Source organism: Rhamphochromis longiceps, linkage group LG7 (genome assembly GCF_057381845.1).
Source record: "Rhamphochromis longiceps isolate RC_006_pf linkage group LG7, R_longiceps_female_GT1.1, whole genome shotgun sequence".
NCBI lineage: Eukaryota > Metazoa > Chordata > Actinopteri > Cichliformes > Cichlidae > Rhamphochromis > Rhamphochromis longiceps.
Genome location: NC_140563.1, coordinates 44,715,085 through 44,776,713, shown reverse-complemented (window position 1 = coordinate 44,776,713; position 61,629 = coordinate 44,715,085). Strand labels below are relative to the sequence as shown.

The following is a 61,629-nucleotide window of genomic DNA, read 5'->3' as shown; positions in this document are numbered from 1 at the left end:
CCTTCTCAGTCACAGTCTCAGTTCTCTTTAATCTCTTCTGAGCCACGACACACACACACACACACACACACACACACACACACAGACATGCAAGAAAAATCTTTATCCGAATTTAGTCTAGAGGACATAAACATCTTGAACTTTTTGTCAATTTTCAGTTTTCACATTTTCAAACTGGGACAAACATTCAGGTGCAAATTAAATAAGGACAAACTATGTACTCGAGCCAGTGCAGCTAAATGTTTCTAAGTGAAACGGCGTACAATTTCAAAATCCCATGCAATGGCTATTTCTTTTTTTTTTTTTAACAAGATGGCCAGTCACATTATCCTCCACAGCATCAAAGTGAAACATAATCTGCTCAGATTATTTTCATGGGTTTCCAGGATTTATGAAGCTCACATGTTCATGTTACAGATTTGCTAAACTACACCAGAGAAAAGAGAATTACTCCCTTTGATTGGGTGACTGACATGACTATTCAGGACTTACACCAATGTTTTCATTCTCCTGTAATTACAATGAGTGTGAGTTAAGCATGTCTAGACTGGAAGCAGGCTTGCCGCAGGGAATCCCGAGAGCAGAAACAGCCTTCAGTTCCCACTCAAATGAATCATATACAACTAGGACAGTATGTTCTAGGATAAACACAAACATGGAGTTATTTGGGGGGTTTTAAAGAGAAAACCTGACAATTAGCACGGCTTTCTGTTGGTAACTTCTGCAGCTGAAAGGTGCAGTCAAGCCTGCGCAAAGATGGACAGTAGCTGTCCTATCTGGGAAAAAAACAATCAAAGCTGTGGTGTATAAAATAAATTACCACTAATTATGTATGTCCATAACCATACATGCCTATGTGCTACCAAGAAGATGAAAACCAGCCAATGAGTCATTCAGCGGTTTTAATGAGAAGAATTTCTTTGCCCTTAAGTCCTGAAAGCAGTCTGAATTTAGTTTAGTTTCACTTCAGACTATATCATCAGACAAATCATCAGACATGTAATGACCTAAATATTTAATTGGAGTACACACTTTAAGAGAGAATTCAGGAATGGCTCAATTCTGGTCCTCCTTACTTTTGTCAATAAAAATATTCCTCTTCTTGCCATTATAATGAATATCAAACTCTAGACCACATTCATAGCATGCCCTCAATAATTGTTGAAGGCCAGCACTATACGGTATTACCAACTACACAACCTGTTACACAGTCATCTAACAGCTTTCACAAATCACCCATATAAACATTAAACAAGAGAGTAGGCAGAATACTCCCCTGTCTAAGCCCGTTCCTCACATAAAAGGGGGCAGACACACAGTAACCCCATTTTATGTGCATGGACTGATGGGCATACCAGAAGGACAGAATTCTTACCAAAGATTTAGGAACCCCTCTGTTGTATAACTTATAAAATTGCTTTCCATGACTTTATTACGCACACCCCGCTTTGCCGTTATTATTTGTAAAAATGTTTGGAATCATGTATGATTTTCGTTCCACTTCTCACGTGTACACCACTTTGTGTTGGTCTTTCACGTGGAATTCCAATAAAATTGATTCACGTTTGTGGCTGTAATGTGACAAAATGTGGAAAAGTTCAAGGAGGCCGAATACTTTTGCAAGCCACTGTATGTGTAGCTATTATCAGGCAAAAATACTTTCCTAGAGAGAATCAAGCCAGTATCCAAGCAGCACTGCAGTAAATGATTTGCAAATTAAGATCTATCATCAGACATCTGCATTCAATGGATACACAAGTGGAGTCAATGTCCTGAATGAAAGACATTCAGGACATAGGACAGTCTATTAGGACACCTAACCTCATTCTGGGGACACTCATAGGGCACATATACATTAAGAATAGTAAACTTTCTATCTCGGCCAATAATCTCAATTCCTATAGCCCAATCAAATTTCACCAGCTGATCATACATCTTGTATGGCATAGAGATACCCCCACGAACCACCCTGGAGCTCAGATCAGCGGTAGATTCACCAACGCCATGAAAGTCTTTGTGCAAACAATTCGTTTTTTCCAGATCTTGCTTAGATAGAAACGTTTCCTGGGCACACAATCTATTACAGGACGCTGAGAGTTTATCCATTAAAAGAGACAATATTAATACTCATTTATCTCACCGTGTCATGTGCACCCCACTGAAAGCTGCCGCCCTGTGCTGCTTCAGAATCAGTGTTTGACTCAGTGCACTGCCGCTGCACCCCAATCCTCCCTGTGGCAGTGACTCCGCTGCCTCTGCTCTTCTTAGGCCTACGAGCCTCAAAATAGCGGCGGACATAAATACATATCCTTTACGTCATCACATTCAGCAGTAACATGAAATGATGCTAATCATTTGTGGGTTGTGTCAATTTTCCGACATGTCACGGACTTACCTAGCTTCTCAGTCAGATAGGAGCGCAGAGTTTCAGCGTCGAGATCGGGGGAAAGCCATATTGCAAACACACAGTTTGGTTTTAACCACAACGATCTTGTCATAACTGGGGTCATGCAGTGACAATCATGTTGTTGCACGTTTTTTTAACGGATATTACGGTACGAAATATTAGCAATTCATACATTTAGAATTCTTTCACTACACATTGAAAATAAAAATAAAAATTACAAATTCTGTAAGAGTTGACAATATATTTCTGAAGCATTGTCTTCTCACTATCCTGTACATTTCTATTCAACCTGACCTTATCCCCAACTAAAAGAAAATTGCAGTACTGCATTTCTGATATTGTGTATTTTTAAAATGTTATTACAGGAAACTGTTAGAGGCGACACAAATATTTCACTGGATTCTTACTCTAGATCACCCTCACTCTTCCTCTTCCGGCTCACAGCTCTCTGAACTGTAAGGTTTCACAGAAAATTATACATAGAGAGATAGACAGATACTGTACTGATCCTGTCACATAATGAAGTTATTATACACTTTTACAGAGAGAACCATAGAAAGGTTTCTCTAAGTGTTCTTCGTGGTTGAATCAGTTAGAGGGAGAAGGAGCTCTGCTGCTTCACAAAGGTGGATTGGAGCAGGTGTGACGGGTTGTCCATGATGGAGAGCAGTTTGTTCAGTGACCTCTGACCCTCACTCACTCAGACGCCTCCAAATTCTCACCAGTGCTTCTTCTAACCTTGCAGATTAATTTGTTCTTCTTTTTGGCATCCCTGGCACTGATGCTGCTCCTGCTTACTTTAGAGCTTGTGCACAGCATCACTGCTGGTCCTCCAGTCTAATCTGTCATTCAGGTGAACTCTGATTTCCACCCACAGTACCTTACTTCAGTTGGGATCAGTGGATGGAGGGAATCAGTACTGCATCAGTACAAATTGTTCGACCCTATAAACCTGAAATCTGTGTGGAACAGCTGATCTGTACGGTGTGCAGAAGAAGACAAAACATTATTTACCGTCCCAGTTACTATGTTACTGCTCCTTGTGGATGAGTGTGTGCATCACTTAGTTTTAATAGCACACTGCAACACTCAGGCATCAGTCTAACACAGTAACACTTTTACTTGTTACAACTTCAGCAGAAAGAAGTTGCTCATCGTATGCACTGCTGAGAAAAAGAAGCTCATTTTATTCATTTCTGCTGTTTTATGAAAACAGTGTTATTGAGGAACAATAAGTGGGGTTCGCTCTAAACACTCCACGTAAAGACTCAGTCAAGCGTTTTATGACAGAGCCAAAGTTTTAGCACTGCGCAACAGCTTTGAGCCACCCATGCAAAGTGCTGATTACACACTCGTTCTGATATCATCTCCCCACTTCTAAAAATACACTCTCCTAGCAGCAGCTATCACAACCACATTAGGCATGAACACAGGATTTTGTGTGCATCTTTAAATATTCTTCCCCTGAAAGTGGAAGTTAAAGACTGTTAAAGACTGTTAAAAACTGTCAGTCACAAAACAGACGCTGTTCCTCTTTATCAACTTAAGTAGCGTTTTTAATGTTGAAAGAAGGCTTGCAGCTGCTGACGTTAGTAGATCTGGTCCTAAATGTCCCTCCTCCTTTAAAATGCCAGCCTTTGTTATGATTATATTTTTTAAAGGCTGCTTTTGTTTATAAGACCTCCATACAACTATACTGTCAACACGTTTTGGCAGGTTTTGTAGTCCATGTTCTGCATATTTTAGTTTCAACATGGAAAGCATCCGGCTTCATGTTGTTAAGGAGAGACTAGAGTATGGCTGTTCCAATTCTTAGCACACGGCTCTTCTCTTTTCCTAAGTCCTTAGCAATTCTCCTACTCACTTTTCCTTTTCTTTACAATGGCATTTTCATTGAGGTTAAGGAAATGAGGTTAGGAATAAGAGGTAGGCGGTACTTTTGGTACTTGGTCAAGACAACCAAGCATCAAAATGGGGACTAAAGATGATTTCAGTACTTTGAATGAGGCATAGTTCTTGGTGTCAGATAGGCTGGTCTGAGTATTTCAGAAACTGCTGATGTACTGGGAATTTCCCCACACAGCTATTTCTAGGGTTTACTGAAAATGGTCCAAAAAAAAAGAGAGGAGAGCTACAATGCGGATAGGAAGTCAACAGTAACTCAAATAACTGTACATTATAACCAAGGTATGCAGAAGAGCATCTCTAAACACACAGCATCTCAAACTATGAAGTACAAGATCACACCGGGTGTCACTCCTGTCACCTAAGAACAGGAAAGTGAGGTTACAGTTTGCAGTGTGTCACCAAAAGTGGACAACAAAAGGTTAGAAAAATGTTGCCTGGCCTCATGAACCTCAATTTGTGCTACAATATTCGAATGATAAGCAAAATTTTGCATAAATAAAATTAAAGCATGGATCCATCGTGTCTTGCACCCATCTTGGGATGTCTGCTTCCAGCTGGGTAACATTCCATGTTACAAAGTTCTAATAATCTCAAATTAGCTTCTTGAACATGACAATGATTTTACTCTACTCAAATGGCCTCCACAGTCACCGGATCTCAATCCAAATGAGAACCTTTGGAATGATATTGAACTGGAGATTCCCATCATGGATCTGCAGCGGACAAATTTGCAGGAACTGTGCGATCCTGTCATGTCAGTGTTGACCAAAATCTATCAGGGTATGTTTCCATCACCTTGTTGAATCTGTGCCATGAAGAATTAAATCAGTTTTGTTACTAAAAAGGGCTCCAAGCTGTTATTAGCAAGGTGTATCTTATATAGTGTCCGCGTGTACAATTTATAATTATTATAAACACTTTTTTTCACAATAGTTCAAATATTCACTTCACGGTTTTTTCTTTCTTCCTTACCATCATTGACCTTAGAGGTGACCTCTAAATGCAGAGAAAACACAACCCTGTGAAAATATCCAACCCCGGTCCATCAGCACACTGGGTCAGCTCTTTATCAAGTAAATGCAAATTGCTTCCTTAATGGAAAAGTAAGAAGATTTTCAACCGATTCATTGTCATATAAATGGGTGACAAACAGCTATTGTGTTGCTTTAAAAATCAGACAGTCTGTGTGCTACAAACACGTGTCCAAGTGTCATAAATCAGAACCCAATAATTCAGGTCAAGCAGAAAATAGTCAAAGGAAGTGTGCACACATTTCTCCTTGAGCCTAACAATAGCATCTTAGCAGCCCAGCCACTAAACCGGACCTTGAGCCTGGTCTTGCCATAGTGTGGTAGGATGAGATGCTGACCCCTGGAGAGTCTTGGAAGACCCTCAGCTTCCTGCCACCCGGTATTCCAGATCTCCTCCCTGTACTGTCCTGAGAGATTAACAGACCCCATGGACAGGATAGGAGTCAGCAGGCCTAGCAGGAAGAGTAAAGGGAGGGTAGGCAAGGTAGGAGTTCCTGCACTGGGATATCCTGTCATTCAGAAGCATCTCTCTGCATTCAGTGCCCTGTGCAAGACCTGAAAGCTCCACCTGAGGCCTGCCTGCTTTACACACTCTCCTGCAGTTTATTTTTAAGGAAGCAGACACATAATGTGAAAAGTTACTTTCTCTGATAGCATGTGTGACAATAAAGCAGTACTACATTGAAGGCAACATAGTTTACAATAGAGTAAGCTGCAGATGTGAGACTTGAAGTGGCAAATCTGACGTGTCCCTCTTCTCTGTCTCTCCTGAGATGGCATTTCAAAAGCATTCACACAAGACAGCTATCGCTAGTGGAGACACGTCTTTTCCGAAAGAGCGGAAGTGCCCAAGCTTTGGGAGACTCCGGATCTTGGGTTATGTGAGTCTCAGAGGAGATCATCCTCTTCAACGAGCACAAAGTGTCCCTTCATTCTCTCCTCTATCCTCTCCATTGTGCATCCTTCCCTCTCTCGGGCCTAAATGGAGGCACTGTCGCCCACAGTGCAGCACTGAGCCAGTTCAGAGGCTCAGCTGCACTGACTTGAGCATTACAAGCGCTACAGGTAACGGTTGATGAGCATCAAATCGAAAAAGAACTTACATCAGAGCAACATCCAGAGAGGCTATGTGCTGCAGCTTTAATTTGTTTCATTAATGAGGTGAAGATCACAAACCTTTAATACTCCCAACAAATTCATTTGTAGAGCGAAAACAAAATCAGAGTTTCCAGCTGTCGCATGTTGTTGTAGCCACACACTGGAGCGACTCTTTCCCAACAATCCACTACCACACACAGTATGTTTGTGCTTCTGTGTGTTCTGACTCATTTTACATGTTGTGTGGACATAAATCTGTTTATACAAACAGGTTTTTGTTTACGCAGTCACACTGACGCGACCCTGCTTCCTTTTGGAGACAAAAAAAGCCAGTCGATTATTGTAAATCATTCGATTTTAGGTTGAAGACTTGGTTTAAGGTTAAGCTAAGGCTTAAAATAAGTTAAGGGCTGATTCTGGGGTGCAGACATGTCTTAAGGCTAAAATAAATACTCTACTTTGAGTAATATTGAGTGAACATTGTGATTTTTGTGTGTTTTTAACAGAAGATTCCACACAGCACTTTTACATTGAACCACCTTCTTTCATATCCAGTTGTTGAGCTTAAATTTAAGGTGAGCACAGTGAAACTTTCTCCTTTCAGATGAATTGCTGGGTTAAATTCTGCACATGCATCATTTTGCCCGGCAAGGCTTAAACATCTGAGGTCAAAGGTCAAAGCTCCAGCGACACTTATAGTATAAAGAACAGTTTTGTTACTTCTTTATACTCTTTATACTACAAGTGTTACTGGAGCTTCAACCTCTTCAGACCTTGTTTGTCTCCATGCAGTTTGGATATGGTAAATGGTAAATGGCCTGTATTTATATAGCGCTTTACTAGTCCCTAAGGACCCCAAAGCGCTTTACATATCCAGTCATCCACCCATTCACGCACACATTCACACACTGGTGATGGCAGCTACATTGTAGCCACAGCCACCCTGGGGCGCACTGACAGAGGCGATAGTAGGTGAAGTTTGCCAGAAGTCTCTGTTCTGTCTTTAAAAAGGCACTTCTGACTTAACTATGCAGCAACTTAGTAATACGTTTCAAAGTGTGATGACCCCTTAGGCACTGGGTGTCTCTGGGTTGTTGTTCTGCAGGGGCTCACTGAGGAGCCCACACCAGATTTTGGCTCGGACCAGCTTGGCTACAACGTGATTTCTCGGATATCCTTTGCTCTCTGCACACTCCCACACTTCCATGCGTGCTTTACTCTAATGACCTACTGACAAACATGTTCTCTTTATTTAATTATGTTTTGTAAATAAATGATCATTTCCTGTGTTACTAGTTTCCCTCATTTCATCACACTCTATGAGTCAAGCTGTGATTCTGTGATAAGCGATTGATATGAGCATAAAGGGCCTCTGCATCTAGTCTGTGGACAAGCATCAAATTGCATCAACCCCTGATGTTCTTAGTGTTTAATTGATCTGCTGCTACTTCTGTTTTAATTTAAATTGTTAGTGTGATGGCGGCTTCATTAGCAAAAAGTCAATTTTGATTTGTGTCTTCATAAATTTGGCTGAGATAACCTGAATCAGAGACGTTATGAGAGAGGAAAATGAAGATATGGCCCTGAGTTTAAATCTGCTGCAGAAAGTATAATTTGGGGGGTGGGGGGTATAACATCAAAATAACTACAAAAATAAGTGCCCACAGGCATTTCCCATTGTCTGCCAGTTGCAGATGCTTTCTTTTGGAAAGATTGCAACTAAGATTTGATAAAAACAACTTAAGATGTTACACTGAATGAAATAAGGGTGATAAAGACGATTGTTCCACATATATTTGGGGGTTTTTTTTGCATTGGTTCTTCAGTTCGCTGCCTGTGAGGTCATTTTATGCAAGAGCGGATATGAAGTTGGCCTGTGAGGCTGCTATTAGTGACTTATAATTCTTTCATTTTTGGAAAAGGAAGGAATGTTAGTGCTATAGGTTGACAGTTTTGTTTCTTATGAACTTCATTTCATGAGTTGTGCAAACTTACAACTGTACATTTTGAGGAAGATTTCTTCTGCTTAGCTCAATTCACTTTGAAATCTGTGTACTTAAGGCAAACTAGAAAAGATTATTGACGTCAGCCAAACTGTGAGTGATTTCTTTTTACAGTGTAGTCTCTCAGTAAAATGACTTCCCTGTGATCCTGTCTGCAGCTGACAAACTGAAGTGGTGCTTCTGAATAAAGAATCTTCATTCATGCTTCAGGCCCTGCTCTACAGCGAGATACAGTCGGGCAGCTTTCAGGCAGCTGGAACAGTTGTTTCTCTGCTCAAGGTTTAGTCATAGTTATGGACATAAAATCAAACTTCAAAACAACGTGCAAAGTCATGTGGCAAAGCTTTTATCAGGGCACAGTGGAGTTTGAGCGCTGTACCTCCGGACAGGTGCCATGATGAAAGCAGGCTGAGGCACAGAAACCCAAAGAGAAGGGGGATGAATACTGAGTGGCGCCTTAGTTCATCTTGATATAACCTGCAACGTGGTTCCTGAAAGTGACTCCTGAGATTTGTTTTTTGCATTTTTAAAAGGCAGTAATTGGGGTGACCTCCTTATGTGTCACGTGAGACTGTCTGGTTCCTATTCAACACAAGTGCAAAGAGGATTGTGGCAGACAGACTAGCAGATAATGGAAAAGGAGAGAAATGTATGAAGGCCAATGCATGACAATGCTCATTATTTGCCTTGTGAAGAAGCTGGAAACATTGCACTGAAATACAATACAATATATCTGTCTTCACATGATGAGGGGCAGACCTGTAACCTGCTTAGTTTATTTATTTTTATCTGCATGTTACACTACGTTACCTTAATCCCAGACAAACATATTCTCGATCCGACCTTCTTAGCAGCAATGCAAGTTATAATAAATATAATTTAAAAATAATCCCATTAAATGGCAGGCATTCACTTTCATAGTTAATGCTGCCATCTTGTGGTAACACAGGACATTATCTGTCCCCGGAACCTGTGTCTGTGCTCTTGCTAACTACGGACCTATTAAAAAGACGGACCGAATCCTGTTAGCGAAAGCTAAGCATTAGCTTCGCCTTTGTTTGTGTGTAGTAATGGTGTCCCGCAAACAGACGCGGGTGTGGAAGTACGTGAACGACGGCAGTTTGATGAAACTGAAATCATACCTACGGAAACACACGGATCTGGACGTGAACTTTTCCCAGGGTAAGAGGCAGAGGAGCCCGCTGCACCTGGCCTGCTGTCAGGGGGACGATGCTGTTCTGCGGCTTCTGCTGAAACACGGAGCCGATGTTCTCCAGAGGGACCGCAAAGGGGACACGGCACTACACGTCGCGGCCAATAGAGCTCTTAAACACGGAAAAACGGGTGAGGAGGACCTGGAGAATTAACATTAATAATTAAATAAATAGCTTTATCCGCTGCTAATTGTTAACTTTGTGTTTTTTGGGGGGCTCTTTCAGCGTTTGATGACCTGGTGGTGCCTCTGAGAAAGCGCTGCCCTGAAGCCCTAAACGTCCAAAACAGAGCCGGAGTCACACCGCAAGACCTGCTGAACTGGATGAAACATCCAGAGGTAAAAGTGAGCTGAAACTATGACTGAAACTTGTCTATCACTGCGTCTTTGAATCTATTAACTGAAACCGGAATAACCAAATCCCATCAAACTAAACATGGGACACAGAGGTGGGACAGCAAAGATATGAAGCATGTAACATGCAAGGAGGACAGGTGGTGAAAGTGGATGAGTTTAAATATCTGTGTTTAAACATCCAAAGCCTGACAGAGTGGAGGATGTGAAGGCTTTTACTGAGAGTAACCAGTGTCGACATGAAACATCATAGGGACAGCTCAGGTTGAGCTATTTGGAGACAAAGTTAGAGAAGCATGGCTGTTTTGGACATGTTCAGAGGAGAGATGGTGGATACACTGGACTAAAGATGTTGAGTATGGAGCTGCCATGCAGGAGGAAAAGAAGATCACAGAGGAGGTGTTGTCATGGAATTTGTTTGAGTCATGGGATTATAAATAGCTCAAAGCTACATGGTTCATAACATTACCCTAAGATTAGATTTGAGGAAATGCAGGGTGAGTGTGTGAGGGTTTCTGGCTCAGCACAGCCAGACCTCATTACTGATGAATTGGTGATGACTTGGAATAAACTGAGCTCAGCTCTGCTGTGTTGGATTACCCATGTCACATTGATTTCCTGCGTCTTCAGTAATATTTACACTTTTCCCCTGACATTTATCGCAGGCTGAAGAAAACATGAGCCATCCACGTGAAGCAGACCCTGAGAAGGAATTCCTGGAGAAGCTGTTTGACGAATGCGAGGATGAATTTTATGAAACCTTTGGAGTATATGATGGTAAATCCTAAACATCACAGATGAATCTGAGTTTAACTCTCTCTCTCTGCTTGATAACACTGCTGTATTTGTTTCACAGCTGATGACTTTCTTCCCGTTGATGATGACGAGCAAGACTTTGGGGACTGGGCTGATCGCATCCGGAAGGAATACTATGATAAAAAACACACCCAGGCCCAGAGACTCGCGGCCTCATCTTCTGGGTGGAAAAGAAGCAAGAGTAAACGAGAGATGGAGGAAGAAGAGCGAAGCCGCAAGGAGCTGCACAAAAGGCTGCAGAAGGAGCACGAAGAATATCTGGCTCGTGCAGCTCGCAAAGAGGAGGAGACTCAGCGTGGCAAGAAGCGGCAGTACGATGAGAGGTGCGCGGCGACCTTTCAGGGTGGCGCCTCGGCAGGCAGCACGAAGCTGAGCTTCGGTGACATCCCCTGGCCGGCTCCGAGAGGTACGGTCCAGGAGATGATCGAGGTCATGCTGCATGGTGTGGACCGAAAGGACGTACCGGCGTTTCGCAAAGCGCTTCGAAAGCAGCAAGCGCTGTGGCACCCCGATAAATTCGCGCAGCGATGTGAAGCTCGATTGGAGGAGAAGGACAAACAGAAGATCCTGGATACAGTCACCGCTCTGTCACAGGAGCTCAACAGACTGGCTCAGAGTTTGAAGACTTGAAAATCACACCATGAACGTTATATGTGCTCTTCTTGAAATCCTGTATGTGTGAAAAGAACCACTGTCACCTATTTGTGTAGTACTAACACTACCAAACAGAGGACGCAAGCACCAGCTTTTATCTTGCAGGTGAATGAGCTCTGCTGAAAACAAGCAAAACTGCTGTGAGCTCATATCTGCATTTACAAACATTCAGAAGAGCCATTTATTCATATTGACTGATGCAACAATCCTATATGGAAAATGGAGCTCTAAAAAAATACAGTAATTGTAAATTGTATGTGTATCTAAAGACTAAGTTACCAGTTTTCAGTTTTCCATACAACATAACTCCAGGACTCAGGAGACACCTGTCCATAAGACTCTGAGGAGATCAAAAGATGCACAGTCATGACATGTTGGTTGGTTTGTTTTTCTGCCCATTTGATCAAAGAATAAACTTAATATATTGTTTTACTGTACAATAGAGTGCCTTAGTAGACACACATGGACACACTCGGCCACGTAATGTTTAGCACGTTTTCCTGGATCTTGTTTATTGTCTTTCTGCCTCCCCCACTGATGAGAACATGTCATATGGGTCATCAGAGCCAAGCAGCTTGTCTTTTCTTTTCCATAAATCTGACCTAGGGTCTGATTTCACAAATACTCTTCTGGAAGAATGGTCAAAAGTTCCTATAAACACACTCCTAAACCTTGTTGAAAGCCTTCCAAGAGAGCTGAAGCTGTTATAGCTGCAGAGGATGGACCGACACAATCTACTTTACAAAACACTCCACACCTTGTTACGACACCACCGCGTTCTGTTTTGTAAGCAGTGGCTCCGCTCAACCGGATGAACTGTGTTATGACAGCTTTTGTATTGTATTATATCTGTATTATAGTGGTTATTTGTGAACGTCCCTGGTTTGTCACTAACAGGAGACACAAATCCAACCTTAGCTGCTCCCAGTTACAAGCTTAGCGCCCGGATCCATCCGCTATGGTGATCTTTTGGGTTTAAGGGAGCAGCCAAAACCACCTTTCTTCTCACTATCTGACAGCTATCTGTCAAATTACTGGAAACGGCTTGTCTCGCCATCTATGAGGATTTCTGAGATTTTGAGTGCGATGCTGAAAGTTCTAATGGATGAATCTCTGACCTCTGGTTTATAAAGTGGTTGTATGAGAATGTGCAAAAACAAAGACATGTAAATGTAATATGTGAGTCCCTGCTTGCAAGATGATAACTCCATGATTTCTTACTTCTTATAAAACATCACACAGGTGACATCAGTGTTGAGTCACGTTGTGCGTGTCTCATCGATTATGTGCTGCAGCAGGTGATTGGCTGTATTCAAATCCTCTGGAAAAAGTTATCAAAACTAAAACTCTATTTTTAAAAACGTTCAAATCACCGCCCGAAAACAGCCCAAAGAAAGACTTTCACATACAAAGAAAAGCATATGGTCGGTCGGTTTTCAGCGGTGGAACCGAATAAGAATATGCGCTGGTTGCCAGGTTTGTGAGCTAACCCCCTTTTTAAAACAAAAAACAAAAAAAAAAACAGTTGCCATTCAAGAGACAAAAGAATGAAGGGGTTTGTTTACATATATATATATATATATATATATATATATATATATATATATATATATATATATAATCGTTAATTGTGATGGGGGTGTTCACAATCACCACAGATAAAATGATCGAGTAATATTCCTTCATATTTCACATTCATACAAATCAGACACAGAGCATGATTTCCCCACTGTTAGTTTACAGTCACTATACAGTAAATAATTAGCTTAATTAATTTGCTTATTCGTTTTAATACATCAGGACATTACATATATTCAAAACGATCAATAAATATTATATATAGTAATTATTTTTCTGTTTCCTTCTGCTACGTGTATGCTGTGTCACTCCTTCCTGGTTTAAGCAAAAGAGAAGAGGAGGAGACTTTTTTTTATTTAAAGCTTATTTTCATGATTATGTATTTTGATATTAGGTTTTGTTTTTTTTTTTAATCATACCTGTGCCTGGTAAACTACTGCAGTGGGTATGTAGTGAGGTCACCCGGCTGCTACTGAGCTCCGAGGTAGCTTTTTTTTTTAAAGATAAACTGAGAAAGACGGGTTATTTCAGAGGATGCGACCGTACCTGGCAACCCGGGGGACGCAATCTGTGTCAATTGCCGGGCGACGTAGCGCGAATAAAGGCCGTAGCCTATTTCTGACTGTGGCTTATTTTTAACCGGCGAGGCCGCCTTTAGCCCCGTTTGTCTGCGTGACGGGTTGATAATTTATCCTCTAGCTTGCCTGTTGCTCGTTTCCATTTGTGTTGTGTCGTTTTTCGGGTTTCTTCTTTGTCTTTCTGTGTTTTTGCGCTGTGATGATGACAGGTGTCAGAGGTAAAGATTCCTCAGGATGACGCCTTTCTCCGCGATCGCTCCGCGTAAAAGGTGCATCGGGGAGCTTTCTTCCTTTGTTTTGCTGCTCTTTATTCAGTAGATACCCGGCGACCCTCCCGCTGAAAAACAAACCGGCGCAGTATGAGGACAGTCCCACCCCCCCTCTTGTCGTAATTATTCGTAATTATTAATATGGATGCATTAATTAATCCCGGGGGCGAGGTAATTGGCTGAGGGGCTCATTTCGCTGATTTGTTGCGATGTCGTGTTTTCGCTTGTAGTGAACGGCTCGTCGTCCGCGTTCAGTAGGCTACCGTGGGGGGCAGGGGGGAGATTACGAGGCAGCGGAGGAGGATCTGTCTGTGTGGCAGATAAAGATGGTGTTCAGGAGTGAGGAGATGTGCTTGGCGCAATTGTTTCTGCAGTCCGGCTCTGAATATGACTGCATTAGTGAGCTCGGAGAGCTGGGGCTGGTCGAGTTCCGAGATGTAAGTAGACAAAACACTTCACTGCGTGAATGGAAGATGTGTGTCACCAGTTTAAAGAGTATTTGCATTTTGTCAACCGATTTAATTGATTATGCATGCATATTTAAGGGAGGGGAGCAAGACGGGGCATCTATCTAGATGATATACAGTGTCTATACCTGGCCAGCAAGAGGAGGATAGAGTTTTAATAATATAAAAAAAACCACATCACTTTGCTGAACCTCACCATGATGTTATTATGCATCATGCAGTAATCTGCATCCGTCTGACTTGTGATGCTCCTCTTGTTTCAGCTCAACCCGAGTGTCAGCTCATTCCAGCGGCGCTTCGTCAGCGAAATCAAGAGATGCGAGGAGATGGAGAGGATTCTGGGTAAGAACGGAGAGCACCTGGGATGCGTGCTCCAAACCCTGAGCACGCACCTGTACAGTTAATTTAGCAAGAAAGTCGTGGTTGACTGTGCTTTGTAAAAAGTTTGCCCTCAGAGATTTAGGCTTCACCGCTTCCTCTGATGGCTAAGTAGTAATTAATATGAAAAACAAACAATCAGCAAATCTGTGTGCACAGGCTACCTCCTGAGGGAGATCCAGAAGGCTAAAATAGCCATTCCACAGGAGGATGAGAGTCCACTTGCTCCACCCCCAAGACAGGTCCTGGAGATCATGGTGAGTATATGCCAATATATTGGGAAGTGGGGGTAATGCAGGATTTACATTCATTTTAATACCCTACTCAGTGATTTTCCAGAACTTGACCCTCTAGTGCATTTAGACATTTGTTTTTTTAATCAGAGGCTTTGATTGGGTTGTAACTTTCTGCCTCTAAACGCTACATTGTGATGTTTTGTTGTGAACAGTGGCTAACAGAGCTGCAGAAAACTTGAGGTGATGATGAAAATAGCTCAGGTGACGGTGAGGAGCCAGAATTCCTCTTGTTTTTTGATTGAAAACTATTATTAATTAATTACACTGGAATACCTGTTGTATATAAAGGAAACTGTATAGGTATGACAAGCACATATAGAGTCATGGACAAACAGTATTCCTGTATCTTCTTACTATAATATCTATTCTCTAACTCCTCGTAGATGCCCTAATCAACCTGGATGAGACTTGCTATATAAACTAGCTAGAGTAACGGGATTATCAAGCTCTAAATAGCATTTAGAACAAATTATAAATGATAAAACAAACAGTGATGTTACCTGTACGTTGTTGTTTGTAAATACATTTTTCTAAACAATTTTTAGTTTAGTGATTGCAATGTGTGACACTAAAAGTATCTGGAAGTAATTACTTTCTCTCATACGATGAAAACTGAGCTTGTAAAAAAAGAAAAATAATTAATACATGTACTTATTGTTCATTTTTTTCTATCTTACTGTATGCATTGATATGATGAAGATAAAATTAACACACATGCCTATGGGGTTTTTTTTGTATGTGATCCAGAGCTTCAGGCCTGGCATGAACTACTCATAGGATTATCACAAATGACCCCATTGGCCCATTTTAGCCTCATGAGAGGGTTAAAGAAATAAAACATTCATATCTCTGTTTAAAAGATCCTACTGTAGTAAAGCAATTTGTTTTTTCTCGTCGCTTATCAATTGCTGGATAAACGATTTGTTCATCTCATCATGATGTAGATATATTTCAGACATATTTAAGCTAGTCTATAAAGTTTGTCTGCACCGCACGAGTTTGTCTCAGCGATCCCACCAATAGAAGTGAATAGAATTCACTTCTTGAACTTAACTGCAGCTGATGACAAACGTGTTTTCATTTATTTTCAGCCTGTAGCCCATTATGACATCGTTTGTTGTTGGGTTTTGTGTTATACATAACTCAAGTGAAGGTTGCGTCTGCATACACGGCGGCGAAATGGTAGAAAATTGGTCCCAATATTCCAGTTTAGGCTCTCCATTTACCAAAACCAGTTAAAATTTTATTTCTTGTTTTTAATAGTCTCAGTGGTTTAAACTTTTGAAACCCTACAATCCTGCCAGAGCACAGAGGTGTACGAGCCAGCTCCTCTTAGAGCCAGGCTTTGAAAGCAGAGGCGATCGAGTCTTTTCAGTGTTGGCACAACCTGCCTTTTTGCAGTGAGCTGCCCAGTTTCTCAGTCATTTTAAAACGCTTTTGAAAACCTACTTTTCTCATTTTCCTTTCGGGTCCAGTCGAGCAGAGTACCCTTTCTTTTATTATGCAAATGCAGTCTTAGAAATAAACTTTGACTTGAATCTGCTGGTTCACCAACTTAACTGAACAGGTTTTTCAGCTGATGAACTGAGACCTAAAGGTTCACTCACCCAAAAAGCAAATATTCTCCACATAGATAAACTAGAAACTAGGTAGCATTGGCTTTGTGGTGCACAACGTGACAAAATTGATCATAATATTTTTTAAAAAGCAGCAATGTGCCATTTCACAAATCATGACCCGGTTACTTGGAAATCCACAAGGGTTGTGAGCAGTTTCATGTGAGAACTGCTTCTTTTGCTACTAAAATGCTGTCAAGGCTTGCAGCCTTTAATCGAATCCTCTTGCCTCAGCAGCAGACCGAGCCTGCTGTTGATTGTTGCAGTTGGGAGCGAATCACAGCTGACCCATATCTGATTGTCTAAAATGACAGACAGTCAAATATGGGTCACTCTTTCACGGCGTCACAAGCACAAGCCTCTCATCGCTGCTGCACGCATGCTTCCTGCACACTGGCGTGGTTGCCTGAATGAAATAAAATACTGTGAGTAGATTTATTCATTTATTTTTTATTGATTTTTGGCGTGTTCCTTGTCATGTTCAGGAGCAGCTTCAAAGGCTGGAGATGGAGCTGAGCGAGGTGGCGAAGAACAAAGAGAAGCTTCAGAGGAACCTCCTCGAGCTCACCGAATACACGCACATGCTGAAGATCACGCGGACCTTCATCCACAGCCGCTCCAGAGTGAGTGCGTTTCCGTCTCTTTGATCTTTTCTCGCATCAGTTTCTTGCTCCTTGCTCCTTCGGCGAGGCGCCTACCCTCGCCTCCCCGGCAGCATCTTGTTTTCTTGTCGCTGACATGTTTTATTTCCCTCAGTGACAGAGCTGGAACTAATGCTGACTTTAATTAATAACACGGTCACAGTGCAGCTGTTACCAGCGCCACCTGACTCACCCGGGCTGTGAGACAGTCAGCTGTGAGAGTAAACATTACAGTCCAGCGTGTGAACATTACATCAGCTTTGTGTGCTAGAAGTGTGCGAGGAGCACTCGATGGAAGCCGTCATAAATGAAACATGTTCCTTTTTATAATTAGCACGAGGCTCTTGGTAACCAGTATGAAGAGTTCCCCACCATGGAGACAGACTCGGTCACAGGATCCACTGGCATGCAGAGGCTCGGCGCCAAGCTCGGGTGAGCTCCGTATTATTTATGTATTCACAGCCACTCGACCAGATGTCGTAAAGTTCCTCCACGGACATTTTTAAAAAGAAAAACAAAAGCAAAACCTTACCTGATCTGTCCTGGGTGTAGGTTTGTTTCGGGTCTGATCCAGCGGGTGAAGGTGGAGGCCTTTGAGCGGATGTTGTGGAGAGTGTGTAAGGGTTACACCATCCTCAGCTATGCAGAAGTGGACGAAAACCTGGCCGATCTTGACACTGTAAGTCGTTTGAATGTCGTCTTAATGTTGTGAGGAAATCTAATAATTACACTGCAGGTAAGAATTAGCTGACGTGTTCTGTTAGCGTGAGCTCAGCACTTTAGTGTCAACGGGTCTGAACTGTGCTGTTTCAGGGTGAGATAAGCAAAAGTGTGGTGTTTCTCATCTCGTTCTGGGGAGACCAAATTGGACAGAAAGTGCAAAAAATCTGCGATTGGTAAGAATTAGCCAGCTTTACCCTTTAATAGTCACTATATTCTCCATCATTATCAGCCTGGACATCTGCCTTTGTTTCCCTCAGTTACCACTGCCACCTTTATCCACACCCTGAGAATGATGAGGAGCGAGCCGATGTGTTGGACAGCTTAAGGACGCGCATCCAAGACCTTAACAATGTAGGACTGAAGCCCTTTTTAATCATCGCAAGTTCAGAGCTGGCTTGTAGTTAACTGCTGTTTCCTGCAGGTGCTTCATCGCACTGAAGACTACTTGAGGCAGGTTCTGCAGAAGGCCTCAGAATCTGTCTATACCTGGGTGGTGCAGGTGAAAAAGATGAAAGCCATCTATCACATCCTCAACCTCTGCAGCTTCGATGTCACCAACAAGTGTCTGATTGCCGAGGTGTGGTGTCCCGTCAGTGACCTCGCAAACCTGAGGGGGGCGCTAGAAGAAGGCTCAGTGAGTACAACGTTCTGAGTTTAAACGCTGAATATTTATTGCTATTATTCAAGCAAAATAATTTTAATGCTCCCCAAATTGTAAGATTTTACAATTTTATCCTTAGTCTGGCATTTAAATTAATAAGTTAGAATTGTTTGAATCACACTAATGTTTTCCCCGAGGACTCTGCGTACTGTACTGTAAAACAAAATGTTTCTTGTTTTTTTCTCTTGGCATTATTATCTGCAGCATTTGTTTTTCCAGGTTTTTGCTTCAGTAGGCACTTTTTTCTCTTCTTGTACCATTCCTCCTGCTTTATTCAGCTTATTTGGTTGCTTTAATATAAAATCTCTCACCTAGAAAAGAACAAATGTTCCTGTGATTACCTGACTATAATAATGAAGTTAAGGGCCAGAAAGGTTTAGAATATCACAGGTCTATAAAATGCCCCTGTTGATGTTGTACGTCTTTTATCATCAGAGAAAAGGTGACGCCACCGTACCGTCTTTTGTAAATCGCATCCCGAGCACTGACACTCCGCCCACCCTCTTAAGATCCAACAAGTTTACTGCTGGTTTTCAGAGCATTGTGGAGGCCTATGGGGTGGGGGACTATCGCGAGGTAAGCCCAGGTAAGAAGAAGTAGTCATACTGTGTTTTTGTGAATAGCAGCAAAAGCATCTCTTTGTTTTCTTTCGAAAGGAGCTCAGAATAAATAAGCTGATCATGTTTCCATCATCAACAGCTCCCTACACCATCATCACATTCCCGTTTCTGTTTGCTGTGATGTTTGGTGACCTCGGCCACGGGATGGTGATGAGCCTCTTCGCCTTGTGGATGGTGCTGATGGAAAAAAAGCAGAAGAAGAAACGCTCCAGTAATGAGGTGGGAATGACCTGTTATGATCATCTATAATGCAGAGCTGGAGTATCGTAAATCAGCTTAGGCTTATCATTTTCATTGCTCTCAGATATGGGCTACGTTTTTCAGCGGTCGCTACATCATCCTGATGATGGGGCTTTTTTCCATCTACACCGGCCTCATTTACAACGACTGTTTCTCCAAGTCTCTTAATATATTTGGCTCTGGCTGGAGCGTCAAGGCTATGTTCACTCATAGTCAGTGGACGTGAGTTATCAGTGCAAACGCACACTTAAACATATCAGTGCACGAAGTCCTTTTACTTGTTTCTAATTTATTTTCGTCTTTTTACTCTGTAGAAACAAAACGCTCCAAACAAATGCTTTGCTCACATTAGACCCTAATGTCAGTGGTGTTTTTAATGGACCGTACCCATTTGGCATCGATCCTGTGAGTAACTGCACTTAGGCATCATACTCAAAATACAACCTCCTTCTGTCATTTTCACTGAAATGCTTTTTAATACACCATCAGATATGGAACCTGGCAGTGAACCGTCTGTCCTTCCTCAACTCTTACAAGATGAAGATGTCAGTTGTCATCGGAGTCATTCACATGAGCTTCGGTGTGGTTCTGAGTGTCTTCAACCATTTGTAAGTGACTCAGAAAATTGTTTTTACTTCATATATCTCCCTCTTTGGCTCTCGCATCTTTCCCCTCTCCCTCCCTTATCTTGCCTGCTGCTGCTTCTATGTGTTTGTCTAGTCTCGTCTAACTCTAACCCTCAAAGAGTTTCTCAGTCTTGTTCTCTAAAACCTAAAGAATTATGGATTTGATCAACTGGTCCCGTAATGGAATTGACACCCTGCTGGGCTTGGGAGAGCCCGATTGTCCTGCGGAGACGTTTGCTGCCGGATACTCGATGGTCGGTTGCGTCGTGTGTCTGGTGACACTCCCGATGGAGGACAATAAACGACACCTACCAATTTGGAACCATGATTGCAGAGTTCGGGCTAATTGGAGCTGGCTTGGACCTGGCTTATCGAAGAACAAGAAGCGTCTACAGCTGTTCAAAATCCCATAAGGCTGGCCGACATGATAGACGATTGGGCTGTGAGTACTCAGACTGTTTTGAACGCAATATGGATAAGATCTTGGAGAAGAACAAGGGGAATTGAGAGAACTGGTGACCAGTGATGGACACTAGACCAACTGTAAAAATTGGATGCAGTTGTTCGCACGAAACCCAAACATTCACCATCTTCACTCATGCGGCCCCCCTGGTGCCAGCTGAAGTCCTGCCAAGGTTGAAGCTGACTGGAACAACAAATTCTTCCCATGATAACAGGATTGTTGTCAGAACTCTTTGTACCTCCTTCAAGGCCACCTGAGTCCACTGGAGACTGTTGACTGACGCTTAACCGGGCGTGGTGACACTTTCTCTCAGCTGAACACAGGATACACACACACACACAGACACACATGTACACGCACGAAACACATACACTGATACGCCCTCACTATCACCCTCCCTACCCCGAATCCAGCGCCTCCTCCCATGCTTACCTCCCATCCAATGTGGACACCGGATCAGCTGGAGGCGCAATCGAAGATTGCAGCGGTCCCAGATCAGCTGTACACACTGGAACACTTTCCCATGTTGCTTGTCTGTGTTATGGTGTGTTGATATCTGTGCATTCCTGTATTATCCTTTTGTGTTACACATTTCAATGTTTTTTTTCCCCCTAGCCTGACCTGTCTCCCCAATGTGATGTTTGTGTATTGTATGTACGGTTGGCAAGGTCTGTCATCTCGGTTGTGGGCAACTGCAACTGAAAAATAAAGGCTATCTCATCATCATCATCATCATCATCTGCTACCAGGCTATGTTGACAAAGAAGTAATGAAGTTTGGTGATCACAGTTCTGCTGGAAGATGATGGCTAGGAATCATACCTGGGGTTAGGGTTAGGGTTCTTTCAGTGCCTCCTGGGATGTGAATCTACTCAGATTCACATCCCAGGAGGCACTGAAAGAAAAGAATTCCAGTGACGATCTTTGAGATTTAAAGTGGTGGCAACTCAGAAACCAAAGAATATTACTAAGCTGTAGAATACAATAAAAAGCTGCAGTATTGCCGTTTTGCATTACATCAGCACACGTGTGCAGGCAGTGACACACACATAGCATTCCTGCTATGGTCTTATTACTCACAAACTACTTTATTTTTTTGTTTACATTAAGTCATAACACTTTTTCTTTTATCCCTGTACACTTTTTCTCCCTTCAGGCACTTCCGACAGAAGTTCAACGTCTACCTGCTGTTTCTTCCTGAGCTGCTCTTCCTGCTGTGTCTCTTTGGCTATTTGGTTTTCATGATTTTATACAAGTGGTTGATGTTTGATGCACGTTACTCCAGCCAGGCGCCCAGCATCCTCATCCACTTCATCAACATGTTTGTCATGCAGGGGAAGGATATCGCTCGTCTATACCCAGGGCAGGTATGTGTCCTGGTAATAATAATCTGTCGATCGGCTTCTATTCGGGTGGATACTCATTATAGCATGAGTTTAAGCATGCCGCCTTGCTTCCACAGATTGGCCTGCAAATCTTCCTACTTGTCATAGCGATGCTGTCAGTTCCTGTGCTGCTGTTCGGAAAACCTCTCTACTTGTATTGGCTCTACCGTGGAGGCAAAGGGCTGCGCAGACGCAGAGTGAGTCTAGTCCAAAATACCGCAGTCTGTTATTTTGGATCTTTATTCAGTACCTAAAAATAGTATTTGTTACCACACCTCAGGGTTATGAGAGGGTGAGGCGCGTAAGCGAGGATGACGGCTCCACAGCACCATCCTATGATGATGATGATGATGAAGAGGAGGGACTTGATGAAGTGACCAACAGAGAAGCTCTTCCCAAAGAGGTCAGAGAAAAATGATCTCTTACATTAAGGAATCTGTCAGTTTAAGTGTGATTCAGTGTGTCTTCATTTTTCTATCCACCTTGCTAATTGTACCTGTGGTATTCAGCATTAGACAAGACAAAGTAGGGCAGCAGAACAGGGCCACCAGTGGAGCTAATTCAGTACCAGCATTACAGCATACGTTAATAAATCCTAACCTTTTTTAACAGTAGGAATTAGGCTTAATATTTTATACATAATCTGAACTGTTTTGCAGTTTGACTTTGCAGATGTGCTGCTGCACCAGGTCATTCACACCATAGAGTACTGCCTGGGCTGCATTTCCAACACTGCGTCCTACCTGCGTCTCTGGGCACTCAGCCTGGCTCATGCCCGTAAGTGCATTCAGGTCAAGCCGTCTTCCCACGAGCTGCCTGTGCCTCTTTCTTTCTGCTTACTATGCAATTCTCGACATTTGGTACGCCTTCATTTTTGTAAATCTCGTTTGTTGTGCGCTGTTTCTGTCGGCTTCAGAGCTGTCGGAGGTGCTGTGGGACATGGTAATGCGCCTGGGTTTCAGGATCACCACAAAAGTCGGTGTAGTGCTTTTGGTCCCTGTGTTCGGCCTCTTCGCCACGCTTACGGTGTCTATCCTGCTCGTCATGGAAGGCTTATCAGCGTTCCTCCACGCTCTCCGACTTCACTGGTGAGGCTGTGTGCTCCTCTTTATTGCACTGGCTAATCTGTATGTGAGTTTTCTTCATACAGACAGATAAACTATATAAACAAAAGTGGACCATACTTCTTAACCTTTGAATTTAGATGTTTTTTGTCGCACTGCTACAGGTGTATAAATTCATGTCCCATGATCATGCAGTCTGTTTTTGCAAACGTGTGAAAGAATGGGTCGTTCTACAGAGCTCGCTGAATTTCACGATCAACTGAAAGATGTGTTACTTCACAGTGGAACGGTGGAACCACCGACACTCTCTGACTCAGTAACTGCAGAGTTCCAAACTTCGTCTGATATTAACATCAGCACAAAAACTGTGCACTGGGAGCTTCATGGCATGCGCAACTGAGCAGCTCCTGTAGGTGTAATGTGTAGGTTGGCCCCTACTTATGTTGATGAACCTAGCATGAGCAACACCACAAACCAAAGCATTGATGGGATATTTATACATAATATAGCTACATTTCAGTGCCAGTCCCTAGAGCTGCAGTGTCAAACATAAGGCCCTGGGGCCAGAATTGGCCTGAAAGACTCCAACCTCACTCAAAGCGATGTTTTAAAAATTTTGACCCTTCACATTTTCCAAAACCTCTCAGTGAGCCTGACAAAGTCTTCCCCTATGTCCATTTATGCTACACCAAAGTAATGAAGTATAGATAAACAATTTAATTACCAATAAGCTACCAGAACTTTTTTTTATAACTTAACACATTTATTTCTAATTTATATCCCAAAGAGTTCTGCTGACAGATGTCTTTCATTTACTACATGAACATTTGTTATCATGTAGAAAAAACAGTGATAGACTGTAAAAATTGCACTTCTTTTTCATATATCTGAGCAATCCAATATGTAGTTAAACTTCCTCACACTGACAGAAAGGGGAGTTTCATTGGTCTGACCCACTTAAGATCAATGTGGTCTGCAATGTTAAATGAGATTGGCACTCCTGCCCTAAAGCCTAGGCGTTTAAAATACTTAAATATTAACACAATTAGCAAAAACAGTACAAGCTTAAAGTCATAAATCAACAGAAAAGGCTGTTTTCCCAAATGAGTTTAAATATCTCGTATAAGAGCGCAGAGGTAGTGGTACTGTTTGTTTGTGTTCTTGAGCTAAAAACTCATATAAGCCTGATTATGTAAGGAAGTAAAAAATTGTATTTATGTAGCACCTATCAAGACAAATATCACAAAGTGCTTCACAGCAAAAAATGATGAACAACAAAAACGTACAAAAATAAAAAGTTACCAGGCAAGTTTTAAAAGACGCATTTTTATCTGCATTTTTAAAGAAAGTACAGAGTCCACAGATTTCAGATTAGAGAAAGTTCCAGTCTGTGGGCCTCTGTGGCAAAAGCTCAGTAACTGTAGCTTCGTGATGAGTTTATGATCAACAATCTTTTGAAATAATGATTGTCTAACATTTTTAATCTCCTTTTCATTTGTGAATCATTATAAGAGGCTTGGTTGATGTAGCTTTTGGTTTTGAACAAGAGCTGAAACATTAACTTACACGTGAAGATGTCAGGAAACTTTTTCCGGCATGAAATAACCTCTAAGAAGTCTTAATGCAGGGACTTTTTTTAATTGTTGTTGTTGTTGTTTTTTGTTTTGTTTTGTTGAGTCATTGAGCCTTAAAGAAGAGGCAAACTTACAGTTTCCTTAATGTTGAGTGTAAGACTGAGTTTACTATGATGCTGTAGACTGTAACTGTCATCCTTTCATTTTTGGTCCCAAATACAAACTAAAAACACAATTTAAAATAAGTACAAGCCATAAACTAAACAGCAAAAAGCCAAAAATCAGCTGTGAATCGAGATAGTTCTGGAGTCAAAAGGCTCACAGGAGGAAAATCCAGTGAAAATAATAAGGAAGACAGGGCTGAGTGTACACAGAGGATTAATTTGGGATGGTAAACAAGAGAAATGAGACACAAATGAAAGCAATTACACACAGCTGAAGACAGTTAGGGCAGATAATCATGAAGCAGGAAGTTAAACTAGTGCAAGAGGTGAAAGAAAGCTTCAGACAGGAAATAAACAAAAGAAAACATTGGAGACAAGACTAGCCCTAAACGTAATAACATAGAGCATACAAACAAGACAGGGAGACAGTGGGAAGACTACAAATATAATAATATCAAACCAGTAATCAATGCTATGACTGCTAGAAACACATGTGAATGTATTCACCTGTTTACCCATGAAAACATGCAAATATTATTTTCTTCAGTTCTTTTATTTTCATGTAGCTAAACTGGAAGCTCACGTGTCTTCACTATTAAAGCAGCAGATAAGTTGAATGATATAATCATGCCTGTTATTTAGCTATAAAGTAAAAGCATCAGTTATGATAATACTGAGTTGAAAATCAAGTGTGCCTTCATCGTTAATTAGTCCACCTTTGTTAAAGTGATCTCTCTCACTTTTCTGTTTGATCTCAGGGTGGAGTTTCAGAACAAATTCTACCACGGGACCGGTGTCAAGTTTGTGCCCTTCGACTTCTCCCTGCTGCCCTCCGTTTTTGAGCAAGACGGCTTGCTTTGAAACCTCTGAATTACCGGATATGACTGGAAACAGACTTTACAGTTCGGAAGGTTACTGGAAGTTGGAACAATTCGCACTGTGATAAACAAACCTTCAAGACAATTGATTTAAAAGTCATTCTTGTAGCAGTGTTTTTCACCACGACAGTTTTTAAATGTTATCGGCTGTGCTGACTGCCTTACTACTGCACCCAGCAGACGTCTGAGTATACAGAGGCTCGCGGTCCTTGTTCTGCTATTTGGGTTTTGTAGGTGAAACATTGCTCAGCACTACTCATCGCACCAGTTGGGTTTGATTTAAATATTTCATTTACACTGTGCTGTGTAAACTGGTTTTTGCATTACTTACAACATGGTATTTAAACAGTTAATACAGTGCAACGTAAAGTTTCAGATGTTACAGCAGCGTCTAAAAACCATATCAAGCATCCTGATGTAGTGCCATAGAGATTTTTTTTTTGTTGTTGTTGTTTTTTTATGACGATATCTAATAATGGGTTTGTTTGTTTTTTAAATTTCTTCTCCTTGTGATGAAAGAAATACTTTTAGGCAGTAAATTTAAAGACAAATTAAACCATTGCAACCCTTTTTTGTGAGGCTGTCACAACGCACTTTGCAGAAATGATTGTACAAATTGAAAGTTTTCACAGATAACTGCGATGATGCCAAATGAAAATAATCAACTTTGCTGTTTGCTTATTTACTTATTAATGCATTTATTTAAATGTAACCTCCCCTATAATCTATAGAAGAAGAAAAAACACTGAAATACTACAGAAAAAAAAGACAAAAAGTCTTAGGTCTTTCTTTCTTTGATGATACCGCTTATTGCATTTGTTAATGATAATTAATCATGGTATTTATTTAAATTATCGTCTGTACAATAATAGTTGAATATTTTACCATTTTGACGTGTTAAATAAAGGTTCCAAGAAATGCAAGCAAAAATAAAAATGTTTGTTGTGATTTCACTGGCTCTGTGATGCACACATTTTACTGGAATTTTTTAAAATGTCAGTTTAATTACACTAAAAACCTGCTTCAGGTCATTTTTAGTCAAAATCTGAAGTGATTAATAAGCTTATGAAAAATAAAGCTATAAATCAAAATAATTAATGTTTAATGAAATATTTTGCATATATGCAAATATGTGCATCTATTTGTGTATAATATGTCACTTTGGTGGTATATTATAGTAATACTAATAATACAAACAAAGGACTAGCTTTAAACATACACTCACCTTTTCAACAGACAATAATCTAACCAATCAAATTTCAGCAAACTATTCCATTTAGGGGTGTAGACCACACTGCATTTGCATTTATTTTTTTGGGTTGTGGGATTTTGTCAAACAACCATCTCCAGGGTATACAGGACTGAAAAACAGAAAACACCCATTCTCTGAATGAAAATGCCTTTTTTAATGTCAGAGGAGAATGTCCAGACTGCTTCAGACTAACAGGAAAACACTTGTAACCACTTATTACAGTCAGGGTATGCACAAGAGCACTTTTGGATGTACAGCATATTGAACCTTGAAGCAGATGGACGACAGCAGAAGACCACACTGGATGCGACTTCAGATAAAAACTGCATCAAAACTGAGCAACAAATCTGCAGCAACATGTCAACATGGATCGAAATCTGTGTGGGATGTTTCCAGCAACGTGTTGAATCTATTCTGTGAAGAATTAAGGTAGTTCTAATGCTGCTGAGTATGTATTTAATTAGAAGGCAAATGCAAAAAATTAATACCTTCATCTTAAAAATAATTTTCATGCATTTATCATTTTAGTAGAATTTACTAAAGTTTAATCAAAAACAGGCAGTGGTTACATACAGGGAATCAGACACCATCAACAAACAATCCAAATGAGGAGCAAGCAACATGTAAATGCTATGAAACATCCAGAAGCACAGAAGGAATATAAAGAACACTGGACTACAAAAAGCAGACGATGATCTGCGAATAAAGGAAGTCTATGATTATATTCAATATAGGTGGCATGAAAGTAGACAGGACAAATCACAAAGAAGGCAACATAAGACAGAAAGTGACAACAGAAGAGAAGAAGAAAACAAAAACTGCTACTTGACATACTCAATATAAAATAAGAGGACTGCATATAAGCTTGAATATCTGTTAAAGCAGTCCCACCCCATTTAATAAACAATGGAAACGCCCCTGACAGGCACGTAAAGAAGCAACGGTGTCCTCTTTCGGCGTCACGCTCGCAGTGCACCTGAGGGCCCATAGAGGAAGTAATCTTTTAACTCTGAATTATAAAACTTCTGCCTCCGGAGTGTGTTTCAGCTCACAACCCCGACAACAATTTCTAAATTAAGACTTCTGTAAATGTGATTCGGTGGTTTTGCAATGATTTTCTGCAGCGATGTAGAAATATGCCATATGCCACACGCGCACGCGCGCACACACAAACCCGCATCCTTATGCTACAACCCTGCGAGAAGGACGTCATCACCCCCCCCCCCCCCTCCCCTTCCTTCACATCCTCTGCCTCTGTCCCTGCACGCAGTCAAAGTGCAACCTCTGAGTAGTTTCGTGCAATAATATGCTCTGTTGTTCCGCCCTGGCTCCTGAAACAGCCGACATTTTCAAAGTGTCTCCGGGTGGAGGGGCACACTGCCTCATCACCACACAGCTGCAAGCAGGCAGTAGCTTAAGCGAAGGGTACAGTGTTGCAGTGCAATAATCTGGCTCACTCGCAGCTAGCTTATCGGTACAGCTGTTGACTGGCAGCAAGTCCACTGAAACTGCACCGACTCTCCTCCGTCCATCCCGCCGGAGCACCGGCCGACAGGGGCAAATGAACGAGCTGGTGAAGAGTTTACCCTCCCCGACTCTGCCCGGGCTGCACCTCCCGTCCGTGGATACCCACAAAGGCTGGCTCTTTAAATGGACCAACTACCTGAAGGGCTACCAGAGGCGGTGGTTCGTGCTCAGTAACGGCCTGCTGTCCTACTACAGGTGACGGTGATTTACTCAGTTAATAATATCAGAAATAATAATGGAAGCTGTTAGCAGCATGTCAGAAATTAGTTTTATTTAAAAGGAAATTAAACTTTTTTGCATACCTTATCTGGAGGAAGAGGTTTAGTAACAGCAGCCTAAATAAATAAATAAATGAAAATCACATGAGTCATAACTACAATGAGATGACCCGTGAACGATGTTAAAAACTATATAAGTTTAAACATGGTGTCTAATAGCACTTATTACGTCTATCTATCTATAAATAGATAGATGCTGCCTGTCTCTAAGAATAACTTTATTGATCCCAACAGGAAATTCATATTTCTTGAAATATCATATCATAAAAGTCTTCTATAGTATTATATTCTATAATAGAGTGCTAGATATATTAATTATTACATTATTATATATAATAAGGTAATAAATATCTATCTAGTGAACAGCAATCTAGTCTTTCTAGAGGGACTGGCCCTAGCATAATACAACTAATAATATATAACATAGTATTCATATAATTTTATATGTAGTCTCTATGTAGATAGATAGGCAGACAGACAGAGAGGATAGATAGATAGATAGATAGATAGATAGATAGATAGATAGATAGATAGATAGATAGATAGATAGATAGATAGATAGATAGATAGATAGATAGATAGATAGATAGATAGATAGATAGATAGATAGATAGATAGACGAACGGGCGGACGAATGGACAGAAATTTAGCCTTGTAAGTCATGCAAGGCAAAGCTGTCATTGTTAACCTACAGTACATATTGTCCAGAGTTGTCTCCTGAGGGAAACTTAAACTTGTTTGGTATGACACTTATTGCGACTCTTTTAAAACTGAAATAAGTCAAAAATGGAGCTGCTCCATTTTGTAAATGGGGCACATCAGCATGGAGCTGAGCAGAGAGGCTGGTGTATTCTTGCCTTTTTTTTTTTGTTCTGCTGTTACACGCTGCTGTTATTCCCCTCAGGACTCAGGCAGAGATGGCACACACTTGTCGGGGAACAATTCCCCTGGCGACGGCGCACATCGAGGTGGGCGACACCTGCCACTTGGTGTTAACCAGCGGAGGCCGGAGTTACCACCTGAAGGCCACCTCCGAGGGAGAGTGCCAGAAATGGGTGTCAGCACTGCAACAGGCCAAAGCCAACGCCACTCTCCTCATGCATCACTCAGGTGAGACAGGCATTTTATACTCTTTGTGATTCGTGTTTTTGGACAGTAAATTTTAGTGTAGTGTTAGTGTTACTGTTCTGTCATGTACCTTTATTTTATGGGTTTCTTTTGTTGTTGTTTTGGGGTTTGGGTTTTTTGGGGGAGATTTAAACAAAAACACCCACACCAGAATTTGCACTTTAAAGGAACAGCATGGTTCAGCCGAGAAGCTCTGAAGCAGTCAAACTAATTTTAGCTGTAACATGAATGCAGGCTGACACAACCAAGACCCATTTTCCTAAATGCATATTAGATTTCTACACATTCTCTGTGCTGACTTTATAGTTATGTAAACAGAAGGACACAAGGTGGCAGTGTTATTCAGTATGTCCTTATGAGAACAGTCCGTTGGGGGCAAGGGGTGTGATTAAAGGTAAAAAGAGGAAGCTGTATTTAATCTTGTCATATTAAATTACACCTCACCTTCAGCTATGATCATTCTAATACTCCCTTTTTTTTTTACCTTCAGACAAATAGAGCATCTTTCTGTCTTACACAAATGCAGAATCACACATGCAGCTACCGCCACCTACCCTCCCCACCACGCTGTCTCCTTTCTCCCTCCCCGTCTCCTTCACTATGACGACAGTGAGTGCTGAATGAAATGACCTTCCTGTAGACTCCTCCTCCCCTTTCTGAAAGCAGGAGGGGTAAGAGAAAAAAAAAAGAGAGAGCAGGAGGGTGTGAGCATTTTCATTGAAAATATTTTTCCACTATACACTCTGTGGACAATAGGAAGACACGAGGGCAGCCTTTTTCAGTGACTGTGTCACCTTGTAAGTAGCCTGCTCATTATATTACCAGTGGCAGGATTAGAAGTGAGACAGTCGCCGTGCATTTGCTTGCATGCTTTTTTTGCATCCATGTATGCATTAGTAATCATAGCTTTATGTTTATGGAGTTCAGTAAGTTGGGCAGTCCCTTTAATTTACTGCACATGCACAGCAGAGCCGTCGTCAACCGTCTCTGTGTACGTTGCCTAGTTCGATTTGATGTCTGCAACACCCAAAAATGTTGTGTAAAATGTTCGAACTCGGAAGGACTGATGTGTGAGATGTACATGAAATACTGGTTCAAATATAGAGCTTAGCCCATTTACACTGTTTTATGCATTTTAAGACTTCCAGAAATGGTCTTAAAGTGCTGCTGCTCCATGTTTTTGGGTAATTATTTTCATCATAGATTTATGTTCCATATATTATGTGTCGTTCACACAGCTGTGGCTGATGTGCTTGTGTGCATGTGTAAGAAGAGACAGTGCCTTGTGTTTTTTGGTGTGATGTGATTATAGATTATCATCGAGTGAGCTTTTTCATCTGGGCTCATTAGCGGGACAAATTAATTGGCTAAAAGTCGATTCGAACAGCATCTGTCTGTCTTATAATAGCTATTACTAAAATCTTTAGGCTCCTCTGAAATATGTATAAATAGGTGTGTTGTGAAAAAATAATGTTTCCCGCTGGTGTTGAAGACAAGATGAAAGCGTGAGGATGAATCCAAACAGCCTGTCCTGGAGCCGGCTTTCAGCACACACAATCAGACTTTAAATGGTTTTTCCATGCTGAGGAAGCTTACAGTGCATCCCCTGATTTTTAACTCTCTCCTCCCACACTGTGTCCATATTGATGCTCCCGCTATCACCTGTGGGTGTTTTCTTTTTTTTTTTTTAAATGATTCAACGATGAGTCACCAATTGAACTCTCCAAAGTCCTGTGTGGAAAATAACCAGTCAGTGCACAGACTAGACCAGTATCCCTCTGCCCTACATGTATACTGTTATTCTATGTCCGAGCACTTCCATATAAAAACATCGGATGGCAGATGGCCTCAGATCGCAGATTCATAGCGTCTTAACACCTTGAGCTCCACCAGCAGAGTGCGATTATTCTCTCTCTATATATATGTGGGTCATGAAACCATTACAGATGCCTGAAGGATTTTTCACCCTCTCATTTTTAATCTTCTCCTCCAGAGACGTTCTTAATCCACTTTGCCCTGATTGTTTTCATTTCTTTGCCCCTTTAGATTGAAGTAGTTTATGTCCCGTACATAGGCAAGGCTTTCTTTCAAGCACAGCAGGACCTAGAAAAGTTTCATTGCATAGGATGGAAGCAGTTACATGAACTTAAAGCTGGGTTGTTTGTTTTGGCATTTATTGCTCGCTATAGATATGGGTCTGTTTTTATACTGCATAAGAAGTTTTAATAGAGCACAGAATTGTGAGCAGGTGCATCATTCAATCTTCAAAGTGCTTATGCAAAGAAAATGAACATATATATATATATGGGGCGGTTTTATCCTTCAAGCTTGGGTCCTCTACCAGAGGCCTGGGAGCTTGAGGGTCCTGTGCAGTATCTTAGCTGTTCCCAGGACTGCGCTCTTCTGGACAGAGATCTCCGATGTTGTTCCCGGGATCTGCTGGAGCCACTCGCCTAGCTTGGGAGTCACCGCACCTAGTGCTCCGATTACCACGGGGACCACTGTTACCTTCACCCTCCACATCCTCTCGAGCTCTTCTCTGAGCCCTTGGTATTTCTCCAGCTTCTCGTGTTCCTTCTTCCTGATATTGCTGTCATTCGGAACCGCTACATCGATCACTACGGCCGTCTTCTTCTGTTTGTCTACCACCACTATGTCCGGTTGGTTAGCCACCACCATTTTGTGCGTCTGTATCTGGAAGTCCCACAGGATCTTAGCTCGGTCATTCTCCACCACCCTTGGGGGCATCTCCCATTTTGACCTCGGGACTTCCAGGTTATACTCGGCACAGATGTTCCTGTACACTATGCCGGCCACTTGGTTATGGCGTTCCATGTATGCCTTGCCTGCTAGCATCTTGCACCCTGCTGTTATGTGCTGGATTGTCTCTGGGGCATCTTTACACAGCCTGCACCTGGGGTCTTGCCTGGTGTGATAGACCCCAGCCTCTATGGATCTTGTACTCAGAGCTTGTTCTTGTGCTGCCATGATTAGTGCCTCTGTGCTGTCTTTCAGTCCAGCTTTGTCCAGCCACTGGTAGGATTTCTGGATATCAGCCACCTCCTCTATCTGCCGGTGGTACATACCGTGCAGGGCCCTGTCCTTCCATGATGGTTCCTCGTCTCCCTCCTCTTTCTTGGGTTTCTGCTGTCTGAGGTATTCACTGAGCACTCGGTCAGTTGGGGCCATCTTCCCAATGTATTCTTGGATGTTCCTTGTCTCATCCTGGGACGAGACAATGATATATATATATATATACTGTATATATATATATATATATATATATATATATATATATATATATATATATATATATATATATATATATATATATATATATATATGTGTGTGTGTGTGTGTGTGTGTGTGTGTGTGTGTGTGTGTGTGTGTGTGTGTGTGTGTGTACATAAATAAGCAAAGTGAGGTACAAAAAACTGTTACGCCTAACTTTCCATAAGTGAAAATGGGACTGTAAATGAGATACTTTCAGGTAAAAGCATTGTCATAAATCTCTCCATGATGCTTTGTAATCAGCCCAGTCTCTTTACACTCCTCCATTAAAGCTTCAGACTGATGGTTTGGCTCACTCCAGCAAACGGGTACAGAGAGAGATAGTGAGGGGGAGACAGAGGAGAAAAGGGTAGTGCGTCATCTTTTTTTTTTCTCCTTCTTCCTCTAAAAATAGCCTTGCCTCCTGATTGCACAGACCTACGTTTCCAGGGCAACAGTGTTCATTCACAGCTTTCCAGTGTTGTAGAGAGGAAGATTTGTGGTGGATCAGGGTGTGAAGTGTTAATATCTTCTTCTAGCCAGTCCCCATTAATGCTCTCTCAGCTTGTCTCGATCTAAATTTTAAATGCATTTCTCAATCTGCCATTACATCCCAGTGCGCTGTTTACTACACCATCACAAACACCCACTCTGTTTACATGTAATAACCTCTAATGATGCTATTTTAGTAAATGAATAAAATTCTGTCCTGGTTCTATTTTTTTTTTTTTTGTGCATGTGTGTTTGAAGATGACTCGGGGGATGAAGTCCCAGTACCTCAGGAGGATCGTACTCTAACCCAAGGGGTGCTTAAGACTCTGGCCAGCAAGCTAGATGACCTGAGCACCTGTAATGAGCTGATAGGAAAGCATGGTGCTGCCCTCCAGCGCTCCCTCAGTGAACTCGAGGACCTGCGTGGATCCACTGACAGCACAGACAAAGTGAAAGCCGTTAATGAGCGAGCCACCCTCTTTCGCATCACCTCCAATGCTATGATCAATGTGAGCCATTCAGTTCTCCCCCAGTATGTAGCCACTCTAATGGGAGGCTAGCAGAAATGCTTTTTTTTAACAAAGGGGGAATAGAGCTTGAGGGTGCCGCCCGCATTCTTTGATGTGTTTTGTGTTCACACCTCAGGCTTGTCGTGACTTTGTGGACGTGGCAGAATCTCACAGTCGGAGGTGGCAAAAGGCCCTGCAGCATGAGAGAGAACAGCGTCACCATCTGGAGGAGACCATCGAACAGTTAGCCAAACAGCATAACAGCTTAGAAAGAGCCTGGAGGGAGAATCCCACCTCATATACAGGTGAGACTCTGTCTGTCTCCCAGACATCCTGTGTCACCGAAGAGCAAATGGGCCTCTTCAACGGGTGGTGCACAGACAGGTTACTTGAGTTAGACTTTAACCTTTTTTTAAGCATATTTATCTACAATCTGCATAAGAAACTACAGTAAACAAATAAACTATTATTTTAGTGATTTTTGTTTTTTCTGATGTAGTTTGTTATGTTTTACTGTTTTTGTGATCAATGTTAGTCTTTGGGAGCACATTTTTTCTGTTTGGTATAACTAATGCTAACAGGTTAATGGTTACAACCTGAGCTTTGCGCACAAAAGTAACAAAGCGGCCAATGTTGATGTTGAAGTGTAGCTTCAGTGTTTGTTAATCGTCCCTGGGCTTGTGCGTATGTGTCTCTGAGCATGGAAGGCCTTTTTGCAGTGCACAGAGTGTGAACACAGAACACCTACAATCATTAACTGCTGTAAATAACATTTATAAAGGTAAATAAGACCTTTATATGTTAGTTATGTGAAATGCCTCATGTCAATTAAAAGCAACCTGCAAAGCAAACATTACGAAGCTACTAATAGTTAAACAACTTCTTCATACCGCTTTGAGGCAAGTATTAATGAAAGTTCTATTACCTGAAGCAAACATACAAGTCTTTTTAGTCTCCATTATTTGCTACTTCCTGTGTGGATGTAGAGGATGTGCAGGACTCTCAGCTGACCTGTCCTGTGCTTGCTGCCGTAGGCGTGGAGCGATCCCAGGAGGGAGATGCGAGCGACGAGAATGACGAGGCAGAGTTCTTCGATGCCATGGAGGACTCACCTGCGTTCATAACTGTGACTGCTACTGGTAACATAGAGCACAAGTGAGAGGCATCATCTCTACACAGTTACTGTATGTCTAACCCGCTGAGCTATTTTTGTGAATGTTTTTAATATTTGTTTTTTTCACTTAGGCGCTCAGGAAGTAATCAGAGTATGATGAGTGGAGGCGTGCCCAATGACTGGACTCACAATGAGAATGTACGTCACAAGAATACGGATATTAATGAAAAACACTTTACCGAGTAGCCCTATTCATCTTAGCTTGTCCTTTTCTCTACAGGACACCTCAGGCGCAAACCACATGCAGCTACGAAGAACAAGGCGCAGCCGTATTCCTGACAAACCAAATTACTCCCTTAACCTGTGGAGCATCATGAAAAATTGCATTGGGAAAGATCTATCGAAGATACCCATGCCTGTAAATAGTGGACAAATCTGCATTCTCCACTAATGAGCTCTAGTCAAAGCTTAATGTGGCGGGAACTTAATTAGATGTGTATGAAATGTGCAATTGCAGGTAAACTTCAACGAGCCGCTGTCGATGCTCCAGCGTCTGACTGAGGATCTGGAGTACAGTGAGCTTCTGGACCGGGCCGCTCGCTGCGACTCGTCCCTGGAGCAGATGTGCCTGGTGGCTGCCTTTTCTGTCTCTTCCTACTCCACCACAGTCCATCGCACAGCCAAGCCTTTCAACCCTCTGCAGGGGGAGACTTATGAGCTGGATCGGCTGGATGAGTATGGTTATCGCTCCATCTGTGAGCAGGCAAGGAATCACTTAATTACTGCGTTTATGCGTCTTTGATCACATTTTATAAACAATGGAGAGGAGAGCAAACACCCAACATATTGTGCTTATATTGGCTCTACTGACACCAGCTGATACAATTCACTTTCAGGTTAGTCATCACCCACCAGCTGCTGCCCACCATGTGACGTCACAGCGAGGATGGACCCTGTGGCAGCATATCACTATAGACAGCAAATTTCGTGGGAAATATATTTCAGTGGTGCCGTTAGGTAAGAAGCAGTCAGTGTTCACGATGACAGTCACTTTATATGAGCACAAATGCTACTACATCTGAGATCTGATTTATAAATACACTGAAATGTCTGTGTGATGTTTTGTATGCATTTTTTTTTACCATAGGAAACATTCACCTGCAGTTCCACTCGAGTGGAAACCACTATGTGTGGAGCAAAGTGACTTCCACAGTGCACAATATTATTGTAGGGAAGCTCTGGATTGATCAGGTGTGTTCCTCTTGGACAGCAGTTCGCAAAGCTTTCTGAAGGTCCTTTACATTTTTTCTTTATGTATTAGATTCTTTGTCATTCATTTGTGGACTAGTCTTTGTAGCTTATCATGTTCAGAGGAATATTTTTTATGCTTGTTTGTTTATTCCGTTAAAATGGGCCTATGAATTACTCCAGGATAAAAAAACAACCTGAATGAAGGGATTTAAATTGCATCTCTATGTACTCCATTTCTTTTTGCTAAATCTCTTTAGTCAAATATATTAAAAAATATATAGATAACACAGTTCGACAAGCAGAAAATAATAATTTTGGACCAACAGTGACAATATTAGCTGAAACTTGGCATATCCTTAAAAAAATCTGGGGAAACTGAACAAGTGGTAAGCCTAAACAGGATCCACAGCAACTGATTTGAAAGTAATTTCCTTAAGAAATAAGGAAAGCATCCAGCAAACAAAAGCAAAATTTCTTCTTTCTTTTTTTTCCAAGCATAAAGGAAAGTAATTTTAGTCACTGTACACTTTTAAGTCACATCTGTTTTTTTTCTTGTTGGCAGTCTGGGGACATTGACATTGTAAACACCACAACCAAGGACACCTGTCGTCTTAAATTCTCCCCCTACAGCTACTTTTCCAGGGAAGTCCCACGCAAAGTAAGTTTCTGATGAACTAATAGACAACTACAACATTAACTCAGTCTTACATTTGCCGAATGTCTACTGCTACACAAGCCCTTTAGAGAGAATCTGTAATGCTGTTTTAACAGATACAACTTTCTCCTAATATTGACTAATATTGAATATTGAAAAAAATGGATAACCTACTTAAAACAAGGATTACCAACCTTACAGCTGGAGAAATAAGAAAAAGGAGGGCACAAAGTGTCAAACTAACAGAACAAGAACCTCTCTTTGAGGGCTATGATGTGTTGAAGCACTAAAGATCATAAAGGCAGCAAAATTCAGGAGGGGTGGCAAAAAATGTGTGATAAATTAAATACATTTAAAGCACATTTTAAGTACGTTGAACCAAACAACAGCTTAAAAAAAAGATGAAAGAAATATCAAAAGTAAAAGATTGCAATATTTCTATTAATATTCTCAGCAAGAGCCAACAGCCAGAGAGCTGGGAAGAGATTAAAGTAAAATATAGTCTTACAGTCGGCCTGTAGGCCTTTTCTTCTAACCCAAGAGGTTACATAGAGCCAAAACACATGGCTGAAAACTCCATCTAGCAGCATATCTCCCTTTGGAACGCCAAATTGCCTTTCACGGTTCTTTTTCCATGAGTTATTTTTCTATTTCTGCCAGCCTTAAAACCAGTAACACGCAGCGAAAATCCCCCTTAATGGAGAAAAGCAGCAGTGTTCAGCAGCAACAGCTCTACTAATTTCCAGTGCTGATTTGTGTCTTCACTTTATGTTGTGGAAATTACATCTCAGTAGACTGAGCTGTCAGGTTTAACCAGAGCTGATGCATCAGAGGGAAACGACTGCTTGCACAAAGAGAGAAACCAGCTTCATCCTTGTTATGACAACTTCTTTCTATTCCTAAAAAAAATTCCTGAATCACTCCCGAAAGAAAATATCTTCAACTGTCACTCTAGGCTGTCTACCCTTCGGTAGGGCGTTGATATCCCCAGACACCCCGAACCATCACAAATATGAAAAACACAGTCATACACAAAACAGATGATTAAACATATTTAATTAAAACACTTAAGTGAATAAGGTTATATAACCTGCTTATCAGTATTCTCTCACACGGCATAATAGAACATAGAACAAGTAACTAACACGAATAGGAAAACAGGATCATTAAAAGAAGAAGAAATAAAAGAGGATCAGCTGGGTCAGACTCGGGCAGACCCCATCTGAAAAGCTGGCTGTCCACCTGTTTTTCACATGATTTCGGAGCTCATCTAAGGTACTGGCAGGATGTAAGGGCATGGGTAAAATAAATTCTTATCACAGGCAATGATATTAATTAGGTATATTTTATAAATCCCAGTAATGCTGTTTCTGTGGTATGCAACCACGCTCTCATTCTCATATGGCTTCCCAGTCGCATGTCATTAGCTAGTGCACATGCAGTTTCATAGTCGGACATTTTCAAACAGCAAAAACTGAAACTAAAATGGATTTTAAAAAAAGAAAGTAAATAAAAACCTAAAGACCCCGATGAGGGCTGATCTCTTCTTGTGTGCTATGTTCTTTGTTATTTTTAGGTGACAGGAGTGGTAGAGGACCGAGAGGGCACAGCTCATTACATCCTGTCCGGAACCTGGGATGACAAAATCGAAAGTGCCAAGATAGTGGATAGCAGCCAAGGATGCGGAGGCTCCGAAGGGAAACAAAAGACGGTTTATCAGACTCTTCCGCCCAAACTGCTGTGGAAGAAATATCCCCTTCCGTATGTAATACATTTTGTGCTCTATCTTAATGATTGAGTGTGTCGGTGTGCTATTTCTCCTTCTCGGTCTGCATCTTTTGTCACACTGAGTTCTCTAATCCGTCCTCCAGAGAAAATGCAGAGAACATGCACTTTTTCTCCTCTCTGGCACTGACCTTAAATGAGCCAGAAGAGGGCGTCGCACCCACTGACAGTCGCTTGCGGCCAGACCAGCGGCTGATGGAGGCTGGTCTGTGGGATGAAGCCAACAGTCAGAAGCAACGTCTAGAGGAACGACAGAGACTGGAGAGGAAAAGAAGGGCGCAAGCTAACCAGGCCCTGGAGGAGGGTGAGTGCAAGGAAATGAACAAGAACAGTGATGACAAAGACTTTTCTGGCTTTTGCATCATTTGTGCCAACCTTCAGCACATATCGAGCAGCTGTTCAGAGCTTTATTTTGCAGTGAGCTCATAGCAATAACAGATTTTTCCTTATTTAGAAACAAAGAGCACAGGTGAAAGCTCTGTTGTTATAAAAATGAGTGACTATTGATCTTTAGCTTTGGTCAACAGCTGACAAAACCTGACAAAAACTTGCAGTAATTGGCAAATTTTACAATATTTAGAGTCTATGAAGAAAGAACTTTGCAATATCCTGAAAATGAGCACATATGTTCTGTCTTTAGGGCAAGATATTGAGGGTTACCAGCCACTGTGGTTTGAGAAGAGGACAGACGAGACAGGCGATAACATTTTTATCTACAAAGGCGGCTACTGGGAGGCCAAAGAAAGACAAGACTGGAGCCAGTGTCCTCAGATCTTTTAGGACAATATGCCTCTTGCTCCACAGCATCAGCCAGGCTGAGCATTTCCTCGTGGTTTAAGGATACTCTGAAGGATGGAGAGTTGTGTGTATGAGTTTGGATGTACATGTGTGAGTGAGTGAGACAGCTAATCTCTCCAGGGATTTTCAAGCACAAAAACATCTGGTTCCTAATTTACTTGCTCTTCCTCTGTTATATCTGCATTTCAAAAAAATGCATGGCCTCAGTATAAGAGAGTTAAGAGCTGCGAATAATATGTACACTAAAGGGAGTTTAGTGTACACGTGATCAGGTGTGTGGGGATAATTCTAGGCTGAAGACCGATGTCTTATTTTCTTCAAAACTGGCACAACTTGCTGAGATCTCCCAGTGATGCTGGGTTTCAAAATAAATTTAGCAGGACAAAGCCTTCTTCTGTGCTAGAAGACTTCAAGACCAATCCCTATGATTTCTTGGTGTTCTTTATTAATCTGTTTCTCAAAACTGCACAAACTGCAGTTTGAAAGGATTAACAGTTATTGTCTGACTGGCCTCTAAAGAACAGTCACTCCACCAAATCTTTTTACAGATAATTGCTTTGTCTCCCATAATCTTGAAATTACAGTATGTCCACCTCCGTCACTGTTACATTTAAGTCAGTAGCAGAGAGCAGCACACACCCACTGAAAGCACTTGAATAATGTCTTCACTGACCCTGGAGGAGCCTGAGTGTGAGAAAATGACTAAAACAACATATTTGTGTAATCTCAGCTTGGACTCTATATAAAACTCTATATTCAAAAAAGTCTGCTTAAGCTGAAGATGCTGAAAGGTTTTTGCCTCATATCAGACAAAACTGCCAGCTCATTAGATTGCATGATATTATTTTCATTGCCACCAGGGGCTTCCCTCATCAATTGCTAACACTTGTAAACAGCTTGAAAGGAGTGTTAGTCCCACTCGCACTCATTCTTCCACAGCAGTCATCTGGACAGGTTTAACCTTTTCTTCCAGAGAAACTGCTGTTTCACATCAAAATGCCTAATGAGTCAACTGCAATGGACTGATTTTAAGGTCTGGATCCAGCAGCAAACGTTTACCAGGTAGGGGGAAATCGAGTTGCAGTGTAGGATCCAGGATTTTTGGAGCTCCGCCATTACCAAGAACTAAAATTTAGGATGTTGCTGCATCAGTTTAACTTTTTAAATGATGATTAAAGGTTAAATAGCTGCAGGTGAATGTGAGTGTTGGTTATCTGTTTCCATGTGTTAGCCCTGCAACAGACCGGCAACCAGCCCAGGGCACCTAGAGTACCCCTTCAAATATCTTTAAACAAAACCGTAAGTATAAATATGCTAATCTTGGGATTTTCCTCAGCAGGAGATATTATTGCTGCTGGTGGCAATTTTAGCCTTAATTATGTAACAGAATAGCAACTCCCCAGTAACCCCCTCATTGAAACAAAAAAGATTTTGTACAGATTAAAACGGTTCTGCAGGTATACCTCCAGGTAAATTCAACTGAGTAATTGTTTTTAAAATTAAATTTACCCATTATCAGGGTTTACCATTGTGGCAAGTACCAATGAACCTGTTCCCTTGCTTAAAATGGTTGCAAATGACTCTATTAGTTATTTGTATGTTAAAAATTGTTCATTTGCATTATGTTAGCAATAAGAAATCCTGCACAGTCACTTGTGATTTAAAAAAAACAAAACACTCCCCAATCAGGGAATTGTTTTATTCAGCCCAAATATTAAGTTGTATTAACATTATTTCATCATATCACTCAAAAACATTACACTTGCTCACGTTTTTGTGCGGAGGCAAGCACTTGTGTAAATTGGTAGTAAATACACTCTATAACCTGTTTATTTATAGTTTACTGTGTATTATTACAGCGGGGCATGATGCACAAATATGGCTGCCTGTTTGGTTTTGGCCTGTAAATAGCTAGAATATACTAGAAATAAAATCGTAGTACCATTTGAAGAAGATATACAGTGCTTTAACATCCATGTTGTCATATATTAATCTCTATTATGTATACATAACAAGTCATGATTGTATACCAGCTAAGGAGATGTTGGGTAAATTAAATAATGAATCTTATGTTTATAAGCGTACATAAATGATGCAATGAAATGTTGATCAAATAAAGCACAATGTCATGTTTACCTGACAGGACATGCTCTATAATTTAAAGTCCACAGCAAAGTATAGCTATGCATGGTTTTAGACTGCTTGTGCACTAGGCCTCTTCACCTAGCTAGCTGTTTGTGGATTGTTACTGAAACACCTTTTGTGCCCGACTGCCTCAGAAATTTTACATTTTTGAGCTCAAATAAAGACTTAAAGCTGCCAGTGTGCAACCGTTTACTGTCACACCAGTGGTTTTTAATCTTCTGTCAAACAAAGCACAGGTAATAAAGAAGAAAACAGAGTTTGTCACAATGCTTTAAAGTGGGTATTTCTGTCTGGAGCTTTTCTTGAGTCCAAAGCAACTGTCCTGATCTACAAAAACATGTAAAAAATGTATTAGTTGTTTAACTAATGTTGTTTACTCAAAAAGAATAAATAAAAAGTAAATAACTGAATTTCCTCATGTGCTCAGCCGTCACTCGTACATGAACTACATGGATTTACGAGGTTTACCCTACAAACTGAAAGCATTATTTCTAAACTCCACCTTCTTTAGAAAAAAAATATTAAACATGCAAGTGTGATTGTTTTGTTGTACCAATGCTATGGTGACGATGAGTCATGGAAAAGACATTTGCATATTTTACAAGTGCACATGCAAACTAACCCTTAACTCATTCAGCAGCACCTGAAGTAATGCACAGGTGTAAAAACATGCTTCCAAGTACATCCTGAAGACTTACCCAAGATCCAAGATTTTTAGAATAAAACTGAACCCATAAGCCCCAGTGAAAGATGCTCTCTTACAAATTTGGCAGATAACATAAATTTGTATTTTGATTTCAGTTATTTTTCTCATTTCATCAGCAATCCTTTACAAACCAGATGATGGGCAGCCTGTGATTGACAGATGCAACAGTGTTCAACATTTTTCCATGCTCACTGTATTTACTATCATGCAATTGCATGTGCATTAAAGTTTAAAGCCCCTGGCAGCAGTTCAATGCATGTATGGTCAAGATGACATGGTGAAGAATCAGAATGGGGAAGAAAGACATTTTAAGTGACTCTGAATGTGGCTGGTTGTTGGTCTGAGCTGATCTGAGTGTTTGAGAAACTGCTGATCTACTGGGACTTTCCCACACAGCCATCTCTGGGGTTTACAGAAAATGGTCTGATAAATATAAAGTTAGCAGCAGTTCTCTGGGTGAAAATGCCTTTTAAATTCCAGAGGTCAGAGGGGAATGGCTAGGCTGTTTCAAAGGGAAAGGAAGGCTGCAGTAAGTCAAATGACCACTTGCTGCACCCAAGGGCATTTCTGAATGTACAACATGTTAGAGCAGATGGGCTACAGAAGCAAAAAGAGCACACAAGGTGGCACTCCTGTTAGCCAGGAAAATAAAGCTACAGTTTATACAGGATCACCAAACTTTACAGTAGAGCTCTGAAAAAATTTCGTTAGGTATTGATTTCTGCTGCAACATTGAGATGGTGGCATCAGATTTTTGAGGCGTAAGGTCAGAATTTGTAGTTATTTATTAATTAACTTATCCTGTCCGGCACCTTCAGCAAGCACAATCATTGTCTGAATGCACTGCTGTGCCAAACACATTTGCTTTTCAAACAGGAACTCTATTCAATTTTATCCTTTGTACTTTATATATATGCATATATAGCGAGAGTAATAACTCAAAAAGAACTGATACCCATCTATCAAGGTATCAGAGAGTGAGAGAGGTGTGAGAATCATTCCTACTGTTCTCTATAAAACTGTACAACAACTCTTCTTTCTGTGACTGGTGAGCACTCCTGTCAGGCATAAGATTACACAATTATTTTTGTTATACACCTTCAGCCGGTTTTTAAGATTGGTATAGTTAAAGTACATATTACTTATTATTGCACTACTGTCGTGCACAGGTTTTTTTTTAATCCTAGGCTGTACTATTTTTATTCAATTACTCAGTTCTTAACCAATCTGACCCATTTAGGATTAAGCTGGCTGGGCTAGACGGAGCTCGTGAACTAAAAATGAGCGTGACACTCCCGGTCTATGACATACTACACAAACACAGTTAAAAACAGTAGCATTGCCCTTTAAGTGAACCGTCCAATGACACCACCCGCCCGGCTCGGCTGACAGTTTGGTGACCGAGTGACGGAGATTTGGGGATGCTGTCAGAACAAGGTTAAAGCGGCGAAGCTCCTATTCTAATCAAGTATCTCTGAGGTGTATCTAATTGGTTTCTAACTCGTCGCAAAGCCTGTAGGATAAATGGGTGTTTCCTTTTTTCCTTAATATTCTTGTAGCTAACAACCTGCTGTTAGCTAACACTGCGGTTTAGAGTCACTAGCTAGCGTTAGCATGAGCATAATGGCATTTAGCCGTCTGGTGTCAAGTGCCAGTCCACAGTAGAGGTCAGATAACTTCAGACACATTACTGTTAAACTGTGTGAGGCTGTCGACCCCTCTGTTTTGGCTAAAACTGTTAAATTTAAAGCGCTCAGGGCCATGAATGAAATGTTGTCAGAGTGCGCTGCACTTAGCGTTATATGTCGCTTCTGATGTCAGGTTCTCGCTCTGCTTCTCCAGAGCTGGGAAAAAGATGCTATTTGTAGCCTGCATAAACGGGAAAAACATAATTCCCCTGATTTCATGTGTAGATTAATACTTATTGGCTTTAAATGACAGGCACACGGCATGCCTCATCGTGTTTACAGCTCACTGGCTCGTCACTTGCGGTCCTTTTGCTACACGTCGGGATAATAATAACCAATCCAGTCATTCCCCGTCGTGTGTTGGAAGGCGCGGACGGTTTTCCAGCCCGCCCCGAGCTCCTCTCCTCCGGCTGTCTTACTGTTGGATAATGTCATATTGCCAACGCAGGGGTGTGTTACACAATCAGGCCGTCATGTAAAACAGAAACACGTGTCTATAGGCGGTGCTGAAAAACGCACTTCTGTTTTTTACTGGGAAACATTGACACCGCAGAGTGGGTAAAAAGAGCTGCCTCTCGGTTATTTTCGCAGCTTTCAGCCGGTTTTATCATCCATTTGTGATTGAGATGAGAGGTGCGAGCTGAACATGTGTTTTCCTTGCAGAGAGGACAATGATAAGAACATGATCAGCGCCGATGGCTTCTCAAAATGCGAGGCGACCCTGCAAGAGACAGGGAGGAGGAGGAGGCGGCCACCCGCAGAGATGCTCCATCTGCTGTCAGCTGTCATTGTTTGGCTGGTGACCGGCACCACCATCTCCAGTCTCAACAAATGGATATTTGCCGTTTACAACTTCAGGTACCCTCTGCTGCTGTCAGCTCTGCACATGCTGACAGCCATAGTGGTGGATTACGGCCTGATCAAGCTGCAGGTGATCTGCCACAGAGGGGTCGGAGAGCAGGACCTGACCCCCAGCGCAAAATGTAAGGTGTTCCTGTTGAGCCTGACGTTTTGTGCCAGCATCGCCTTTGGAAACATGGGTCTGAACTATGTCCAGCTGTCATTTGCACAAATGATATACACTACCACCCCGCTTTTTACCCTGGCCATCTCCACACTGATCCTAGGCAAGCAGCATCACATCATCAAATACACAGCCATGATGCCCATCTGCCTGGGAGCCTCTTTCAGCATTATGGGAGAGGTCCAGTTCGATCAGACTGGCTGCTTCTTTGTGTTCGCAGCAACCATGCTGAGAGGAGTCAAGTCCATCCAGCAGAGTGAGTACCACTTTCTCTGCATCACTGTCCCGTTTTGCCATGCTGGGAAGCTGACATGTTGTTTTGTCCCGTTGCTAAAGAAAACAATAACCCAATTGACATCAGGGAGCATTTTAGACACTGCAGCCGTCTGCGGTCCTGGAACTTCTTAGAAATTTGGTGATTCACTTCTCCGTTCATAAACGCACCCTAGCATTAAGGCGGAATGGCACATTGGCTGGTTTTTCAGTTGCTAGGGGAACGTGATAAATAAACACATATGTTTTTGTGGTATGCCCCAGTGGCTGGCTGATCTGTTGTATGTTTATTTTGGTTTCTAATATAAACTTTAATTTCATTATGAAGATGATTTTATCTTCTTTACATTTGCTGCTCAGGTTTCGATTTACTGAATAAGCTTTTTGTACACTCAACATTTCAGAAAATCCACCACAAACTGAGAAGTTTTTGAATTGCAAATCAGTCAGGTTCTTCTCTGCAGTCCTGTGTGTCCCTCACTCTCTAACTTTCCTATCTAGCTATAAAGACCTAAAATGCCCCCAAAATAATAATAAAGGCCAGATTGTTGCTTGACTTTGTTAAATCTTAAATGATTCTTAAGAGACCTTTAAAGTTCGTGATTGGATTATCTAAATGAGGTAAAAATGAATGGCTTTCAGTTGAAAAAAAAACATGCGAGAGATTCCTTTCTTAGATTGATGTCATGTGGACTAACTTTTGCCCTCGCTGCATTTGTCCGGTGTACTCATTCACCTAATGTTCTGAGCTCTCACTGGAGCTTTCATTACATAAATTGCTTTAAAGCTGCAAACCGATTGCGCCACAGATCGGTAGCTTAGCTTCCGCAACGTCATCAGTCTCCATAAGAATGTGGTTGTCAGAGAGGGACAAAAAGAGTCTCTAAACACACGTATAAAGAGAGGCCCTGTCTTTAGTCTGTTGCAGAAGCAGACATGCAGGTTGCTCAGAGGAATGTAATGCTGCACACTGTTCCTGGTGGAGCAGAGGTACAGGCACGCTCATAACCTCAAGGGTCATCACTTTAAATCCCTTCTTAACAAATTGCAGATGTTTTTTGCTTGTTGCTTTGTTTAAATGTTGGAAGGAAAATGTAGGTCCTGCTTTTGCTTTTGGGATGTAATATGTAAACGATGTCCTGAACATTTTATTTTTAATCATGGCTAAAATTTTATGCCCTCAGATGTTGTCTCATGTTTCAAGAAGCTATTTTAAGCCTATTACGCGTGTTGTTGCAGCAGTTTATTTTTGTACTCTGACACACTTTGTTAGGGCATTTTTTTTTTTAAAAACATTCAGCATTTAGAGTTTTGTTGTTTAACAGTAATGTGTTTGATTTTCCATGACATCATGGCATATTACACAAATTTCCCAAAAAGGAGATTTGCATAATGACCTCTGACGTGCTTTTCGCTCTCCTTTTGATGGACACACACGCACATAAAATCACACGGACCTGCTGTTATGAAAGTACTCCCTGTGTTTTTGCTAGGAAATATGTCTGAATCGATTGGTAGCAAAAGTATCTTTTGTAATGGGGAATGTTACAGTAATACAGATTTTTTTTTTTTTTTTTTTTTTTTTTTTTGCCTGTTGCAGCTGCTCTCACACATCATGGTAACTACATAGACTGTAGTTAAAGGCTGGACATAACTACCACACTGGACTCATTTTAAAGGCTCTAGGTTAGCATTTGGCCCCTGTCACGTGAGCCAGACCTGACCAAATATGGACGAGAGAGTGGAGCATTAACCTGTCAGTTAGTGCTAGCAGGCTCTGTTAGCATGCTATGTCCATACAGCATTCTGCTGCAACACACTGATAGAGTTATTTGCTAATTAGACTAATAAAGCACTAATTAATTACCACAGCTGATGCACAAGCTTCTGGGATGCTCTGCACCTCATAGCAAACCAAAGCATTAGTAGACTTTTAAACATGTTCCAAAAAGTAGGAACAGCACAAGCATGGTGTAAAAGCTCCGGCTCAGTGAGGCACAGCAGATAATCATCACCTGTCTGCGATGTTATGAAAATAAAAACTATGAAATGTATCTGGTTATATCAGGCTGTAAACATGTGGTTTAGTGTTGTAATTTTCAGCAACTTTTGGCATGAGAGTCTATTGGAATGTACTGCTTTAAGTGGTCGTTAAAGGAACTTCACTTCAGTGTTGACTTCCTTTTCCAGCTTGCCTAAAACACACATTATTACATTTTGACAGACTGAAGGGTAATAGCCATTTGAAGTGTGTGTGCGTGTGCATGTGCGTGTCATTGCTGTTACAACAGATGTAGCTGTCACAGAGAGATTACAGATGTAAATATAAAGTAAACCAGATAAACTAATTCTCCCTAAATGAGTACAGATCAGGACATTGATGTGACTAGATAAGCTTGAAGTGTTTCCTCTTTCTATTGCAAAGCCTCTGCGTACTTTCATTTGTATACATGTCTTTTCTGTATACGAAACTCTTTATGTGCTGGGGTGGGGGTTTGTCGTCCCCAGTCTCATCAGACCGTTGATGCACCTGCAGCTCCACGTTGGTGTTATTGTGCAGCATCTCCAGCACTTACAGCATGTGTGGGACTATTAAATTGAAAGAACTGCTGTCACGTTTTTTAGCTTGTGACACCGCTAGCTGTGCCTCAGTATCTTTACTTTGACACAGCTGGGCAGTGCTTAGTTTTCTGTTTTCTGTATGGGAATAAGTAGTGTGTTCTGTTTGTAACTGCTGTGTACATTTGTCTGTTTTTATAGGTATTTTACTTCAGGAGGAAAAGATCAACTCCGTGTTCCTGCTGTACCTGATGTCCATTCCCAGTTTTTGCATCTTGGCCATAGCTGCTCTCGCCTTGGAAAACTGGGCTATGCTTGAGTCGCCGCTTCATTACGACCGCCACCTGTGGGTCTTCATCTTGCTCAGCTGCCTGGGCTCGGTCATGTACAACTTGGCCAGCTGCTGCGTCATCACGCTCACCTCGGCGGTCACTCTGCACATCCTCGGCAACCTTAGCGTGGTGGGAAACCTGCTGTTGTCTCAACTGCTCTTCGGCAGCGAACTGTCGGCCCTGAGCTGTGCCGGCGCAGTGCTCACGTTGTCTGGCATGCTCATCTATCAGAACTCAGAATTTATCGTTAGCTACCTGGATGCACGCAGGGCCAAAGCAAAAGGCTCCGTACGAGTGGATTTTCACAGTGCACGTGGAGAAGACTCGGTTAAAGCTAGTGCGTCTGATAAAACATATCATCCCCATCATCAGGGCGCAGACAGAAAACAGGAAGACAAAATGGACTGAAAAGAAAAGAGGAGTCGTACCCTAGTGTGTGACTTTGTACAGCTATAGTGTCGCCAACAGTGACAGATGTTTTTTAAAATTTTTTTTGACTTCCTCACTGTGCCACTTTATTTATCTCCAATTCACACAGAACTGGAGTCTGCAGAGAGGAAAAGTTGCCTTTTTGCATTAGTAGTACTATTATTATTATTATTTATTTATATTTCTTTGGTTTACAATGAAAGTAACTTTTTTGCCCTTATCCGTGTCACATATAGCCTATAGCGGTATATGCATGCATGAGCACACTGAACTCATTGATACCTCATCAGGTATTCACACTGTCACTCTTACTACTCCACTGTGAAAATGTTCTCGTATCCAGAGGGCTTTAATCAACGTTTTGGGTGTCTGTTGTGGATATTATCCGCTACAGTAAAGCCTCATAGATTGGGGGGGGGGGGGGGCCTCAGATCTGAGCGGGCACAATTTGTAATAAAAAGCTATATTTATGGTACTGTTACCTGACACTCTCCCGGCCCTATTGTGGTAAGGGACTGGGTGTTTTTGGCAGCTTTTTTATGTAGACATGTAATGTGGGTAGCTTGTTAAATAAAGGCAAAGGCACTGCTGTTGTGAGTGTTGGTAAGTTACGAGTATGGATAGAGCTGACACTTCTGTGCAATGCCACATAACATTTCCTCTCCTGAAGCACATTTTTAATAAGAGGCTGTGTTTCGTCCTACTATAGGAATGTCAGTGTGGCTTTCCACTTCAGGCCTAAATTTTGTTCTCGCTCCAACCTGGAAAGACGGTCTCTGTAGAGCTAGTCCAATTATTTCCAACTTTTACAACGGCGCACTGATAATTAGGTTCACAAGGTCTCTAAGGAGTGTCACTCAACCTTAGCTGGCTTTTCCCTCTGGAAGACCTGAGGAGGAAAAAAAAAAAAAAAGACTTGAGATGTACTTTAAGGTCGCTTCTTAAATCCTAACCTTTGTTAAGCCAGCACGTCTTAGAGAAACTGACTTCTTTTAAAAAGTGTTCCGTTTTCACTCTCAGTATTTAAAAAGCATCTTATTATGACATATTTTAGCCCCCCTCTGATATTTATATGAAAGAAAATATTTATTTTTTAGGGCCTTAGCAATAATCAGAGGGGGTTTAATGCTGTGGAATTTGGTCCTCAAGTGTCTTGCAGCTGTGTACATGTAAAGTCTGAGTGTGTTAAAGCAGACGCTTGCATGCTTTTGCTCCAGAAAGCATCCAAAATGTCCTCGGATGCTTGTTGCACACCTTCCTACATGCACGGTATGCCAAATGTTTACTTTAAAGCTTTTTTTTTTCTGGTTTTTTTCTTTTTTTTTTGTCTTGTGAAACCTGTTCTGTCAGTGACCAGATACGACCAATGCTCACGTACAGTGTGAGCTCTCAAAAGATGAAAACAACAAAGCCCTGCGTGGAAAAAGGCTCAGTATGACACACCAGTTTTTTCAGCATGTTTCACCGTAAGAATAACAGCAAACAACGCCGCATGTTGATTCAGCTGAATAACATTTCAAGGATGTCATTCATGAAAATTACTCAAAACGTGTAAGATGCTTTTATAATTCCATGATTAGTTGAAAATGGTTGCATTTAATTTCTTTTGCAGTGTGTATGGTTTTACTGGTTTTATATTTCTTAATAACACCACTCACATTTAAAAGTGATGTTCAACAGATCATTTCACTGGTTTTAGGCTACTGTACTGAATACCTCAACTCTTAAACAGGACTTATGCCCCCTTGCGTTCATAGGACTGAGATCAAGCAGCTTTTCAATAGTCATAAAGAAACCACAGCGAGGGAGATCGCTCACAGATAAAATAGTTCATATATACATTTTGACAATTTAATAATCGGTAAGCTGTAGTTGGTTTGCAGGTTTATGATCTAATTTCACAGTCTCAGCTCTGTTTGGCAGGTTTGGCTACTTGTTCTTGTCATGTTTGAGAAGATTATGAGTCTGGAGAAGATAAAAAAAAAACAAAGCAATTGTTGCATTGACACGGTACGAAGACGCCGCTTAAAAAAAAGCCTACAGTTCCTGTGTGCATACTGTGTTTGATTGTTTGCAAAGTTAGTTGGATGTAAATAGTTATTTTATTTTGTTATGTATTTTATAGTCATATGACTGGTTGAAACTATACTGGTTCAGGAATGAAATGTCTGCCTCATGCCTTAATTGGACATACTGTAGATGAGAATGCAGTTTTGATGAATGCTGTAGGTGTTTTTCTTGTTTACGGGCAAAGATACGGCTCATCCATGTACACGTGACCTGCAAATGTATGAAAAGGAAAAAAATGGACTGGTATAATAAAATAACAAAACCAAACACCTCATTTCTGAATTGCCTTGTTCTTGAAACTGCATTCATATCTGAAATGAATTCAACACCACCTTCCTGTTATGGGGTTAGAGAGACCAACCACATCCTTTGTAATTGATGTAATTATATGCTTAGGTTGGGTCACTGAGTTTAACCCTCCTGCCATCCTTTAAAAAACTCACACCCATTACCCTAGGGACCATTCTCAGCCACGCCCAAAAACGCCATAAAAAGACCATATATCCATATTTTATTCCACTTTAAATTAGCCAACCTTGTAAAACTACTTCTCCCTGAAATATTCATGTAAAGTTTTAATTATATTGTCGTTGTTTTAACCCTTCAAATCCCAGTGTTATTACATGAGCGCCCTGTGTTATAAGCCCCAAAAAACAAAAAACGAAACTAAATATTTCCACAAAAAACCAGTTGAAGTAATATGTGATTGTCATTATAAGTAGGCCTTTAGATGGACCAAAGATTGGCACCAACATACATTTTGACCTGCCATTATTTTTTTGCATTTTTTTTGCAATTTAAAAATTAAAACTTCAAGGCCCTGAGTCTTCATTGACATCCAAGAAAAGAAGAAAAAATAAAATCATATAATGATAATTTGGGGATGAAAAATAGCGTTTATAATGGAAGTCAATGGGCAGAAAATGGTCCCCAGGGTGATGGGTGTGGGGATTTCTGCTGCTCAGCCATTTTAGGCTGATTTAAGGAATTCACACTGGAATATTAACATTGACAGGTAAAAACTATCCTGTGGCAAGTTTGGTTATATTCCACTGAACACAGTGGAAATGGCAGCCATTTAACACATAGCAGTGGCACAAAAAGGTCCCAAGAAGGCAGGAAGGTTAAACTGAATTCTTAACACACATCTTAGAAGACATTAGCATTTTTAACTATTGTAAATACATTTATTGGATACTTTATTAGCCACACCTTGCTAGTACTGTGTTAGACTCCCTTTTCCTTTCAGAACTGCATTAATTCTTCATGATATAGATTCAACAAGGTGCTGTAAACATTCCTCTGAGATTTTAGTTCCTATCGATATGACAGTCAACAGAGTTACTGCAGGTTTGTCATCTAAACATCCATGATGTGAATGAGGGGATGGCCGTGATCAGCCATACACAGGTAGGCTGTGTTGTTGGTGCGAAGTGGCTCAAAATGTGCCAAGAAAATGTTATACCGGTAGCAGCAGCAGCCTGAACCATTAAAACAAGTCAGGATAGATCTATGCTTTCATGTTGTTTACACAAAACCACGACTCATCAGACCAGGCAACGCTTTCCATATTTGCTGTTGTCCATGTTTGACGAGGCCGTGGCATCAGTATCCTGTTCTTAGCTCACAGTAGTAGCAGCCTGTTTGGTCTTCTGCTGTTGTAGCCCATCTGATAAAAGATCTGATATGTCATGTGTAGTCACAGGTGCCTTGCTGCATACCTTGGCTGTAACAAGTGGTTATTTTTGTTACAGTTGCCTTCTTATCAGCTCAAACAGTCTGCCCATTCTCCCTCCTCCTCTGGCACCCACAAGGCTTTTTTGCCCAAGAACAGCCACTCGCTGGATATTTTCTACTTTTTTTGGACTGTTCTCTGTAAACCCTAGAGATGGATTTATGGGAAAATCCCAGCAGATCAGCAGTTTCTGAAATACTCAGACTAGTCTGTCTGCCACCAACAATGTTCTTATATCAACTTTTTATCGCCTTTCTTCCTGATTCTGAAGCTCGGTTTGAACTTCAGCAGGTCGTCTTCATCATGTCTAAAGACACTGGACTGCTATCACGTGATTGGCTGATTAGATATTTGCATTGATAAGCAGCTAAAGAGGTGCACCTAACAAAGTGGGGGGTGAGTATCATTAAGGTCCTCAGAAACTTTCACATATGTGCAGTTCATAGAATAGAGTCTGTGAAGGTTCTCAGTCATCCAGGTCATCGTAGTCTAAGGAGCTTGGAAAGAAAAGCGTCTGGACTTCTTTCAGTTGCTTGAAGACGTTTCACCTCTCATCCGAGAAGCTTCTTCAGTTCTAAGGGTCAATGGTGGAGAGTCCCAGATTTAAGCCCAGTGGGAGTAACCCCCCAAAGAGGGACAAAGGACCCCCTGATGATCCTCTACCTAATCACATGAGCCAAGGTGTGTAAGCGGGTGTGGGTCCCAGTCAGCCAGGGTTTCGGGTGAGCTCATTGTGAAACCTGGTCCCACCCTATCATGTGATTTCCTGAGGTCAGATGGCCCAGGATGTGAGTGGGCGTTAAGGCGTCTGGGAAGGGATCGCAAAACTGGGTTATAGATGGCAGACAGTTGGTGTCGTAAACCACCGCCTCTGTTCAAAGATGGTCGCTCACAGTGGACGTAAATGGCTTCTTTCACTCCTCTTTCAAACCATCTGTCCTCTCTGTCCAAAATGTGAACGTTGGCATCCTCGAAAGAGTGACCTTGTGTGTGTGGGCTTCCGGTAAACTTCGATGTTGAGGTTGCCGTTCTCTTCAATGTGCACAGCGCAGTCCAGGAAAGGCAAACAATTGTCCTTTGTGTCTTCCCTGGTGAACTTGATGTTTTTATCCACAGCGTTAATGTGAGCAGTGAAGGATTCCACTTCTTGTGTCTTGATTTTGACCCAGGTGTCGTCCACATATCTGTACCAGTGGCTGGGTACTCTCCCTTTAAAAGAGCCAAGAGCCTTTCTTTCCACTTCCTCCATGTAAAGGTTGGCTACAATAGGTGACAGCCATGTTTTTGTCTGTAGAAACCCTCGTTGTATTTGAAATATGTAGTGGTGAGGCAGAGGTCTAACAGTGTGCAAATCTGATCGGGTGTGAAGTTGGTCCTGTCTTCCAAGGAGCTGGAGAAAGAGAAGACAAATGGTAAACGGTAAACTTCAACCTCAGTTTACCGGAAGCCCACACACACGGACCAGTACCTCCTTGGCTCATGGCTCATGTGATTAGGTAGAGGATCATCAGGGGGTCCTTTGTCCCTCTTTGGGGGGAAACTCCCACTGGGTTTAAATCTGGGACTCTCCACCATTTGACCCTTAGAACTGAAGAAGCTTCTCGGATGAGAGGTGAAACGTCTTCAAGCAACTCAAAGAAGTCCAGACGCTTTTCTTTCCAAGCTCTTTAGATAGAATAGAGTTGGAACTAATTTTCATTTCTGATTCAAGATCCACTGATTATAAGATTTGAAAACTTTGAATCAGTTTGTATAACTTTAGCAATTCCCAGCTTTTCCTGCAGCTTGAAAAATCTCTGCTGGGGAAATAAGGCCTGAGCCACCTCATGTTGGTGCTTTCTCACTTCGAGGACATTTTGAAGCAGTTATGCATGCTCACCACTGGATGGAGCACTTTGTGTGCTTTGTGATTTAATGGCACCATATCTTAGGCTCTAAAACTTTTCAAACACTTAACAGAGTCACAGCTGAAGTTGAGCATATTTTTTTAAGCTGTTTTCTCCCAGACGCTTGTTTGTATCCGTCTCTGTGTGTCTGCACTCCGTCCTCCTTTAAAGACATTCTGACTTCTGTAAACAAAGTCCAGTGGTCATACTTTTGCCTCAATAAGGCAATGCTCCTCACTTTTTTTTGCCACTGTTAACTCCTTATTTTCCACCCCGATGATTCGTCTGGAGCACTCCAGTAGAGCCACGGTCAAAGTTTATATGAGGTTATGCGCCATAAATTTTCACATGGCATCATCCAGAATCCACTAACAAGAGGAGGAGGGACTCTTCTGAAGGTGACAGAGATGGATGAACCAGGACCTGATGTGTTTCTTTCTTCTTCTCCTCCTCCTCTTTCATCCCTTTTTGGGTGGTTCGTGTAAGCAATCTGCACTCTCTCTCCAAACATGCATCCTTACGAAGCGCTGCAGTGTGAGGTGTGATGCAGGGCTGAGCTCCCACAGCTCCCCAGAGAACTTTAAAGGAGGAGCAGGGAGAGGAGCAAGGCGTGCTGACTCCTAAAGATCACCACAAAACGCACCCTGAAACAGGTGAGTCACACCAAACCTCAGCAGCTGCCAACCCCTAATCTGAGTCTAATTTTCACAGTCTTGTTTCTTTGTGCTTCCCATGTTGTGTCAATGAGTACTAGATTTTTCCAGTGTCTCAGCACATAGTTGCACGCTGTTATCAGATTCTTTTAGTAATGCTTGCTACATTACTATATTTGTACGTGTTTTTCCCGCCTCTGTGCCGTAGTCAGGCATCTGCTGCGATAAACTGAGACGTCCTTCTGTGTCGGCAAAGGCTCACAGAGTAGTTTGTATTAAAATTACTGACTGCATGCAGACGAATTCTTCAGATCTATCTGTAAAACCTGTGCTTTAATTTTACTGTAAACAGTGAGAACTATCTGGCCTGGTTGGTCAGAAATAATTCAAGTATTTTTAACCCGTTTGTGCCCAGATTTTTTTCAGAGTTGTAAGGCATATCATTTTATCAGTTGAGTCCCTCTGAATCATGTTATGTATTTATTTTTTCCATTTTGTACTTTTTTTTGAAGAAAATAGCATTTTTATGACTGGCAACAATTGTTGCCAGTAGTCACACAGCTTGTCACTAGGTCAAATGTCACCTAATAATAATAATAGAGAAGTAATAATAATAATATAATAAGAACAAAATAATAATATAGTCATAATAAATAATAACAAAAAGGTGGAGCCTCAGGTTCCCCCTGTATAAAATTCAAAACATCAAACAATTTGAACTGATTTCTTTATTCTCAATTTTTTTATACTCAAAAACTCAACAAACATTTTTTTCTTAGAACCTCTAAAAACATATATACATATATAACATATTTCTTCCCATACATTCCATCATCTTTCATGCATGTTCTACTCAGTGTGGTACTTCTTGAAGCACTCCACATGTAGTGGCACATCACACTTTCCACACGCAAATGATGTGCGTCCGCCGCAGTTCTTGCATCGCTTGTACCTGCTACCAGTGTTGCAGGGCCAGTGGTTCAAATTATCAAACCTGGTGGCATCAGTTATCGCCACCGCCATTGAAGATCTTCTGCCCTGCCTACTTGGCTTTGTTCCATGGCGCAGGAGGAAGGTCTGGGCTACCAGCCTCTGGAAGGAGAGGAGATCCTTCTCCCCGCTTTTCCAGGACCTAAATGAATGACAAAACAAGCATGATAGATGCATGAATGTGCATCGTTTCATCCTTTCTACAACGTCATGCCCCATACGTAGAATGTTCTGTAAAAGCAATATCACACTTGAGTTTGTGATGTTGGTCTGGATATCATCACTGTTGCTCTTGTCGACCGAAGAGCACTAGCGATGACCTCGAGTCAAACATCACCAACTCGATTGTGATATCACTAAATAACATACAGCCTTGTGTACCTGTAATAGCACCAGCTGTTCACCATGGCACTGTTCAGGGCCCAGCTGAAGCATGGCCACCACCACTTCTTGGACCGGATATTGACTCTGTAGCGGCTGACAAACTGGTCATGCAGGTCCACTCCTCCCATGTGTGTGTTGTAGTCCTGGATACACTTGGGCTGTCTGACCTTGTCCATAGTCCGCTTCTGTTTATTCCATCTCTTCGCCTCAGTTTCGGTGAACTCCCTCTCCATGTTCGACACCACGGTGACCACGCTGTTGTCATTCCACCTTACAATCAGCTTCTCTGCCTCAACCAGATACTCAGCATCTCCTCTGGGTGTCTTCTTGAAGGTCTGGGGTGCTGTGAAGGGAACGTTATGGAGCTGAGTTTGTCGCATCGTGCCACAGCTGCCATAGCCTCTCAGGGTCATCTCATCCACCAGGGACAGGGTTGTGAAGAGGTTGTCGTGGTAAAACTTGACTCCAGGTGGCACTTCAGCTTTCTCTGCCAGGCCAAGAACCACACTTGGACCCTGACTCACTGAGGATGAGCACCCAGGATCATCATCGGGGGGATTTGGCAGCTGCATGTCCGAATTAGGTAGAAAGCCTTCACCTTTGAGTATTCTTGATGGGAGGCGGTTATGGTCACCAGTGGCCTCATCATCAGATTGGTCACTGTCACAGTCTGTGTCATGTGCGTGCATTTCTGACTCAGGCACAACTGTGATGTCCGCCACAGTTTCAGAGTCCTGCAGCATGGCCAGGATCTCTGCTACGGTGTACCTAAGGAAAGGACAACATACATGTTAGCTAGCAAGCGAATTTTAGCTAGCAAGAAAATGATGTATGGTAATGTATAAAAATCCTATACACAGAGGCCTTGAATACCTGTGAATTTATTTAGCTAGGAATTATTCTAAAAGGACTAAAATGAGCCATTGTACATCATTCTACAATTTTAAATAAGTAAATTAGGAGCAATCCTGCAGACAGTGTTTTCCTTTAGTTAGCGACATGCTATGTGCCCACTGGCAACTTTTGTTGCCACTCACAGAAATAAGCCCATGAACAAAAAAATATTTATCCTAGGTACAATTTTTTTGGGGAGGGTTACTCTAGAGACTTGAATGATTAAATAATTATAAATATGTTTGGGGGGAAAGTCATAAGAAATTTATGAAAATTACCTCTTTCCAGGATGATTTGCATCCGCCATGTCTTCAGCCAGAAAGAGCGGGAAGCAGATGATGTCATGCGATAGGAAGCACTTGGAAACGATTTTTTAAAAATCAAAACCTTTGTCTAAGTTGTCTACTAGCATATAAGTGGAAAAAGTTGCATTAGTACCTTTGAGATTTTTTATTGTGAGTCGAAAATGACAGTGATAAACTTTGGCAACAATTGTTGCCAGTGGGGCTAAACGGGTTAATCCTGTGTCAGTGATTAACTTTGGATTATTAAGGCGAAGTTGTTGCTAAAAAACAACAACTAAAAAACCCAGAAAGTCAAGAATTATGTCAGTATGTGTTAGGACAGCTCTGTTATCATACAGCCAGGTTCACCTGTCAGACATGGAGTCAAAAACTGATGGCAAATCATCGCTAACCAGCGAAGAACTGGCTGCTATTGAGGATGAAGATGTTCTCAACAAGATGGTGAGTGAGTTATAGGTGGCTTCAGCCAATCAAATTATCCATATCACATCTATGCAAAGAAAAAGCAGTGAGATAATTGTTGTTTCGTTTCCATTTTGCCATCCTGTGTGTTCTAAACTGTGTAATTTCTGACATTTAAATTCAGTTTTATTGATACAGCACCAAATCACAACAACAGTCACCTCGAGATGCTTTATATTATAAGATAAATGTCTTACAGTATCAAAGAGACATGACCAGCTGGGTGTTGAAAGGAAAGGAAAGGAAAGGGAGACAGGACAAAACGCAAACTATGGGAACGAGAAGGTCAATTTTAATGACATAAAGCAGCGGCGAATAAACACAAGGAGAATGAAAACGGGTGAGCGGAAAAGAAACGCTCAGTGCTCATCATGTGAAGTCAACATTCTGAGGCTATAGCAGCATAACTATGACATAATTAAGGATCACCTGATCCAGCTTGCCATTATAAGCTTGTTGTGATCCTCATCTTAAAACTAGAAAAGGTGTCTGTCTCCTGAATCCAAACTGGGAGCTGGTTCCACAGGCGAGGGGCCTGATAGCTGAAGTCTCTGCCTTCCACTCTACTTTTAGAAACTCTACACTGTATTTGATGTAATGCAATGTTTTAAATGATTCTCACTCAGTTTTCTGCTTTAGTTTAGTAAATTTTGGGGGGATTTCTATCAACTTTCAATTCAAGTTGAAATTAAAACCTGTTTCGTTAACTTATTTCTTTTTTTTTGTTTTTTTGTTTTTTTTTGTTAAGTGACAATGCTAAGTTTCACTTATTGTATAACTTAAACTTAAACTGTAACTTAAATCTGTTGGGTTGATCTGAGTTGTTAACTTAATTTAATTAAATCACATGTTACCAGTTGACATAACAATGATCTTTTTTGGGAACCACAAAAACACTTATATGTGCGGAGAATGGTTTTAAATTCAGTTCAATAATTCTTTTAGTAGTTCTTTTATTTCTAGTTTAAATCTGGGCCAATGATGAGAAGCTAATATGGGCAAAATATTAAATATGATCTCCCTCTCTCTCCTGAGAGAATAACTGCAACACTTTGGATTAATTGAAGGCTTTTTAAGGAGCTTTCAAAACAGTCTGATAATAATGAATCACAGTAGTCCAGCTGAGAGGTAACAAATGTGTGGGCTAGTTTTTCAGCATCGCTCTGGATTATTGCACAGATGACAAAAAGCAGTCCTACATATTTGTTTAATGTGCGCGCTGAATACATATCCTGGTCAGAAAAACGACTCCAAGATTCCTCACAGTGTTACTGGAAGCCAAAGTAATGACATTACTTAGGACCAAGTAACCTCAGTTTTGCCTAGATTTACAAGACATGCCTGCAGTCATATAAAAATATTCTGAAAGACCGGATTACAAGGTGGTTTATAATATTTTTTCTTTATATTGTTTCTGTACCTGTAATTATCTTTTTAGCTCGACAACACCTCAGATTTTGAAGAGAGACGGATGATCCGTTCTGCATTAAGGGATCTCCTGAAGAAAAAAAGAGGTGAAATCTCAGGAAAACTTTGACAGCTCTGTCAAATAGTGAGGGGAAGTGCTATAATCATGACTCATTTGGTCCTTTGCTTTCCTTTTTCTTTCTTTAAATTGCCTATCATCAGAAAAACGGGAGCAGGAGCGAGGGTTAAGGCAGCAAAACCTAAGACAGCAAGGTCTGAGCAAAGCGGGAACGACAGGCGGGACCGTTAGCATAGGAAGGGCATCCATGAACCAGCAGCCGCCAATAAACAGTAACTGTGAACCCCCTAATGTCTGTTAATGCATCATCCTGCACTTCAGTTTTAATAATTTTGACACTTTAATTCTCTTCATCATTTTAGAACCAAGCAGCCAGCCATCTCCATCAGCAGCTACTCCCTTTAACAGGACAGGAGGCAGGTGAGTCACATGCGAGGCGGTGTAGATGAACATTTTTGCAAAAAGGGGATTAAAGAACAATCATCTGCTTCTTTGATATAGACATTATGCTTCAGCTCAATGAGCGGGAAAATGCTCAAAGCATTTGCCATGTGAAAAGATGAGGTGACCCATACTTTTGTGTCTTTGTTTCCTCTCCTCAGCAAGGCCAGTTCTGCTGCTGCTGCTCCTCCTGCTGCGGCACCCAACGCTAAGAATGTCAAACAGATGCTTCTGGACTGGTGCAGGGCCAAAACAGAGCCATATGAGGTAAATATGCCCTACCTCACTCTGTCTATGAATTATTGCCCCGTGGAGCTACACATAGCCCTGACTCTTATGTCCCTCTTGCTGCCACTTTTCCCTCTAAACTTATCCCGCTCTGGTATGAAACAGGGGGTGGACATTCAGAACTTCTCCTCCAGCTGGAAAGACGGCATTGCCTTTTGCGCCCTGGTGCACCGCTTCTTCCCTGACGCTTTCGAGTACTCCATCCTCAACCCCAACAAGCCCAAGGAAAACTTCCAGCTGGCTTTCAACACTGCGGAGTGAGCTCTCCTTCCTTATATGTCCTATCTGCAAAAACTCGAGCTTTGAATTATAAATAACAAAGTAACTTTACACTTACATTGTTTCTCTCAAGTCATTTTTCACTGACATTTGCACTTTCTGCAGGAGGTTGGCAGGCTGCCCCCCTCTGCTGGATGCCGATGACTTAGTCCGGATGAACGAGCCCGACTGGAAATGCGTGTACACATATATCCAGGAGTTTTACCGCTGTCTGGTGGAAAAAGGCCTGGTTAAAACCAAGAAGCGGCCATAGACTCAGAAACTTCGGGAGTTGCTGTGATTACAGTTTTTACAAATATTACACACATTACAGAAAGCTGATGTCAAAAGGGACAATGTTGTGTGCTTTTTTTCAACTAAATATTTACATCTCGCCTCCGATCACATCTGGCTCATGTATCACTTGAATGTGCCAAATGTGTAGTATTCATATTGGTTTGTGTGTGTTAGCAGGGGCTTGTGGGTGTCTGTGCTCTCAGTGGACAGCTGGCGCTTTGGATCAGTACATTCCAGTGAGATTACACATGTGTATTAATCCCACAGTCACAGGGAGATTCTGGGAACAACTTTTATGATGATGCTGTTAAGGGCCAGAGAGTGTAAGCACTACAGATCCATTTAATAAATATTAGTTCCATTATATGCGTTGTACCCCCTACTGTTATATTGATAAAAATGGTACTAAAGCATTTCCCTGATGCCATTTTCTCCAGCAGCTGGTGGTGTGCTGGATACTTTAATGAACAGTTTACAATTTGCCTTGACATGGGGCGTGGAGTTTAAAAGACGTGGGCTGTCTGCAACTCTGACTATCTCACCTTTAAAATTTGTGATCAG

The 61,629-nt window shown here is 41.5% G+C and overlaps 5 protein-coding genes across 7 annotated transcripts; all 5 read left to right on the top strand.

The window, feature by feature from the left end:
* The first annotated feature begins 9,464 nt into the window (after positions 1 to 9,464).
* On the top strand, positions 9,465 to 12,658 carry nfkbil1 (nuclear factor of kappa light polypeptide gene enhancer in B-cells inhibitor-like 1). The gene is made up of 4 exons (XM_085413821.1): positions 9,465 to 9,791; positions 9,887 to 9,999; positions 10,680 to 10,791; positions 10,871 to 12,658. The coding sequence occupies exons 1-4, from the start codon at positions 9,518 to 9,520 to the stop codon at positions 11,458 to 11,460; spliced, it is 1,089 nt and encodes a 362-aa protein (XP_085269947.1). The 5' UTR covers positions 9,465 to 9,517; the 3' UTR covers positions 11,461 to 12,658.
* Positions 12,659 to 13,620: 962 nt separating this feature from the next.
* atp6v0a2a (ATPase H+ transporting V0 subunit a2a) lies at positions 13,621 to 26,625 on the top strand. The gene is made up of 20 exons (XM_085413820.1): positions 13,621 to 14,346; positions 14,640 to 14,718; positions 14,914 to 15,011; positions 17,152 to 17,289; positions 17,642 to 17,739; positions 17,860 to 17,986; positions 18,121 to 18,203; positions 18,288 to 18,381; positions 18,452 to 18,664; positions 19,127 to 19,277; positions 19,391 to 19,530; positions 19,616 to 19,773; positions 19,866 to 19,956; positions 20,041 to 20,159; positions 21,796 to 22,006; positions 22,102 to 22,221; positions 22,305 to 22,427; positions 22,684 to 22,801; positions 22,941 to 23,112; positions 25,585 to 26,625. The coding sequence occupies exons 1-20, from the start codon at positions 14,236 to 14,238 to the stop codon at positions 25,685 to 25,687; spliced, it is 2,547 nt and encodes an 848-aa protein (XP_085269946.1). The 5' UTR covers positions 13,621 to 14,235; the 3' UTR covers positions 25,688 to 26,625.
* A 1,591-nt stretch (positions 26,626 to 28,216) lies between these two features.
* Positions 28,217 to 42,235, top strand: osbp2a (oxysterol binding protein 2a). Of its 2 annotated transcripts, none has more exons than XM_085413818.1 (14): positions 28,217 to 28,678; positions 29,666 to 29,871; positions 33,910 to 34,160; positions 34,297 to 34,465; positions 35,195 to 35,315; positions 35,406 to 35,472; positions 35,555 to 35,692; positions 35,792 to 36,037; positions 36,171 to 36,291; positions 36,422 to 36,525; positions 37,088 to 37,183; positions 38,757 to 38,941; positions 39,052 to 39,269; positions 39,606 to 42,235. In XM_085413818.1, the coding sequence occupies exons 1-14, from the start codon at positions 28,518 to 28,520 to the stop codon at positions 39,743 to 39,745; spliced, it is 2,223 nt and encodes a 740-aa protein (XP_085269944.1). In that variant the 5' UTR covers positions 28,217 to 28,517; the 3' UTR covers positions 39,746 to 42,235. The 2 variants fall into 2 exon arrangements, with proteins under 2 accessions (XP_085269944.1, XP_085269945.1); XM_085413819.1 differs by having other exon boundaries at positions 28,556 to 28,684.
* Positions 42,236 to 43,975: 1,740 nt separating this feature from the next.
* slc35e4 (solute carrier family 35 member E4) lies at positions 43,976 to 51,253 on the top strand. 2 transcript variants are annotated; one of them, XM_085413817.1, is made up of 3 exons: positions 43,976 to 44,051; positions 44,966 to 45,582; positions 48,360 to 51,253. In XM_085413817.1, the coding sequence occupies exons 2-3, from the start codon at positions 44,985 to 44,987 to the stop codon at positions 48,896 to 48,898; spliced, it is 1,137 nt and encodes a 378-aa protein (XP_085269943.1). In that variant the 5' UTR covers positions 43,976 to 44,051; positions 44,966 to 44,984; the 3' UTR covers positions 48,899 to 51,253. The 2 variants fall into 2 exon arrangements, with proteins under 2 accessions (XP_085269943.1, XP_085269942.1); XM_085413816.1 differs by lacking the exon at positions 43,976 to 44,051 and having other exon boundaries at positions 44,949 to 45,582.
* A 3,855-nt stretch (positions 51,254 to 55,108) lies between these two features.
* Positions 55,109 to 61,184, top strand: smtna (smoothelin a). The gene is made up of 8 exons (XM_085411261.1): positions 55,109 to 55,263; positions 58,175 to 58,277; positions 59,737 to 59,812; positions 59,928 to 60,056; positions 60,147 to 60,204; positions 60,387 to 60,492; positions 60,619 to 60,770; positions 60,898 to 61,184. The coding sequence occupies exons 2-8, from the start codon at positions 58,194 to 58,196 to the stop codon at positions 61,043 to 61,045; spliced, it is 753 nt and encodes a 250-aa protein (XP_085267387.1). The 5' UTR covers positions 55,109 to 55,263; positions 58,175 to 58,193; the 3' UTR covers positions 61,046 to 61,184.
* Positions 61,185 to 61,629: the final 445 nt, after the last annotated feature.

Bases quoted from the DNA above. Each gene is read 5' to 3' on its own strand.
- nfkbil1 (XM_085413821.1), top strand. From the start codon at position 9,518: ATGGTGTCCCGCAAACAGACGCGGGTGTGGAAGTACGTGAACGACGGC. The intron at 9,792-9,886 runs GTGAGGAGGACC...GGGCTCTTTCAG, and splicing joins TCTTAAACACGGAAAAACGG to CGTTTGATGACCTGGTGGTG. The intron at 10,000-10,679 runs GTAAAAGTGAGC...CATTTATCGCAG, and splicing joins ACTGGATGAAACATCCAGAG to GCTGAAGAAAACATGAGCCA.
- slc35e4 (XM_085413816.1), top strand. From the start codon at position 44,949: ATGTGTTTTCCTTGCAGAGAGGACAATGATAAGAACATGATCAGCGCC. The intron at 45,583-48,359 runs GTGAGTACCACT...CTGTTTTTATAG, and splicing joins AGTCAAGTCCATCCAGCAGA to GTATTTTACTTCAGGAGGAA.
- atp6v0a2a (XM_085413820.1), top strand. From the start codon at position 14,236: ATGGTGTTCAGGAGTGAGGAGATGTGCTTGGCGCAATTGTTTCTGCAG. The intron at 17,740-17,859 runs GTGAGCTCCGTA...TCCTGGGTGTAG, and splicing joins AGGCTCGGCGCCAAGCTCGG to GTTTGTTTCGGGTCTGATCC. The intron at 18,665-19,126 runs GTGAGTACAACG...TTTTATCATCAG, and splicing joins GGGCGCTAGAAGAAGGCTCA to AGAAAAGGTGACGCCACCGT.
- smtna (XM_085411261.1), top strand. From the start codon at position 58,194: ATGGAGTCAAAAACTGATGGCAAATCATCGCTAACCAGCGAAGAACTG. The intron at 58,278-59,736 runs GTGAGTGAGTTA...TTATCTTTTTAG, and splicing joins AAGATGTTCTCAACAAGATG to CTCGACAACACCTCAGATTT. The intron at 60,057-60,146 runs GTAACTGTGAAC...TCATCATTTTAG, and splicing joins CCAGCAGCCGCCAATAAACA to AACCAAGCAGCCAGCCATCT.
- osbp2a (XM_085413818.1), top strand. From the start codon at position 28,518: ATGAACGAGCTGGTGAAGAGTTTACCCTCCCCGACTCTGCCCGGGCTG. The intron at 36,292-36,421 runs GTAAGAAGCAGT...TTTTTACCATAG, and splicing joins TATTTCAGTGGTGCCGTTAG to GAAACATTCACCTGCAGTTC. The intron at 39,270-39,605 runs GTGAGTGCAAGG...TTCTGTCTTTAG, and splicing joins TAACCAGGCCCTGGAGGAGG to GGCAAGATATTGAGGGTTAC.